Raw genomic sequence first — 50,948 nt, 5'->3', positions numbered from 1 at the left:
GGCCCTGGGCTAGGGCCTGGTCACCCCTGCTAAATGTAACAGAAGTCCCACATTTCTGGTTTCACAGCAGTGCACCTGGTAAGGATTTTTGGTTTGTGGGGTTTTGTTTTTTTTAGCTCAAAGTCAATAGACCCATCAGGTGGTGTTCGTGGTCCTGCCACCAGCTAGCAACCCTGCTCCTGCTTGGTTTTCTGGAGTTCTCCAGGCTCTAACCCATTCTTGCCTGCTCCAGTTCTGCTAGTAGCAGACAGCCTTATGCAGCGGCGTAGCTAGAAGGTGTGCCACCCCCTCTGCAGACGACCAGGGCTGTGCTTTGGTCACATTTGGAGGGTGTTCTAGGCCTAGAGAGAGAGAGAGAGAAGATCACTTCTTTTTTTGGCAAAACTGGAAGTGATGTTTTAAGGCCTTAGAAGTCCTCAGAACGCCTTCCAGATACAACTGAGCGCAGCTCTGGTCACGTTTGGGGAGAATGCAGAGGTGAGCAAGGGGTGCAGGACCCCAGCGGCTGTGGCAGGGTAGCATTGTCGGCCCTTGAAAGAGTGCTGCCCAGAGTTCTGTGACCTCTGTGACCCCCCTCAGCTATGCTACTGGCTTTATGAGGTCTTGCCTTTGGCCTACTTTGGTCCTTGACAACAATTGTTTCCTGCTTCATGTTTGTACCTAACTTTAATAAGTAGCTTATAATAGTGCAAAAGTTCCTTGCACAGCCTCAGCTCCTTTGCAGGGCTGGTTAAGTTGACAGGGAGTGACTTATTCAAGGCTTCATGGTTGATTAGAGGTTTGAACCTGGGTTTCAAAGGCTTTTCTTGGCTCATTCGCCATCTGATTCTCAACCAGCTGCCCTGTTTGCTTCCCCAGTAGAATTTCTGCCTCTTGTATCCACAGTCCCGAAGGCTTGAGTTGTCTTTTCCTAGAACACTGCTTCCCAATCTTTTTAGCACTGCACCCCAATTTTTAGAATGACAATCTCGCAACACACTTTACAAGACAAAAAATTTAAAACGACAAGGAAAACAAAAACCCAAACTGGTTTCTTATTTATTATTCAAGATATAATAACAATGCAAATGCTACCTCCTAGTTGTTCCAGATGGAAATGCTGCAAAGCAGCCAAAACAAGACATTGTCCGAGTTGGTGGGATAAAATCTGGAAGGCGCATGACCACATGTGCCCAATATTTAGTGATACTGGAGCTTTGCTATGATGACATGAACCTTTTTGTGTTTAGCTTTTTTTGCATGGACCACATGCAAAAAAATCACATTTAAAAATCTTAATATAAGAACATAAGAACAGCCCCACTGGATCAGGCCATAGGCCCATCTAGTCCAGCTTCCTGTATCTCACAGCGGCCCACCAAATGCCCCAAGGAGCACACCAGATAACAAGAGACCTGCATCCTGGTGCCCTCCCTTGCATCTGGCATTCTGATATAACCCATCTGGCATTCTGACATAATCTTTTCACAGCCCACCAAAATTGAATGGGTCTCCACCCACAGTAACTTTAGGAAATACGGTCGTAGCCTATTTTTTGCACCAGCTGCTTTACTTCCTTCAACTTTTTGTTCCTCTTTCTAAGGGCTCAATTTCTGGGAGAGCTTTACGTGTTGCTTATGTTATGTATGTAAGTTATGCAGGATCGAAATCCTGCATAACTGATTGGCCCAGACTTATGGCTGCCCAATCAGGTGATGGATTGAAATCCTACCATCCGATTGGCCCTCTAGTTAAGGTTTCAACTGCACCAGTCATGGGGAGTCTGGTCGGAGCTAAAGGCTATAAAAGCCAGGGGTGTTTGCCTTGTGTTTCATGCCAGGTTCTGTTCTGAAGATGGAATAAATGTATTGAGCTGTTGTCTCTATGCCTTTATTCGCATGGACCCACTATATAACAACTTAAATGTTTAAATGTATATACAGAGAGACCTTTTTAAATAGCGTGTGCAGTCAGTGGTGTACGCCTCCGTTTTGCTCCCACTGTCCAGAATGGCTCCGAAGGAGAGGGGGAGGGGCCACTTGCATGCCGCAGTGGGGCTCCCTGCAAAACTTAGTGCTTCGCACCCCCTCTAGCTACGCCACTGTGTGCAGCAAATTTTGGTGCATTTTTTTTTAACAAGGGACCACAAAGCTTTAAATAGCTTAAGACCTCACCAAGCTAGCATGGCCTACATGTTAAACGTTTTTTGGCTCATTACAGTTGTTGGCATCCTTCAGTCTCGAAAGACGATGGTGTCACGCTCTGAATGGTGGTTCTGGAACAGTGTCCTCTCCAGAGCGCGAAGCCTGGGTAAAGTAGGTATGGAGGATAGGCTGCTACCCATGCAGCAAATCCCCCCTCTCCATGTCGCTGAAATGGTCCAATGGAAAGGCAGAGGCCAATACGGTTGGTTCCAGCGGCATCGCAGGAGCTGCCAGAACATGACTGTGTTCAGCCATGAACTGCCTCAGGGTCTCCGGCTCCGGATTTTGCCTTGAGGTTGACTCCTGAAGCCTTTTCCATAACTGGATGTAGCCACAAGGCAGTGGAGGTTTGGGATCAGAGTTTTCCTTCTCTCAGATGAGCTGCCTTCCCAGGCTGATGAGCCCCATCTACCCAGTGGCTGTTTAGTCGCCTCTTACAACAAGTACAGCCAAACTGAGGGCCTATTCTTATCCCCAGCCCCCAGGGGTATACATTACAGTATAGATGCTCTAAGTGGGACTATTTGAAACTATATCAAATCTACAGGAAACTTTAAAACCAGCCCTTTGAGGAGGGAAAATGTTTTGAACTCATGTTTGGAGATAGGATCGCTGAATGTTTATGGACAAGATAGTGAATAAAAAGGTTCCATCATGGAACTAGGATTCTTTACTCTCCCAAATGAAGGTGCAGGTTGGTCACTGATCAGAGCTTCCCCTGTCTTTCACCACTCCCATTCATCCCTAATAGTTGCCACAAGTCACAGACTTCATTGCCACATAGCACAGACAGGAAGTTGCCAGGACCATGCAGAACTAGGTAAAAATCCCAAAACTTTCACGCAGCCACACCAACTTCCAGTAGTGTGTATTGCAAAACACCATGAAGTGGAATGTGGGTGGTTTCTGGGTGCACCCTGCACAGGATGACCTTAGCTGAGCAATGCTTTGGCTTCTACCAACCAGTCAGCTTCAGCTTTGGCCAGATTTGTTTTGCGTGTAAAAAGAAAAAGAAAGAAAAGAAAAAACCTGTTCTAAAGTTTGTGACAGGCTTCCTGAAAGCTGCTCTCACTGAAATGGAACAACAATGAAAGCAAGATTGGTGCCAAACTGCATTCATGCTGGGCTCCTGTGTTGAAAGCAAGGTCAGCAGTTAAATAGCCTATGGAGACTTGCTCTCTCCAGGCACTTTCCTTACACACCAACAAACTGTCTGTCACATTGCCTCTTTAGGGGTACTGTACCTGCACAGTGGTTTTTATTTTGATATTGTTTTTCCCCAGTCAAAGAACCACAATGTTCCACTAGTGTCTGCCACCTGCATACATTTAAACAGACGGTTCATGGTGTCTTAACCTGTTGACATGTCACTAATGTTTCAGGGACAGGCTATATAGACAATTTTGTAAGCACATAATGGGTTCTTGCTGCAGGCCATTCACCTCTGAGGGCAGACAAGGCACAAATCTTAATAAATCCTTATTAAAAAACCAAGTTTGAAACCATTTACTAAGATTGGTACATGAAAGGAATGTTCGTTCACTGACTCACACCCACCTTGCAATACCAGAAGTTAGCAACAGTCTTCAGTGATGCTGTTTCTACACCTTGACTGGAAACAGAACAGAGAGAGAAATGGAAGCTTCTGTGACTAAGTTTTGCCCTCTAGTGTTTGAAAGGAAGTATTGTGTAAAGAGAGAAGCAACAGAACCTAGTGCAGTTTTACTTGATTAATTAAGTACAGTAATCAGGTGATCAATAAGCAGCATAATGGCTGGCCAAAAAAGGTTAGAACCAGACACTGCTGGCCCATGGCTGATGCTTGTGGGTCACACAACTACATGCCTCAGTGATACTGAGCAGGTTTTCATGACCACTCCAGGGCCAGTCTAAAAGTTCGGCATCATCCGGCAGCTACCAAAGGGCCCTCAGAAGGAAGCCACCTCTGTGGTGTTCTCAGAGGGGACTACCACATTATGTGAGGTGGTTTGAAGGTCACTCTCTCAGACCAATTAGTATGATATTATTGAGATTCCTTATATACCACATTTCAACAAAAAAGTTTGAAGTGTTCACTATTATTAGTACTAATAATAATAATAATAATAATAATAATAATACCTAACTAAATTTATTTGCTGCCCAGAATGGCTCTGACGGTAAGTGGGAGGGGCCAATTACATGGCATGTTGTGGCTCCTGTAGTACTTATGAGGTTGCCCTCCCATAGCTATGTCACTGCATGCATGTTCATACATGTGCAATGGGGTTTTTTTTTAATTGTGTGTTTATTGGGGGGGGGGTGTAATGCCAACTAGCAGGACTAAGGGACCTATCCCAAATCAGATCTACTTGAACTGCTTCTGGGTGAAAGCCCTGGCCTTGACTTTTTTCCTTTATCTTATTTAAGCTTGAAGAAACTGTGAGATTAATTTTTCCTTATGTTAATTGTTGACTCACGAAGTCTCCAGACAATGTTTGTTCCAAGTGATCATCTATTGTTGGTATATCTCTCATAAACCACATTCTCAGCCATGAGACTTGTGTAGTTCCATAAGAGATAATTAGAGGAGGGGAGGCCAGTCCCCCTTGACACCATGGTGTCTGCAGTGTGAAAAGCTTTACCTGGTGACTTCATTCAGAGGCTGCTCCAGTCAGACTGTCCTTTATCTAGGTTCGGAAGACAACCAAGGAGAGGGACACTGCAATAAATGTTCGGAAGAAGATTTATTGGTATACGGAGAATGCATTTGGCAAAAGAAAGCTTACAACTGCATCCCTTCAGCTGACTGGGGATTCCTGTTGGTAGCAGTCAAACTCCAAAGGGGCAGGTTCCTGGATATCACTGCACAGTTCTGGTCCACCACAGAAATCTGAAGGGTGCTGGCATTCCTGGGAGTTATATGTATCCCCCAGGGGAAATTCTAGAATCACCTAGCTATGTTTCACTAATAAAAATGTCTGCACTTTTTTCAAAGCATCTGCCTGCCTTTTTTTTTACACAGAGAGGTTTCCCCCATCTCAGCCTTGCCTTAATTCAACTATGCGTTGATAATTTGTACTTCTACTATACTGATAGAAAACAATGGTTGTAGGTTAATGGCTCCCAGGTCTTGCTAAATTGCAGACAGATGAGCAAATTATGACAATTCTTGGACTCCTTGCAATGACCATGGTCTTTCGCTCATGCTAATCCATGCACCTGGGAGAATTTTGTCCTCCAGACAAACTTAATCAAGGTTTTTTCCCAATTGGTAATTTCCCTAGAGTAAATGCATAAAGGCAGGGCTTTTTTTCTAATAGAACGCACCAGAACGGCGTTCCGGCACCTTTTTATGCAGTCCCCCGCAGCGCTGCACTTAAACTTTTTTAAGGGCTTTTTTTCTAATAGAACGCAGGAGCAGGGCAGGGCACAGCCTCGCAGGTACCGGGAGCGCGCCGCAGCCTGCCACCCCTGAGCCGAGCCCCATCCACACCCCTTTGCCCAGGCACGGCTCACCCGTGCTCTCTGCGGTGTGACCACCTCCCCCGGCTCCCTCCATCTGCAGGGGACCTGTCCGTCCACCCCGGTCACCCTCCCAATGTGGCTCCCGCAGCATGTTGCCCGAGCACCCTGCCTGCCAGCGCCAGCGCGCTTCCAGCACCCACTATGTGCCTTGCAGTCACCTCGAGGTCCACCTTGACCAGGCTGTCTGGATCGGGAGCCAGCCCGTGCCCAAGCCCTTCTCTCCCCACTTTCTCCAGCTTCGCCCCTTCAGACCCCGATCTCCACCACTCATCGCCCAGCACCTTATGCATATCGCATTCAGCCTCAGCTATGCTCGTGCCCCCCAGCCCATATGGGACACCTATAGATTTTCCCTTAGCATGCAGCATCTACCTCTTTACTCGCCTGCAGCACTCATATAAATAAATAAAAGATTAACAAGTTGTGAGTTCCTGCATCTTTTTTTTTTTTTTTTTTTTTTTTACAAAAAAAGCACTGCATAAAGGTAAGATTGTAAAAGCAGGAGTGGTCTGAGCAACACTGACATACAGTGCTCCTACTGGTTGGCTCACATACTAGTCTCCCAGATGTGACTGCTTGTGGCTCCTTTGAGCACATTTGAAGGAGTGTGAGCATCTCAGGTGTGAATCTGAGGCTGCCCATGCGTTGGACCTGTAGCCTTCCACTGTGTCAGCATTTTATATGCAGACTCTGCTCTTGGGCTGGGGTGGGGCACTGTGGGATGCCAAGTGCCCCATGAGATACTCTTGGGCTATCTCCTGCTGCAGCTGAGTGGTTAAAGAGCTGATTTGTAGACTGTGCCAAGTGCGCTTGGGGCCTGTGTACTCCCTCTCTTTTGCCTTTGTCATGGGTATTTCAAGCAAGCCTTGCCAAAGGTGGGTTTGGCCTGGGTTTCACACTTCTCCCTGGTTGGCCTCTCCATCTGCCTTTGTGCTGAACAGGTTTCGAATTTGTCAGACATTGTTCTAGCCTTGTGCTTTGTAAAGATAACACAGGCCAATCATATTGGGCTATATCAGAATGCCAGATGCAAGGGAGGGCACCAGGATGAGGTCTCTTGTTATCTGGCGTGCTCCCTGGGGCATTTGGTGGGCGGCTATTCACTTATAGTTGTTTACATGTTCTTTTACACAAATGGGGTGTGATAATTTTTGCTAGCTTTAGAACAAAGATTAAAACAAAAGAGCAAATTAGTTATGAATATGCATTACAGTTTTGGTTTTTATACATTTTAATATTGATTGTCAAGGAAGTAAGGATAGGTGCAACATTAGAATTTATTATCAAAGTCAATGCATTTTAAGCTAAAATGTGCTTTTGTTCAAGAGATACTTATTTCAGAGAAAACACCTATTTCAAAATATAATGCAGGCCTATTGAAAAAAATAAATAAAAAAGAATTACTCTTTGCTGTCTCTTACCTTCCAGTAGCCATGCAAAAGGTTTCTGCAGGTAGATAGCTTTAGGGCTGATCCACACTTTCTGCAACATGCCACCATTTGAATGATGCACAATTTATGGTATGGTTTTTAAGATCTTTGTAATATAAGAGAAACTATTTCCTGAAAACTGCAGATAGGCACTGACCATCACTCAAAACACCCATGTCCAAAAAGGAGGGTATTAAGGGCATGCTGTGGCCTCAATATGTGGATGGAGCAGATCACCCACATTCTCAGCTGTAGGTGTACAAAGCGCCATTGTTCAGTCACTGAGCTTCTGTCTGAGGGCAACAGATGGCTGACCAGCAACCCTGGCTGTGCGGCATTCCCAGGGCACTTTGGTGTGGCTTGGGAGCTCTTGTTACAATGATGAGCATCTTGGCTCTCCTTTTTAAAAGCTGAATGATAAGGTATTGTGTGATTTGTGATGAGAAGCTCAAAAATAAAATGGAAACTTGTATACATTAATTAAGGCACACACAGGAGGTGCCAAGATGCCTATATTAGTTAACCCTTTCACTGGCCTGAGGAACTGGGTCATTTTTGCGTTTTAGTTGGGATTCTTAACAACTATGGAAGCTGCTATGAGAGATGTGGCTTAAATTTGTGAAAAATTCAATTACATTCATTTCTGAGACTGGCAGCATAATCCTGCCTCTGCCCTGGCCAGGTGCAGGGCCACTGCTCAGGCTGAAGGTGTTGCGAATGTGTTGTGAAGGATGTTCTCAACACCATAGTTGAGTACTCAGCGCTGGTGGACCAACCTGCGCTGCCCTGCTGACACTGTATCCACAGGTCTGGCTGCTGATGGAGGTAAGTACCCAGTGTAGGGAGGTTGGTGAGGAGGGGTGTTGCAGGGCTGGGAGAACTGGGGCTTATCAGACCTGGGAGGGGCAGGATCAATGGAGGCCTCCTCCACCATATCCAGGCATTACACTGGGTTGCTTGGACTTCTGCCAGCTACATAGCTGGCAAAGATCCGAGTAGCTGGGCCATTACTCAGGGTAAGGGGTAAAATATCCCCTTACCTCAAGGAGACCTCTAGAAAGCTCTCAACTAGCACTAGATATAGGGGAGGCCATGCAACACTACTGCACCAGCAGTAGTTAGGATTGGGCTGTCAGGCAGCTAATTCCTTTCTTAAAAGAAAATAAATATATCAGAGAATTACATACACAACTGATCACCAGTTTTGGTCTGTTATCCTCAATAGTCCTATAATATTCAAAATGAGTTAATCAAAAAAAATGATTAAGCATGCAGATTAATGAAGGTTTACACAGAAGCTGGGCCAAAAAAATTGATAAGATAAACAATTCTTGGCTTCAGTATAGGGCCTATGTCAAAGCTGGAATTGCTGAGGAAGAAAAAGGAATCAATCACAGAGAGTTTGTGATTCACTTCCTGGGAACTGCTGGAACAGAACTGTCTCATACCTGGAAGAAGTCTACATTTTCAATTTTTGTCTAGTGGCAGGAGTGACCTCAGGAAATCTTGCTTAACCACAATGTCTAAGAGCCTCAGCGCTCACTTCCCTTCCTGATGTATGTTGCTCTGTGATCCATGGTTTAAACTTGTATTATTAATTATTTTGACCCATAATAAGCTTAGAAAACGATCAATTAAAAATGTAGTTTTAAAAACGATACTAAATTAATTGTGATAAAATCCAGATGATTAATGAGGTGATGTTTAAAGTACTTGCTAAGGCCTCATCTATGTGTTACAGAGGACCTTTAACATTTGCTTCTAAGAAGGTTACCTCCCATGGGCAGTAACATAGCCGGGGTGTGTGTGTGTGGAACAGTATTACAGGTGCCAAAATGCACCATGTAAGCAGCCCATCCCACTTGCCATCAGAGCCATTTCAGGCAGCCTGGAATGGCTCCAACAGCAAGAGGGAGGGGCCGCCGCCCCCTCTTTGCCCCTGGCAGAACAAGTTCTGCTCACCTTGATCTACAGGTAATCCCTGCTACACCCCTAGGCCATAGTTTACAACAAAAGACAAGCTCATCAGCAAGATTCAAGACTGCTTCTCTCTGTTTCCTGCTTTCTGGAATTACCTTCTGAAAGTTTGCAGCAGTCTTTCATTAAGAAATGAACCATGCTGTTGATTTCAGCAGGCTCCAAGGATTAATTATGGATGATGAAAAAAGGCAAGACATACTTTGGCCCTGATCCAGCTAAAGCAAGCTGTGTCAACATCTCATGGAAAACAATGGGTCTTGAGTGTATTATGGTGACTCAGTTGTTTCACTAGGATGTGCACCACAATTCTAAGCTTATCTCCTAAGAAGTAAGTCTCACCCAGTTCAATGGGACTTACTCCTAAATAACAGCCCAATCCTGAGCTGTGCAGTGCTGTGGTGGCACCAAAAGTGGCTGCCGCCACATCCTGTATGTTTTAGGCAACCACCGCTGGCTCCTCAGGAGAAGGGGACTTTCGTCCCCTTCCCCTGGTTAAAGAGAGTAGCCCCACAATGGGGCTACTCGATTCATCGCCAGTGAAAAGGCTGCCCTCTCCCTGCCTCCTCCTGCCCTCTCCCCGCCTCCCCCCTCTCCCGAACACCTCCCCCCCACTTACCTCTCCACTGCTCAGCGGTCCGCACGACCACCAAACTGGCCAGCGCCAGGCTACCACTGGCGCTTGGCCAGCAGTAGGGCCTGCAAACGTGTCTTATGGCACATTTGCGACAGTGCATGCTGGCAGTGAGCCATCATGCTGAGCCCAGGATTGGGCTCTAAGTGTGCAAAGATCTGCAGAATTAGTCATGCTTAAGCCATTTCTGCCCAACATTGCATGTACGCAACAGGGACCAAATGCGTACACCTGTCAACTGGGCAAAAATGGGTTCACTTAAGCTAGAGTGGGGTCTTTTTGCCTCTTTTCTTCTGTTTCAGAAATAAGAGTAACCTAATCCTTGTGTTTACGATGGGTATTGTGTTGTATTTGCTAACAAGTCAACCAGGTAAGCTCTCAAGAGTTATACATGTTTCATTTCTGGCTCTTGTCCCCTTATATTGCCCTAATTGGCACCCTGCTGACTATTCATTTAAAATATTGGTAGCTTGCCTTTCCCATCCTGTCAAGGAGGCGCTCCGGGCAGCTTATAACATATTAAAGCATGGCAAATTACAGTATCACGTGAAAAATATGGTGAATTAGGTGAAGATGGTGATATAGTGAAGAGTGTATTTATAGGCAGCCTGAGTCACGTAGAGAATTCTTAATTTTTAAAGTGCTACTCCAAGACCACCTATCAAATGTGCCTGGTCATGGGGACATCCCAACTTTTGCCACTTGCATTTTGCTTGAGTCTATGTGGCCAAAGTCTTTTGCAAGTCTATGTGGCAAGTCTTTTGCCACTTGCATTTTGCTTGAGTCTATGTGGCTATGTGGTCTCTGTGTCAGCAACACATTCTTCAACACAAAGCCCCAACATAGAGTCTCTTGGAGACATCCAAGATCAAAGCACTGGCACCAGCTCGACCTGATCCTCACCAGACGCTCCAGCCTTCCCAGCATCAAGATCACACGCAGTTATCATGGTGCTGCCTGCGACACTGACCACTCCCTGGTGTGCAGCAGAGTGAAACTGCAAACAAAGCGACTGTATCACACGAAAAAGGAAGGAAGACCTCGCATTGATACCAGCAAGACCCGGGATCAGAGAAAAGTGGAGGAATTTGCACAAGCGCTTGAGGAATCTCTTCCAGGCCCGGCCGACGCAAACGCATCCAACAGATGGGAACGTTTCAAGAATACTGTTTACAACACCGCCTTGTCCATATTCGGCAAGAAGACCAACAAGGCGGCAGACTGGTTTGAAGCCCACTCTGAGGAGTTGACGCCAGTCATTGAGGAAAAGAGGAGAGCTCAAGCAGCATACAAGGCCTGTCCCAGTGAGCGCAACCTGCAGGTCCTCCGAACTGCTCACACCAAAGTCCAACAGACTGCCAGGTGATGTGCTAACGACTACTGGCTCCAGCTCTGTTCCGAGATACAGATAGCAGCTGACACGGGCAACATCAAGGGGATGTATGATGGTATCAAGCAGGCCCTAGGTCCAACACAGAAGAAAATTGCCCCTCTGAAGTCTGCCACAGGCGAGGTCATCCAGGATCGGGCGCAGCAGATGGAACGCTGGGTGCAGCACTACTCTGAGCTATATTCCAGAGAAAATGTAGTCACCGAAGAAGCACTGAACAACATTGAGTGCCTGCCTGTGCTGGAAGAGCTTGACAGTGAACCAACCCTAGAAGAACGTCACGTGGCCCTGGACTCCCTTGCCTTTGGCAAGGCACCTGGAAAAGACAGCATCCCTGCTGAAGTCCTAAAATGCTGCAAAGAGATCATCGTCACTGAGCTGCATGAAATCCTCTGTCTCTGCTGGAGAGAAGGTGGAGTACCTCAAGACATGAGGGATGCAAACATCATCACGCTGTACAAGAACAAAGGTGACAGGGGTGACTGCAACAACTACCACGGCATCTCTCTCCTTAGTGTTGTAGGAAAGCTGTTTGCCCGAGTTGTACTAAAGAGGCTCCAGGTACTTGCAGAGAGCGTCTATCCAGAATCGCAGTGTGGATTACGAGCCAACAGGTTCACCACTGATATGGTATTCTCCCTTAGACAACTGCAGGAGAAATGCAGGGAACAACGACAGCCACTCTTTATAGCCTTCATAGATCTCACAAAGGCTTTCGACCTGGTCAGCAGAGACGGCCTCTTCAAGATTCTCCCCAAGATTGGATGTCCACCCAGGCTCCTCAGCATCATCAGATCTTTCCACAAGGACATGAAGGGCACTGTTGTCTTCGATGGCTCCACATCAGACCCTTTTGACATCCGAAGCGGAGTGAAGCAGGGCTGTGTTCTTGCACCAACCTTGTTTGGGATTTTCTTCGCTGTCCTGCTGAAGCAGGCCTTTGGAACTGCAACAGAAGGCATCTATCTCCGGACCAGATCAGACGGAAAGCTCTTCAACCTCTCCAGACTGAGAGCAAAATCCAAAGTCCAGCTGAAATGTCTGCGTGACTTCCTCTTTGCCGACGATGCAGCTGTCACTACCCACTCTGCCAAAGATCTCCAGCAGCTCATGGATCGTTTTAGCAAGGCCTGCCAAGATTTTGGACTGACAATCAGCCTGAAGAAAACACAGGTCATGGTTCAGGATGTGGACTCACCTCCCTGCATTACAATCTCTGAGCATGAACTGGAGGTTGTCCATGACTTTGTGTACCTTGGCTCAACGATCTCCGACACTCTTTCTCTCGATACCGAGCTAAACAAGCGCATCGGTAAAGCAGCTACCACGTTTTCCAGACTCACAAAGAGAGTCTGGTCCAACAAGAAGCTGACGGAACATACCAAGATCCAGGTCTACAGAGCTTGCGTCCTGAGTACACTTCTGTACTGCAGCGAGTCATGGACTCTTCGCTCACAACAGGAGAGGAAACTGAGCGCTTTCCACATGCGCTGCCTCCGATGCATCCTTGGCATCACCTGGCAGGACAAAGTTCCAAACAACACAGTCCTGGAACGTGCTGGAATCCCTAGCATGTATTCACTGCTGAAACAGAGACGCCTGCGTTGGCTTGATCATGTCGTGAGAATGGATGATGGCCGGATCCCAAAGGATCTCCTCTATGGAGAACTCGTGCAAGGAAAGCGCCCTACAGGTAGACCACAGCTGCGATACAAGGACATCTGCAAGAGGGATCTGAAGGCCTTAGGGATGGACCTCAACAAGTGGGAAACCCTGGCCTCTGAGCGGCCCGCTTGGAGGCAGGCTGTGCAGCATGGCCTTTCCCAGTTTGAAGAGACACTTTGCCAACAGTCTGAGGCTAAGAGGCAAAGAAGGAAGGCCCATAGCCAGGGAGACAGACCAGGGACAGACTGCACTTGCTCCCGGTGTGGAAGGGATTGTCACTCCCGGATTGGCCTTTTCAGCCACACTAGACGCTGTGCCAGAACCACCTTTCAGAGCGCAATACCATAGTCTTTCGAGACTGAAGGTTGCCAATACAATATAAATACAATGTGGCCAAATGGGGGAAGGGTTTTTTTTCACAGATCGCTGACAGGGCCCTAAGCAAAAGTAGGAAGAAGAATGTCAGAATGGTTAGTTTGTTAAACAGAGCAATTCCTGACAGCATGAGCTGTCAAATAGTGACATTCTCTGCCACAGAGCTGCAGATGTGTGACTGATGCAGGAATTTAAAACAGGGCTGGAAATATTTTAGCATGTCTGCTTATGCAGTGGCTTCCAGGTAACTGAAAAATAATTTAATTTACATAGCGAGTTTAGCATGAAATGCTTATGCAGTGGCTTCCAGGTAACTGAAAAATAATTTAATTTACATAGCGAGTTAAGTTGGTGCCTCAACTGAAACCATACTTGAGCCATTTGGATCTGGCTACGGTGATCCATGCTTTAGTAACTTCAAGACTGGACTAGTGCAATGCGCTCTATGTAGGGCTACCTGCTAAAACAGTTCAGAAATGTCAATGAGTGCAAAATGTGATGGCCCAAGTGGTTATGGGGGCCAGACATTATGACTCGGCTGCACCACTGCTTCAGCATCTACACTGGAAACACTACTATCTGTTTCTGGTTCCAATTCAAGGTGCTAGTTCTAACTTTTAAGCACCTCCATGACCTGGGTCCAGGCTACCTGAAAGACCGACTCCTTCCATACATTCCAGCCACATTGTCAGGTCAACTGAAGGGGCCCTTCCACAAGTGCTGCCTTTGTCCCAGGTGAGAGGGTGGCAGCTTGGGGGCAAGTCTTTTCTATGGTGGCACCACAGCTGTGGAATGCCCTCCTGGGGGAACTGAGAACTGCTCCCTCTCTCATGGGTTTTTGGCGAGGGCTCAAAACAGAACAGCCCTGCTGGATCAGGCCATACGCCCATCTAGTCCAGCTTCCTGTATCTCACAGCAGCCCACTAAATGCCCCAGGGAGCACACCAGATAACAAGAGACCTTGCATTTGGCATTCTGACATAGCCCATTTCTAAAATCAGGTTGCACATACACATCCTGGCTTGAAACCCGTAATGGATTTTTCCTCCAGAAATTTGTCCAATCCCCTTTTAAAGGCATCTAGGCCAGACGCCATCACCACATCCTGTGGCAAGGAGTTCCACAGAACAACCACGCGCTGAGTAAAGAAATACTTTCTTTTGTCTGTCCTAACTCTCCCAACATTCAATTTTAGTGGATGTCCCCTGGTTCTGGTGTTATGTGAGAGTCTAAAGAGCATCTCTCTATCCACTCTATCCTTCCTGTGCATAATTTTGTATGTCTCAATCATGTCACCCCTCAGGCACCTCTTTTTAGGCTGAAGAGGCCCAAACACTGTAGCCTTTCCTCATAAGGAAGGTGCCCCAGCCCAGTAATCATCTTAGGGTGCAATCCTAACCCCTTATGTCGGTGCTTTCCAGCACCGACATAAGGGCAATGCAGTTCTGAGGTAAGGGAACAAATATTCCCTTACTTTGAGGAGGCCTTCGTGAGTGACACCCAATTGCAGGATGCAGCACATGTCCCATTGGCTGGAAAGCACTGACATAAGAGGTTAGGGGTTGTGCCCTTAGTCGCTCTCTTTTACACCTTTTCCATTTCCACGATATCCTTTTTGAGATGTGGTGACCAGAACTGGACACAATACTCCAGGTGTGGCCTTACCATCGATTTGTACAATGGCATTATAATATTAGCCATTTTGTTCTCAATACCTTTTCTCATGATCCCAAGCATAGAATTGGCCTTTTTTACTGCCGCTGCACATTGCGTCGACACTTTCATCGACCTGTCCACCACCACCCCAAGATCTCTCTCTTGATCTGTCACAGACAGCTCAGAACCCATCAGCCTATATGTGAAATTTTGATTCTTTGCCCAAGGTGCATTACTTTACACTTACATTGAAACGCATCTGCCATTTTGCTGCCCATTCTGCCAGTTTGGAGAGATCCTTCTGGAACTCCTCACAATCGCTTCTGGTCTTCGCCGCTTGGAAAAGTTTGGTGTCATCTGCAAACTTAGCCACCTCACTGCTCAACCCTGTCTCCAGGTCATTTATGAACAGGTTGAAAAGCAACAGTTCAGGGCAGATCCTTGGAGCTTCTTCGCTGAATCCAGAAGTGATGTCATGACATTGTCGGATGTCACATCACTGCCCTGGGTGCCACAGTCCTTGGTGCCTGGCCTTGGGTGCCATAGCCCCTTGTGATGCTGTTGTTTCTGGCCCCAGTTCAAAGTGTTGGTCTTTCTCTTTAAAGCCCTATATGGCTTAGGGCCAGCATACCTGAGAGACCACCTTCTTCATATTTTCTGCCCCCCCCCCCCGGTCTTCAGAGAGGGCCTTTTTAGATGCACTGCTGCTTATATGGGTGGGACAAACAATGGCAAGAGATAAGGCCTTCTTGGTCGTGGTACCCATTTTATGGAATTCCACCCCCTTTAGATTTATGAACTGCTTTCTCTTTAGAGACCTTCTAATGAGTCCTTAAAACATTTCTTTTTAGACTAGCCTTCTGATTTTACTGGATGTTCCAAGGCTTTTTATGGGTGTTTTACTGCTGTTCTGGATTTTATATACTTTGCTCCATTATTCTTTTATTATAGGGTGACTGCTGCTGGTTGTTTTTTATATTGGTTGTTTATATTGTTTTTAAACTTTTAAGCTTTCTGAGTTATATAGGTGTACTTTATGTGATTTTTTAAATTACTTATACATCTTTTCTATGTAAAAAAAATGCTGCTTTGGGTTCCGATTTGGGGAAAAAGCAGGGCATAAATTCAATAAGTTAATAAAGAAAGCCAGGTAAAAGAAGACTTCTTAATAGTCCTGTTCCGGTGCTGTTGCCCACTCCCGGGGCCTGCCTGATGACCTCTAAATACTGCATGAGCCAGAGGGCTCCAGAACCCCAGAACTGTGTGGCAGTCAAGCTGACAGCCAAGGAATATCAAAGTCCTTCTTTAGGAAGCTGGCAAAACTTCCAGCTGGAAGTTCCTGGAATTTGATACATATCTTAGTGCATGATGAACATTTGAATATTTGCAACAGTGCATGAACAGAGAGAACATTTGATGGAAAGTATTTTAAAAACTGAAAATGCCAGCCATTCTCCAGAGGCCTTTAGTCAGCTTTCTAGAAAGGCTGTGAAATAGTACCAAGGCTCTTTCGGGTGATTAAAAACAGAACAAAACAGAGACTTGTTGCAATAGCACTACATTCCTGCTGGCCAATCTAACACCACTTGCAAAGCGTCCCACAGCCAGAAGTGTGCAACTGCCGTCCAGTTTTGTTCCTGTAAACTTCTGACTTCAGAGGAGCAGAGAGAAGGCTGCACAGCAAGCAAGGAAAACACAAAACAAAAATCTTTTAATTGCAATCTTTGCTGATCTTTGAAGCTTTTTAAATCAGCCATTGGCTGAAACTTCAGTCCATCATCTGCTGGTTCCCCTGCAGTACAGTGAAAAACTTGGGTAATCTGAACAGAACTGTGTGTCTTACAAGAACTGAATGCTCTGAAAAACAGCATATGATTCCATCTGTCACCACCGCCCCCCCCCCCTGCAAAATGTGCCTGATACTAACATTTTACTCATCATACCATTTACGTTTGGGTGTTACTCTCTAGGACATACAGAGAAGAATGGGTAATTTTAAGTAGGAATATCGTGTTACCAAAAGCACCTTCGAAGACAAAGCTACAGCAAGTGGATGTGTGAGTCTACCTTTGAGGTGCTAAATAAACATTTATTGAAAGAGCACTGACAGAGCATATATTGGTTTCCTTTGGAGATAATATATCTAAGGGAACTAAGAAGCTCTGCAGCATGTTATCACAACTACTGGATCTCTGACAGATCCCAGACTTAATGTTGACAGCCTACAGAGGAGCTACACCTTTGTTTAATCAAACACTCAAGAGATTCATGGGAAATTTCCCGATATTTATACATGGTGACTGGCTAACCTGAAACCAGAGATCAGACCTATAGGCAGATTGCAACATGTTCCTGATGAAGGATGCTATGAGGAGGACAAGGACATTTTTCCATTACTCTTGACATTTAATAAGTGTAAATTATTAGTTAACACTGACACAAGCAATGAAAACACCTAAAATTATGCAATCCTTTTCGGGTCCCTGTTTTTAAAGATTGGCATGGCATTAGCTATCCTTCAGCTCTCTGCCACATTGGCTGCTTTCAGGTGCAGTCTGTTAACAGGCTTTCAGTCTGATAACAGGCTTTCTGGGTGACTGACAATAAGATAAAATTAATACACATCAAATATGGGGGAGATGGTTAAGGCAATGACTGCTGATGAAGGCTCTGGTGAAGTTGTTGTTGGCAACCTTCAGTCTCGAAAAACTATGGTACCGCGCTCTGAATGGTGGTTCTGGAACAGCGTCTAGTGTGGCTGAAAAGGCTGATTCGGGAGTGACAATCCCTTCCACACTGGGAGCAAGTGCAGTCTGTCCCTGGTCTGTCTCCCTGGCTATGGGCCTTCCTTCTTTGCCTCTTTGCCTCAGACTGTTGGCCAAGTGTCTCTTCAAACTGGGAAAGGCCATGCTGCACAGCCTGCCTCCAAGCGGGCCGCTCAGAGGCCAGGGTTTCCCACCTGTTGAGGTCCACTCCTAAGGCCTTCAGATCCCTCTTGCAGATGTCCTTGTATCGCAGCTGTGATCTACCTGTAGGGCGCTTTCCTTGCACGAGTTCTCCATAGAGGAGATCCTTTGGGATCTGGCCATCATCCATTCTCACAACATGACTGAGCCAATACAGGCGTCTCTGTTTCAGCAGTGCATACATGCTAGAGATTCCAGCTCGTTCCAGGACTGTGTTGTTTGGAACTTTGTCCTGCCAGGTGATGCCGAGGATGCATCGGAGGCAGCGCATGTGGAAAGCGTTCAGTTTCCTCTCCTGTTGTGAGGAGGAGGATGTAAAAAGTCCCATCCCTGGACCCTAGATGTTCCTGCTTGCTGCTGTGGGTCCAACTGCTACTCTTTGAAGAACAGTTCTCCTTGAAAATGTGCTACTAGCAACCAGGACCAGAAAGCCTGGACTGTTTTATTTCTAGGGAAGAGGGTGTCTCCTCACCCAGGTAGCTGAACTTTAGCCAGGCTTTGCAAAGTTTCAAAGACATTATGTTAAACTTTAACTTATTTGCATTAGCTATTCTTGAGTCCCTGCTGATACATTTTCTTGCTGCCCTCTCTCCCCTGGGCTAGAACTTGGCTAGGTGGTATCCTCTTCATGTGATGCTTCCTTCTATTCTGGGCTCTGTCAGCAACTGAGAGGTCGCAATCTAAATTTGAGACACTGTTTATCAGTCTTTTTTTATACTTGGCTACAAAATTGCAGAATACAAAATGCAGGAATCTTGTGTTGGTTGTGAATGCCGCATATGTATTTAAACTGCCCCTTTTTTTGACAAAATGCACAAAAGCAGGGCCCAACCCTTTTTCCACCTGCAGCATCCTCTAGCTTCCTCTCATGTCTTAGTGGGTTTTCCTAATTGTTGGGGGGGGGGGGCAGTTCATTCAAACCACCCATACCCATGTTGCTGGGACAAGTAACTTTGTGTAAAGTGCCCTTTCCTTTCCTCATCATATCCATCAGCAAGGTGTGTGAATGGCCTGTAAGCAGAGAGGTGTAGCCCCTTGCCATGCGCCTGTCATCTAAATTCTGGCCTCTCTTCCAAGGGCTTTAGTACTGGGGTTGGTGTGCTATCGTTGGCTGTAGTGTAGCCTATTCTCTGCAGGAAAGTGGGTGAGGCAGAGGCATGGCAGGAGTTGAGAGTTTCTGAGGTTCTCTCTATTGTGTTCTGTGGTTTGTTTTTTTTTAAATTTGCCAGCTTTGATCTTTGATATAGAATTGCACTTATGTTTGGGGGCCTTTCTGTTGTCTGGAAGGGGGATTAGAATATGGCCTACATTGGCTCATATACACACTGCTTTGCCACATCACCACATTTAGGGGTTTATGGCTGCAATCCTAATCACACTTTCCCAAGAGTAAGCCCCATTGAACAAACTAGAACTTAGTTCTGAGTAGACCTGGTTAGGATTGTGCCCTATGTCAGCTATAGCTGCACCCACAAGAAATTGTATAGCAGTATAATAATTCATCAGCACATGTGGCATGTCCACTGGTGGGGCTGGGGCTTTGAAAGCAGGACTTCGTTGCTGCCAGGTTAGCTGTAGTTATGCTGGCATCTTTGGGTGTATGCCTTATCCTACACCACCCAGATCGGTGCTCCTGAGATGTAGGATCTGTTGTATGTTGTGCAACAGCCACCTGTGGCATATGGCTGTCTCAGTGTTACAAATACAGGAAGAAATACTACCAGCTTCTTCTGCAACAGTATATTCAAGCCTGCACGTGACTATAAACAGAAATGGTGTCTCAGCTTGTCATCAGCCATGAGAGTATTTTCGAATTGACCTAATTCATAAAAGGTCAGTGTAGCTGCTCTTTAAAAGCTCATGACAACCTACCAATGTAATTCCCCTCCTTTTTTCATTTTCTTTTGGTTTTGTTTTCATTATTGTTATTGTTTCACTTTTTCTTTTATATCCACCAATAAAGGGGATAAAAATATGACAACAACCTACCAATGTGTTTTAGGAGTGCTCACACCTGCTTTTACAAACTATTAAATACTTTTAATACCTACTTTTCAGCAATAAAGGTTCAATTTTCTATTTAAAAAAATATATATATATTCAATCCATTTTTTCTTTCTAGTTTCTTCCTTTCTCTGTCTTTTTTTCTTCTGTTTTCTAAGCTTGTACTTGTGAAGTTGCCAAGAGGTGTGTTGATTACAAATCTGTAACGGTTTGGTGAAGAGGACAAAACAATAATTTCATATGTAGTATTACAATAATATCCTATTTTTGCATGTTTAAATGTTGTTGCATAACAATGTAATTGATTTCAGCGGCGCTTAATCATGACCTACTTTCTTTGGATCCAATCCAATGATAAATCCTCTGTCCATGTTATATGAATCCAGACTATTTCCCAAAGGATTGCTCCTAGCTATTTAATATGTATTAATGAAAGTACTAGATTAATTTTATTAAAATCTTGTACTATTAGCCCTTATCTTCTTTTGTTATGGGAATGGGACAATGTAAGAGTTCCTGTACTTTTAAAAACTTAGCAATATGGTCCTTCAAAGTGCACCCTACATTCAGTGATTCTTCCACAAATCCTATATAGCATTACATACAGTTCAGCATTTTACACAAACAGGCCTTCACACCATATATGTGAACAGGACTTTGTGAATGTATTATCTCAGAACTCTCATTGTAGATACTATGCCCCAAATGGACTCTACTTAAATACCAAACTACCCTGCCCTCTTCACCACCCCAACTGGACAATGCATCCTCCACAGGTAAGGGGAGGGGGCTCCTGGATCCACCAGTACTGCAACTGCAACATGCATCCCAGCTCCCTCCCAGGTTTGTCAGTGATCTGAACACTTGCCCTGGGCAAGTTTTTGTTCAATAGTTGTGCTTTCTCTCAAGGGAGTTATCTTTCTTCTCTCAGTTTAATGCAGTCAGGAACGTCCTTTGTTCCTGACAAAGCAGCATTTGTGGAATAGGGATGGGAATTCAGCCTGTGGTGTTCCTGGCTAGTCTTTGATTGTGGCCCACTGCCACAGTAACTCAGGGAAGGTGTTGTAGCAGACTTGTGTTGGGTGTGGTGTGCTGACTTCATAAGAAGAGCTTCCCATTGTTGGGCATTGATTGGCATGCTTTCTTTCTTTCTCTGTGTTGGGGCAGTGTTGGCCTGTCTCCCCTTGATTAGTACAAAGGGTAGCATTAGATTGCCCTTGATTGGATTGCCCCTTGATTGATGTTGGAGTTGTTGCCATAGTGGTTAAGGATCTAGCTTCTCACCCCTCCGGGGTTAGCAAAAACCAGTTACCTGTAATTAGCAAATGAACTAAGAGTTGGAATTCTGGGAAGGGATTAAAGCAGGGGTGTCAAACATAAGGCGGCCCCCCCCCCCATGTGGCCAGAGAAAGCTTTTTATATGGCCCTCAGGCTTTCAGCTGCTGAGGTGTTACTGCTGAAAGGGCCTCACATGAAAATTGGGCTCTCCCATATCTTGAAATATGATCAAGATTTGTATATTTTCTTTTTTGTTATTTGCAGCTAATGAGTTCCTAAGTGAGAAAAAAGTGTTTATTTTTGGTTATGACCTGTTTAATGACATCATTTCTTGCCTAATGACATCACTTCTGGCCCTCAGCAGGCATCATGAATGCTATGTGGCCCTCCATATGAAATGAGTTTGACACCCCTGGGTTAAAGAGATCCTGAGAAAATAGAAAGCAGATCTATAGGAGTGTGTGTGTTAACTGTAAGAACTTGCTTTCAGTTAAGACAAATTTGAAGTCCTAGAACAAAGCTCGCATCTTGGTTGCAACATGCAAATGTTTGCTTCGTGGACAGAGGAGAGCCATGTTTACCTGCAAGTAACACTGAACTCAGTGGGCTTAGAAGTAAGCCAAACCGAGCATGCATAACATGGAAGGTGTTGTGCAAAGCTGTATTATACCAACAAACAATGTGTCAGGCATGCAGACAAATGAATGGTTGCTCAAGGCAAGGAGTTTAAGGAATCCTCCCACCACCTCACTGCTTATGCAACAGTGCAAAGGCTTGCTCTGCATTAACCCCTCATGTTGCAGCCTGGCTCTTCTCCCCTCTGCCTACCTCTGGAGAAGTCACCACAGGAACTTCTACTTTATTTGCAAACATGCAGTAGGCATTTTTTTTCTTCAAGACTGTAAGCCCTGTGGGGATAGGAAACCACTGATTGATTTTATTATGTAAACTGCTTCGTGATCAACCCTAGTTGAAAAGCTGGTATATAAGTATTCCTAATAATAATAAGAGTGGTGATGGTTGGTAGGATGCAGCACAGAAAAAAAGGGTTAGAGTTGCAATCTAACATACACTTTCCTGGGAATAAATCCTATTCATCAGTGGGATTTACTTCTGAGCAGACACATTTAGTATTGCATTGCTAGAAAGTTGAACATAAGAAGAGCCCCACTGGATCAAGTCAAGGGCCCTTCTGGTCCAGCTTCCTGTATCTCACAGTGGCCTGCCAGATGCCTCAGGGAGCACACAAGACAACAACAGACCTGCATCCAAGTACCACTCCCTCGAATCTTGCATTCAGAGATAGCCTACTTCTAACACCAGGAGGTTGCACTAACCATCATGATTTGTAACCTGTGATGGACTTTTCCTCCGGAAGTTTGTCCAGTCCCCTTTCAAAGGCATCTAGGCCAGATGCCACTGCCACATCCTGTGGCAAGGCGTTCCACAGACTAATTAACATAAGAGCCCTGCTGCATCAGGCCAAAGGGTGCCCACCCACTCCATCTTGCTGTATTTCACAGTGGCCCACCAGGTGCCTCAGGAAGCACACAAGCCACCTGCATCCCGGTACCCTCCCTCACATCTGGCATTCAGAGACAGCCTAAAATCAGGAGGTTGCACAGACCCATCACGGCTTGTAACCTCTGATGGACTTTTCCTCCAGAAATTTGTCCTGTCCCCTTTTAAAGGCATCCATGCCAGACACCATCACCGCACCCTGTGGCAAGGAGTTCCACAGCCTAGAATCATACTCTACCATTCTACTGCCACATCCTGTGGCAAGGAGTTCGACAGCCTAGAATCGTATTCTACGATTCTATCGCCACATCCTGTGGCAAGGAGTTCCACAGTTTAATGACATGGTGGGTAAAGAACTACTTTCTTTTGCCTGTCCTGACTTTCCCCACACTCCCTTTGAGTGGCTGCTCCCTGGTTCAGGTGTTGTGTGGGAGGGGAGAGGGCACCCCCCCCGCACTGTGCCCACCCCCGCATAATGTCTTCCCCCATATCATGTGGCAAGGCGGTCCACAGATCAATTTACACTGTAGGTAAAGAAACGTGCTTTTGTTTGTCCTGAGTCTCCCCACTCTCCATTTCAGTGGCTGCCCCCTGGTTCAGGTGTTGTGTGGGAGGGGAGGGGAGAGGGCACCACCCCACTCTGCCCACCCCCTGCACACTAAGCGCGAGCTGCAGCCCACCCTGACATCCCAGCCAAGAAGAGAGAAGGGGGGAGAGTGCCCCCTCCGCCTTCCCACTGCGCGTGCGCACAGGCCAACCTAACCCGCTCACCTCCCTCGCCTCCAGTGACTCAGCCAAACCCGGCGCCCCTCCCCCACGCCTGGCCTAGATTTTCCTCGCGCTCTCCGCCAATCCGTGAACGGCTAGAGCGTCACGTGGTGCCGGGTTCCATTTTGTGGCGCAGTCAGCGAGTGAGCGGGCCAGTCGAGAGCGGGGCGTCGAAGGGGAAGGTTGTTTGCGGTTGGTGCAGTGAGCGCCGGCGGACGTCCTTTACCCGCGAGTAGACCATACAGCAGCGCAGGTTTGTGTAGGTGTAGCGGGCCGGTGGCCTGTGAGGAGAGCGGGGGGCGCGGAGCCGTTGGGGGAAGGGACGCTCCTCTCAGCGGGCGCGTCTCCGGCCTCTTCGCCCGAGCGCCTGAGGCGGGGGGAAGACCGGAGAGCCCGTAGCTGAGTAAGGCGTCGTGGCACGGCCCGGCTTCCAGCCGCGCCGAAGGGAAGCCACGAGGCGGATCGTCGGCTCCCGTACTGCCTCTGGGCGCGGTCCCCGCCGCCATTTTGTGAGCGACGGCTGCAGGAGCAGAACCCGAGTTGCGCATGCGCCACTCTGCACTGCTGCAGCGCGCATGCGCGACTCGACGTTGGCTGCGTTCCAAGGGCCGCCTCTTGGTCACACAGGGCCGTGCAAATGTGGCGCCTTCTGATTGGCCCAGGGCAGCGCTCTGTGTCGCCCGTTTTGAGTGGAACGCTGAGCTTCGGGGGCGGGGCTTACTTGGCGTTCTGCCTTTCCCTTCTGTCAGAGACTGCGGCAGGGAAGGGCGGAGCTGGCACTGCGGCACCAGGACAGGGGTGGGTGATGGCAGCAGCCTCTGACCTGGGTTTACACTGACCAGATCCCTCTCCCACCCATGTGCTGTACCCACTGGGGAGTATGGGGGGCACTCATGTGCTGTGCCTACTTAGGCCCATGGGGAGCATCCATGCACTGGGCCTGTGGGGGGCACCCATGTGCTGTGCCTGTTCGGGGGTGGGGGGCACCTGTGCGCTGTGCCCATTTAGGAGTACAGGGGGCACCTATGCGCTGTGCCTGCTGGGGGGTCACCCATGCTCTTGCCTTGTTTTTAACAGTTTTTCCTCTTTTTGCAGCTGATCCACATTCAGTGTCACCATGAGTGGTTGCCGTGTGTTCATTGGAAGGCTAAACCCCGCAGCCAGGGAGAAGGATGTGGAGAGGTTCTTCAAAGGATATGGACGGATCAGGGATATTGACCTGAAAAGGGGCTTTGGGTTTGTGGTAAGTGGAAGTGGACTCGCTGTTATTGACAGGATTTGAGTTGTCAAAGCAAAACATGGAGGGTCTGCACGCAGAGTTTGGCTGCAGCTAGTTCTATTCTTAAAATAAAGGGTCCCAGATACAAATGGGGGCAGAGTGCCTAGATATTTGTTATTGTTATTATCTGTTAACAGTATTCATGTATTGCTTTTTGGTGAAAAGTTCACAAAGTGGTTTACAAAGAAAATCAAATAACGAATGGCTCCCTGTCCCTAAAGGATTCACAGTCTATAGAGACACAGGAGCACCAGCAGGCAGCCACTAGAGAAGATACTGCTGTGGTGAGGAGGACCAGTTACTCTCCCCCTGCTAAATAAAAGGAGCCCCCACTTGAAAAAGTGTCTAGCAGTCGATTTAGCCGTTGTATACTAGAGGGAATTTTAGGAGGTGCAGTTTTTTAAAGCCTTCCATGTTAAGCTGTTCCTGCTAGAATTTCCTCTTCTATACAATGGCTAAAGGTATAGGCAGTCTGTATCTGGTAACTACCTAAATATTTAAGTTTGTAAATGAAAGTGGTGCCAAATTTCAGCCACTTTTGACCTGATTATATGTATGTTTAAAGTGCCTCCCATTGAGTTGAAAATGTGTCTAGAACTGTACTTGTGCTGTAAGCTTACCACCTGCTGTTCGGTGTTCTAACACAGGGTACCCAAACCCTGGCCTGGGGGCCACTTGCGGCCCTCACGTGCTCCCAACTTGGCCCGCAGGAAGCCCCCAGTCTCCAATGAGCCTCTGGCCCTCCGGAGATTTGCTGGAGCCCATGCTGGCTCCATGCAACTGCTCTCGGTATGAGGACGACTGTTGGACCTCTCACCTGAGCTCTGGGATGAGGGCTCCCTCCACTCCTTACTGTTTCACGTCTGTGATGAAACAGTGACAGCGAAGGAAAAGCTGACCTTGCTTTGTGCAAGGCCTTTTATAGGCCTTGAGCTACTGCAAGACCTTCATTCATTCATGTAAGTTCCTTCTCTAATATATTCATTTATGTAAATTTGTTCAAATTTAAAATGTAAATTCTTTTCCCCCCTGCCCCTGACACAGCGTCAGAGAGATGATGTAGCCCTCCTGTCAAAATGTTTGGACACCCCTATTCTAACACAGTAGAAATTCAAGTTATTTTAAATTGTACTCTACATTTTTTTCACTTTCCAAGGAGCTAAGTGCATGTTCTTTTTCCTCTCCTCACAGCAGCCCTGTGAAGCAGGCTAGCCTAAGAGAATGGTCTAGAGCAGGGGTGTCAAAAATAAGGCCGGGGGGGCAAGATGCGGCCCACGGAAGCTTTTTATCCAGCCCTCTGACTCTCAGCTGCTGAGCAGTACTTAGGAGTTACTGCTGTAAGGGCAGCCCACATGAAAATTGGGCTATCTCATATCTTGAAATATGATCAAGATTTTGTCATTTGCAGTGAATGAGCTCCTAAATGAGAAAAGGTGCTTATTTTTGGTTATGACCTGTTTAATGACATCACTTCCTGCCTAATGACATCACTTTCGGCCCTCAGCAGGCACCATGAATGGTATTTGGCCCTCAATATGAAATGAGTTTGACACCTCTGGTCTAGAGTAACCCAGTGGACTTCATGGCTGAGTGGGGAACTTTGAAGTTGGGTTCTAGGGCCTACATTGGATCTTGCCATCCTGTGAATCACACTTGAGTACATTGCTGATGCAGTTGCTGCTTCCTGTTAACAGGAGTTTGAAGATCCAAGAGATGCTGATGATGCTGTCTATGAATTGGATGGAAAAGAGCTCTGCAGTGAAAGGTAACTAACATTTCATGCTCTGTAACTGTTTAAAATGAGCATATTATATAATAAGCATATTATACATGCAATATTTAGAGAAAGAATTAAGACTGGCTCAGTTAGTCTATATGTTGGGTAGTTGCTGCTTGGTGGATGCAGGTTTGATCTTTGAGACCAATCCAGTGACTTTTAAATTGTATCCTTCTCCAGGGTTACAATTGAACATGCCAGGGCCCGTTCTAGAGGTGGAAGAGGCAGAGGACGTTACTCTGACCGTTTTAGTAGCCGTCGTCCACGAAATGACAGAAGGTATGTACCTTTGTCTTTGCTGTGTTTGGGGCAATGGCTATTGATGTTGGCTTGGAATATCTACGAAACTAAGTACTGAACTAAAACTTTTCTCACTACCAGAAATGCTCCACCTGTAAGAACAGAAAATCGCCTTATTGTCGAAAATTTGTCATCCAGAGTCAGCTGGCAGGTTTGTCATCACATGATTCTTTCTTTAGATTTTGTTTAAGGGGTATGTAATTTGTGTGAAATATTTTACTAAAACTAATTTTATCTTAAGCTTAAAACATTATTGAAATGATTAATACTTAATGTTTAAATGCATTTTCAAAAGTAGATTAATAGTGTGTTTAATGTAATTTTATCTTGTTTTCAAAACTCCATTTTAACCACTTTAAAAATCCATTTTATTTGCCAGCCTATCTGTGTCGTTGGCCTTATGACGAGGAGTGCCTGTGGGTTATCCTAATCGTTGTGTCTTGGTCACTCTTGGTTGGGCCTGGTTGACTTTTCCAGTCAGCTCCTCCAGTGTATCCGTTGGCCACCTCTAGATCTGTGTTTGCCGGTCTAGACGTAATGGATGCACTTCCTTAAAGTGCCGGGTTGCAGCGATCCCCGAGAGTTAACGAGATCTGATTCCTAAGTTGAGAACTGTACCTCCTGTAACGCCTCGAAATAAGAGATGCTGATCGAGAAAATTGAAAGATACGCATTAGGTGGTCGTTGGAATCCTGATCGCAGTAAAGTGGTCCTTGGTGTAACTGCACAAGAGTAGAGAAGGTCTGGATCCGTCTCAGTAGTCTGCTAATAGGGAGGGCTGTGCGATTAAAGGCTTCCATCGACTGGGTAGTGTTCTTCAAATGGTTGGCGAAGAGCCAGTCGGGCATGTATCATGACGGTATCTTCCATCGCTTAATGCAGTTTGCTGCTTGCCTAGCCTAGGGAAATGTTAATGAAGGTAAAGTAAACTATATTTTTAATGGCATATGGGGCACAAAATAACTGGTGTTTTTGTAACTGTACTGTTTAATCATAAACATTTCAGAATGCTTTACAAATAAACTTTTTGCATTCTGCTCAGTAAATGCAATATATATAAAAATAACTTGTATAGAAAAATAACTTAATGTTTAGCATTTTGCTTAAAGCAATATGCTGTTCATTTATTTCGTGCCCTGATGTATTACATCAAACATAGAATTATCTAGAGTGTGGCATCTGCCACATTTTAATTATCCAAACAGTTTTTCCTACAGTAGTAAATTTTAATATTCAGCATAATACTGCCTTCCTCTTTGTAACATATTTGATTCTGTGTTAGGATCTCAAAGACTTCATGAGACAAGCAGGAGAAGTAACTTTTGCAGATGCACATAGACCCAAATTAAATGAAGGGTAAGTATCTTGGAAGAGTGTGTCTTTTTGTATGTTATGGAATTGAATCTAGAATTAACAAGGAGCTGAATTAGATATTAGAAAAAAGTACCGGAAGTACTTTTTTGCTTTAATGACATTATTTGCATATCTTTTTGTTAGGGTGGTTGAGTTTGCCTCTTACAGTGATCTAAAGAATGCTATTGAAAAACTTTCTGGCAAAGAAATAAATGGAAGAAAAATCAAACTAATTGAAGGCAGCAAAAGACACAGGTAGGAACAATTTTAGAAATCTGACACGTCTATATTAAAATGAATGTAAACTTGGATACTTATGATTCCAGATCCCTGTGTGTGCATAGAACCTAAGAAAGGCATTTTGTATTATTAGTAGGTCTAGGAGCAGGTCTCGCTCCCGTAGTAGGAGCTCATCAAGATCTCGAAGCCGTTCTCGTTCCCGAAGCCGCAAGTCTTACACCAGATCCAGGAGCAGGAGCCGTAGCAAGTCTCGCTCAGTTAGTAGGTCTCCCGCCCCTGAAAAGAGCCAGAAACGTGCTTCCTCAAGTAGATCCAAGTCGCCAGCCTCTGTGGACCGGCAGCGATCACGCTCAAGGTCAAGATCTGTTGACAGTGGCAACTGAGCTTGAACTATCTGATCCTGGAACTCTTTTTAAAAAAAACATACTTGCTAATAGTTGTGGTAAGTATGTGACTTCTGGGAGGGATTGAACAGTGGGAGGGAGTGGGAGTTTAACAGCTTTGTATATGTGGACCACTGAAGTAATCTAATTGTATTGTCTTTTTGATAATCCTTTTCCTGCTCACTTCATTAAGTCAGAAGTGTATAGCTTTGTGTATATTGGTAGAGCTCTTTAAAGAAACTTTTTCATATTTAAAAATCCTACTTTTTTGAACATTCTTGATGTATTCTAGTAATTGGCATTTTGGGGTATTGACCATTTGGTTACAGAGCTCTACACCAGCTGTAAATAAAGCATTTATTTCAGATTTTTTTTTCCAGTGCTTCTCAGTATTGTTTTCTGCCTTGACCAGCTATCCAATCATATTGGTCAATATCAATAAATCTATTCAAAAACTTGTGTCTGCTTTTCTTAAAAAAAGACAACCCCAAACTGTTCTTGGATAATTCAGCTGTGCATAATAGCATGAAGGTGCTGGATGCTGCGTAAAGAACTGGTAAGCTTTTTGAAAGGGAAAATGCTAAAAATAGGATTGGATTCAAGTTTTGTATAGAAAACGCATTATGCATTGGTATGTGGTGTTGGCAGTAACGAATCTTACTATGTGGTGAAAATCCTGCACTCTTAACTCTGCAGGGCTGTGTAAAAGATTACAGCTGATGCTACACTTGAATACTGTTTTTAACAAAGTCTTTAGATTACAATATTGACATTACTGTAGTTATCTTACGTAATTTCATAATGTAGTATATAGAAGATACTAGTTTAAGATGCCACCAGACACAAGCTTGTGTTTATGACCTTCACTTCCTTTTTGGGGTGTGCAATTAGCCTTTAACTAGTTGTCCATAGCTTGTTTTGCTTCTGGGCTGCTGGAGACCTAGGCCTTTCCAATAGATCTGTCTACAACAGGGTTGCTCAATAAGTCGATCCTGGTCTACCAGTAGAGCGCCAGGCAAAACGCATTCTTGGGAGTGAGTAGTCCTGGAGTGAGTAGTCCTGGAGAGGAGCCGCTAGCAGGCTTCTCTCCCATCCATGCATCCCTGGGAGTGAGCCCCGTTGACTCTCCTGGGGATGACTTACCTTCCCCTGTTTTTGCACTGGTATGTATGGAGATCTGCCCCCCCCCCACTTCCATATGTTGGTTCTGTGTGCAAGGGGTTTTGCACGTCTTGCTGTGATGCCTATATAGAGATCTTCCCTCCCCCACACCTTTCCCTTGTTTTTGCACTGGTCTGTATAGAGATCTGCTCCCCTCTCCCACTTGTATTGGAATCGAGGAAGATCTGGTGGGGAGGTAGATGTGGTGTCAGCAGTGGCCCCTTTAAGGTTAAGGCCTGGGCATCCAGCAGTGTGCTGCACAGCTGCAGCCACTTGAAGGCAATAGGGCCCTCAGCGATATAAGCACCTGAGGCAGAAAGGGCTCCACTTATTTGAGTCAGCCTTTTCCTACATGAAGTCCAAGTTCCATCAGTTCCACCATGACTGATGAACATGTGGAAGTGTGCTTGAAGCTGGCTGTCAGCAGCTACTGTCCAGGCTATGCATCCTTGGCTGATTCACTTCAATGCAAGTCATCAAAGTAAACTCAAGTAATTACAAAAAATGTTTATAGTTGTGTTGTGCAATATTGGCTCGTGGTTATGTAAGGTACACCAACATTGTACACATAAATGTTATATGTTATGATGGTGCGAACATTGTAAAAAAAACTGGTAGACCTCCGGGCCTTGCTGGGTTTCAAAGTAGCTCTCGAGCCAAAAAAGTGTGAACACCCCTGGTCTACAACTATTATACAGGTATATGGTAACCCACTCTTCTTCCTTCCCCCTTCTTGGGTCTCAGGTTGTGAATACTGACATCTGGTGACCCAGAAAAACCTTATTGACTTTCTGTTTTTCTCCCCCCCCCCCCAACACATGCCTAAGAAAAGGCTTGCTCTGCATTATGCTGGTGGATGGAGTAAAACAGGAATTTGGGGTTTTTTTTTTTGTCTTACTCAGATGGCTGTATAAGTGACAGTAGTGCTCATTTTCTAAACTTGCTCACAGTTAAAAGAATAGTAAAATTCTTGCTCTTATTCAAACCTTGCCTGGAGGGAAAAAAATCTAGGCTTGCTAACTTTTGCTAGAGGTTGGGTGAGAGATCTTGATGATCTTGAATAGGCAAAAATACTATTCCTTTGCAAGAGGCAAGTTAGTCTCTATCCTGCTCTATAGGAAAGCTTACAAAGAAAAGCAAGAAATGAACAGGCATTTTTGGACGTGTGCATTCATCGCCCAAGCATGCTTTATTACTGTTGTACATTGAGAACTTAACTACCTCTTTTATTCCATACATTTTTAATCCAACCTTATACTTGTGTGCATATATGCATGCAACTTATGGCTATTGAGAGCATCAACTTTTGAGTACTATGGTTGAGTAAAATGAAACAGTACTTCTGGTTTGTTCATTGTTTAGTTTTTTAGCTCGCAAGGAGTGCTCCCTGCCAAATGGCTACTTGCAGTCTATACTTGCCATTCATTCAAATCTATAAATATGGTGTACTTGAGTACAAAACTGTAAGGTGGAAGTATTGTAAAGTACTGAAAAAGCTGTCATTGTTCTACCAAGAGCACTTCAAAGTGCCTTCTTGCTTGGGAGTTTCTAAAACTACATAATTGGAAAGAAAAGGAAAACTACTGAAATACAAGGAAAACAGGAAAGGAATGGTATAGTAGAGTTTGGCAGTTAGGTCTGAACTGTTTCCTTGTTGATCTCATGGGTTACTGTTACAGACAGAAACTGTTCCATCCAGTATCAGATGATAAAACTCAGATTCTTCTCCAAAAACTTGTAGTCTTAGAGCATCTTGTTCTTTGTAGAAGGACCATTTCTATAGAAGCTGGGGGCACTCAATTTGTGAGGAGAAATATTCACTTACAACCAAAAATACAGCAGTGTACAAAACTGCCAGCGAGCAGCAAGCCTCAAAAGGAGTAGCCTGGCAGTCTGTCATCAACATGTGTTGCAGCCCTTCAGTGTGTGTGTGTGTGGGGGGGGGGTAATCATGGAATCTTCCTCAATGTATGTAGCTGCAGCCTTATTTACATATTAGGTTGTTCCCTCTTTTACTCCAAGACCCACTTAACTAAGCTGTGCCTTAACCACATAACCACCCAACCTAGAATCTAGTTAGCTATTAGAAATGCTTGCATATATGGACCATGGGCTAAACAAGCCAAGCAGTTCTTCTCACCTGCCATAATATCCTCTTCCCTATGTCTGCTTCTCATTGTCAGTGATGTGACTGGTCAGGGTTGCAGAATTTTGGAAACAATTGATCAGCCTAGGTTTCAAACCCAGACATACATTTTAAAGTGCTACATTGAGGAGCTGCATTCCACTGCAAGGCAGAGCTGAATGCAGGATAACTCACAGCCCAGTCCTAACCAACTTTCCAGCGCTGATGCAGCCATGCCAGTGGGATGTGTGCTGCATTCTCTGGTGGTGGTGAGCAGTCATGGAGGCATCCTCAACGTTAAGGGTGTTTGTTCCCTTAACTTGGTGCTGCATCAGTGTTCGAGAGTTGGTTAGGATTGGGCTGTAAAAGCAGCTGTTTCAGGTCCTTCTTGAAAATACACCTGATATTAAAGAAGGTCCCAGTCCAGTTCCCTGGTAAACTGATGTTTATAATGACTGCATCTTGTTAAAATGGCTCCATGAATGGTTTTCAGTGTTCCATGGGAAGCTAAGAAGCCAGGTGTTGGGACACAAAGTGTTTTCGGATGGTTGTACTTGTCATTTGGTAGTGTTAGCTTTTCAGAGCTTCTGAAGACCAGCGCTAGCAGGAGGCCCTCCCCCAGCTGGAAGATCATATACAGCAAGGGGAAGAAGAAGAGGGGCCCAATGACTTCCGGCGCAAAGGTCACCTTGAGAAGAGCAAAACAGAGCTGCATGTTTTGGCAACCGATTTCCATGCAGATGGTCCGTCAGCACCTGTCCAGAAAACAGACACATATGGTGTTGGGTGGGGCTGTGTTGATGCACGTGCCACTTTGGACTACTGTCACTCACTTTCAGAGTTCTCACACTTATTTCCAGGGCTGTGAAATACATGAGAAACCATTTCTTTCTCCCCTCCCCTGGTTTTCTTGAGAATGGTAGCAATACTATGCCTCAACCACTTTAGCATGACAGAAAAGCGCTTGAGACCCAGCATCCTTTAGGGTGGCACCTGCTGGTTGATGGCAAAAGAAAAAGAGTGGAAAGTTACTATGCGGGTGCTGGGTGAAAGTGGGAGAACTTCCTGAGCAGGAATTGTGGCAGGTCAGTGCTTGTCAACCAGGTGCCCTGGTACCACTTGTGGCAGTTCACAATATGGCAGGTGGTTTTTTTTTTTTCTTGAGTGGACGGGGGAATGATGGACTGATAGGGATCTGGATCATGGGTAGGAGGCCTTGATCCCTTTGCCCTTGCTCTGGATCTATTCCAGATCAGGCTCCAGGCCTGCCATGTGACCCAGGAAGAAACTCCCACTGATGCCAATGGGAGCTTTCCTCTTAGGGCAGACAGCAGCTGGGGAGGAATCTGGATTGAGACCAATGGGGGGGGGGGGGACTCAGACCAGAGGAAGGGACAGACTGTGAAGTTCCTCTCTTGTCTCATTTGATTCTTAGTTTGGGTAATAACGTTGAGCATGATCTATGAGATACTGGTATGGCCACTCATTTGTGGGCCCTGAAAAGTTGTGAGTGTTAGCATAGCTGGAGTCTGGGTGAAGCATAAGTCTAATCAATGCCAACCAGGTTGAGAATGTGGTGGGCAAGGAACCATGTGGTGGGCTTTTGCAAATAGTCCCTTCCCGCAGTTTTTTCCAGCAAGTCACACAGCCCACTCTGCCTCCCTCTTCCTTCAAGGAGCTCAGGGTGGGGTACATATTCCCTCCTTTTGTCCTCACAACAACCCTGTGAGGCTGAGAGATAGTGACTAGCCCAAGGTCACCCAGGAAGTTTCATGGCTGAGTGGGGATTTGGACCTGGATCTTCCTGGTCTAACTTCCAAACCACTGGATCCCATTTGAAGCCCAGGAGAGTGGAATTGGCCCCCAGCTAGATTGAGGTCAGTGGTGCCAAGTTTAGGTTATTTGCTAACTTTCCTGTATTTATCAGCTCTTACAGTTAAAGATGTTTTTCTTCAGACCTGCTTGGGGCCATCGTACAAGTAATAAACCTGTAACCAGATATGTCCAGCAGGGAACCCCTCTATACTGTATTTGCTTCTGGAATCAGTCCCTGGCCTTGGACTGCCAAGGCAAAAAGAATGGGTGGTCATACTGTTCACTGAAGTTGAAGAATGCAGACAGGATGTAGCCCAAGGAGAAGCCGATGAAAGGCATCAGAGCAGACGTCCCCAGCAGACGTGGAGTGAAGATGGGCCATATACTGCTTCCAGCACTGATCATGGACAAAGCAATGATTGGAACAGAAGCAGAACAATCATACCTGCCTGAAAGCACAAGAAGGGAAAAAAACACCTCTGTTCAACAGCAACCAGGACATTTGGAAGCAGCTGTTGCATTAGGACAGTCCCACACAGAACAGCCCTCTTGTGCCAACAAACCCCATGAGCTCCTTGCTCACTCATTCTTGTAATGAGGCAGTTTCCCAAGCCCCTCCATTTACAGCCTTCCTCTCTTGCGATAGGGGTGAACCATCAATACAAACATTTGCAAAAGGTGGTGACAATGGGAAGTCCAAGCCTGCAATCCTGTAAGCCCCATTAAACAAAGTGGAATTTACTTCTGAATAAACATGCATAGGGTTGCACTGCAAACACTGCAGTTTCTCTAAAGGTGACAGGCTGTTTCAGGATTCTGTTCCTTCTCATCCTTTTTTCTTCACCCCTGCAGTGACGCTACACCTGTTGTGTTTTGCTTTGTGATGGTGTTTTGTTTTGTTTGGGGGGATAGTAGCTCCTATCCTCTGCTATGCTTTGTGTCTACTGAGGTGTATATATCTTTAGCCTGAAACATTCAAATGAAAGTCAAAAGAGACATTACAAAGGAGGGCTGTGATCAGGTGCCTTGATTGAAACATTCACTGGGGATCTGAATATCATTGACACAGGAGTGATTCTCTCTCTCTCTCTCACCACCACCACCAAGAAAAGGAGTGGTGGGGGCAGCAAATGTTGACAAGGAGGTTAAAACGCAAAGGGAAATAAAACAAAACCCTGATGTGACTCTCTGGATACCTCTCCTATCCTAATTACCATTGCTCTTCCAGGGTCCTGGCTGCTCCTGGCACTCGCCCTTGCAGCAAGGTGAGTGGATGAGCCCCCAAGTGACAAGTTTTCTTCACAGTTGTGAGGAAAAAAAGCTACTCTTGTGCATTCAGTAGCTTCACCATCATCATTGGAACTAATGTAAACACTGAGCGGCAAACTGCTCAGACACAGTCACCTATTCATTACATCTCCTGTAGTTTTATCCATTCCCACCACCACCACCTCAAGGCTGCAATCCTAAACACACTTTCCTGAGAGTAAGCCCCATTGAACAAAATAGGATTTACTTCTGAGTAGACTGGTTAGGATTGTGCCCCAACTCACAGAACTTGTCTGGCCTAACTTTTTCTTTTTTTAAGTTTAGCTCTGGTCCAAATAACAATACATCTATTTCATGATTGGGGTTTGTATTCTTGGTTTTCTGAACATAAACAGCACATGCATGGAGAGACAGTATGAATGGAGGGAGATGAAGACTTTAATATTCTCCCCCCCCCCCCAAAATAAGGAGCTCTGCAGCTGCTAATTGACCCAGAAGAAGAAAAATTTGACATTCAGGCAGGTAGCCTGCATTCTAGGGGGACACAGCAGGACAGTTCCTGCTTCCTGACTGTGTCCTCCTAGTTCTGACTGCGTGCAGGCTGCCTGTGTGCTTGTCGTGTTTCTCTTGATTTACAAACATGATTGCTTGTTAATGAAGAAAATGGAAAGTAATGTGCTTGCAGCGGGGGGGGGGCCCTCAGAGAACTGTGGATAAGTCCTACAACAGACTTATCCATGAAACCACGGATACCGGATCCATGGATTTGGGAGGACACCTGTACAGTAGCTTTAACTTCCCCGGGACATGAAATGGAAAAGCGAATTGAGCGTACTGCACAGTTTGCAATTTGTCTGGTATAAGATACATACATTTCATCATGCAAGGCACAAAATAACCCTATGAGGACATCAAGAAATGAATGAGTACTTCGGTGAAATGAGAGAAAGGCAATCCAAACAGCTGTGCTTCCCACTGTCACTTGCCTTCACAAAGAGGTGAGCATACCGAGGTGCTTTTTCATTCAAGAAGATACCGATGGCACAGGGGATAAGTGTCATGAACAGGGAGGCAGCAGTCCCTTTGTATGGCACTTTGCCCTGGAGATCCCTGTAGTACAAGCCTTTGGTGTAGAGATACAGGAGAAGAGGCATCAGGCCAAGTGCTAATGTGGTCAGACACGTTGTCATTACGATGCTAAGAAATAAAGCAAAAGCAGAGTGAAGGAGTTTCAGAGACACACGAGCCCTTTCCTAAACTTTACCTTACCACAGAGGGGCCCTCGTATCCATGGTGGGTTCCATTTCTCCCCCCCCCCCCATGGATAAGGAAACCATGGATATGAGGAAATGTTATATAAATAGTGGGGCCCCCATGCTCTCCACCCATGTGCCCATTGTATTACCTTACTTTTTGTGTAGTCACACTTGAAGCACGTGTTTCTTGCTTTAAGCTTGCTTACCCAAAGCAACGTACTAACAGGAAGCAGGAACTGTCATGCTTCCTGTTAGTCACCCTCTAGCACGCAGGCCAGTTGCCTGCATATCACATTGTTTTGTTCAACAAGTTTAAAGCAAGAAACACGCATGCTTCCAGTGCGATTACACAAAAAATAAGGTAATAAAATGGGCGTGGGGGGAAATGACCTAGTCGACTCAGCTTCCTGTGAGGCTGGGGCACTTGGGACAGTGCTAGGTAGTCATTGTGGGAGTGGGGCCACTTCCCACTGTGCAGTGTCACTAGTGGCACTAGCATTGCTAGTTGAAAAGCTTGCTTTGGTGCATGGGCTACCCCGTGCTGCTTCTGTGATCTGTGCTTATAGCTGCCTGATACTGTCTCAGACCATTGGCCCATCTTCTTATCTGCTCTGACTGGCAGTGGCTCTCGGGAGTCCCAGGAAGAGATCTTTCTCATGTTGCCTGAGATCCTTTTAGCACTGGGTGACAGAGAAGGATGTAATACTGCTAGTGACTAACAGACAGCGATGTAATACTGGGGGCATGCTATCGTCCTCTGGACCAGAAACCAGAAGGGGACCTTGAAATGAGGAAACAGATCAGGGAGGTGTCGAGGAGGGACAGGGTTGTAATCATGGGGGACTTCAATTATCCTCACATTGACTGGGTCAATTCGTGCTCTGGTCATGAAAGAGAAACCGGTTTTCTTGACATGCTAAATGACTGTGCTTTAGAGCAACTAGTTATGGAGCCCATCAGAGGACAGGCAACTCTGGATTTAATATTGTGTGGCACTCAGGACCTGGTTAGAGAGGTAAATGTTACTGAGCCATTGGGGAACAGTGACCATGTTGCAATTAGTTTCACTATGCATGTCGGGGGAACAGTGTCAAACAAATCTAACACAAAAATCCTTGACTTCCGAAGGATGGACTTCCCTCAAATGAGGAGGCTGGTTAGAAGGAGGTTGAAAGGGAAGATTAAAAAAAAGTCCAATTTCTCCACAGTGCATGGAGGCTGCTTAAAACAACAGTAATGGAGGCCCAGCGCAAGTGTATATCGCAAAGGAAGAAGGGCTCCACTAAGTCCAGAAGGGTGCCCGCATGGCTAACTAGTCAAGTTAGAGAGGTAGTAAAGAGCAAGGAAGTGTCCTTCCATAAATGGAAGTCTTGCCCTAATGAGGAGAATAAAAAGGAACAAACTGTGGCAAAAGAAAGTGATATGGGAGGCCAAGCAAGACTATGAGGAACGCATGGCCAGCAACATTAAGGGGAATAATAAAAGCTTCTTCAAATATGTTAGAAGCAGGAAACCCGCCAGAGAAGTGGTTGGCACTCTGGATGGTGAGGGAGGGAAAGGGGAGATAAAAGGAGACTTAGAGATGGCAAAGAAATTAAAAATTAAATTAAATGAGTTCTTTGCATCTGTCTTCAGAGCAGAAGACCTCGGGCAGATACTGCTGCCTGAACAGCCCTCCCTGACCAAGGAATTAAGTTGGATAGAAGTTAAGAGAAGATGTTTCAGACCTAATTAACAAATTAAAGATCAATAAGTCACTGGGCCCTGATGGCATCCACCCAAGAGTTATTAAGGACCTGAAGAATGAAGTTGCTGATCTCTTGACTAAAATATGCAACTTGTCCCTTGAAATGGCAATGGTGCCAGAAGATTGGAGGATAGCAAATGCCACACTGATCTTTAAAAAGGGAACGAGGGGACCTGGGTAATTATAGGCTGGTCAGCCTAATGTCTGTTCCAGGTAAGGCGGTGGAATGCCCCATCAAAGATAGAATCTCAAAACACATAGATGAACAAGCCTTGCTGAGGGAGAATCAGCCTGGCTTCTGTAAGGGTAAGTCTTGCCTCACAAACCTTTTAGAATTCTTTGAAAAGGTCAACAGGCATCTGGATGCAGGAGAACCTGTGGACATTATATATCTGGACTTTCTGAAGGCGTTTGACATGGTCCCTCACCAAAGGCTGCTGAGAAAACTCCACAGTCAGGGAATTAGAGGGCAGGTCCTCTCCTGGATTAGGAACTTTAAGAACTGCTTGAGGTCCAGGAAGCAGAGAGTGGGTGTCAATGGGCAATTTTCACAATCGTGAGAGGTGGAAAGTGGAGTGCCCCAAGGATCTGTTCTGGTACCTGTACTTTTCAACCAGTGCATAAATGACCTGGAGGCAGGGTTGAGCAGCAAGGTGGCCAAGTTTGCAGATGGCACCAAACTTTTCTGAGTGGTTAAGACCAGAAGGGATTGTGAAGCGCTCCAGAAGGAGCTCTCCAAACTGGGAGACTGGGCAGCAAAATGGCAGATGCATTTCAATGTAAGTGTAAAGTCATGCACATTGGGGCAAAGAATCAAAACTTTACATATAGGCTAATGGGTTCTGAGCTGTTTGAGACAGATCAGGAGAGGGATCTTGTGGACAGCTCGATGAAAGTGTCAACCCAATGTGTGGCAGCAGTGAAGAGGGCTAATTGCATGCTTGGGATCATTAGGAAAGGAATTGAGAATAAGACAGCTTAATATTGTAATACCATTGTACTAATCGATGATAAGGCCACACTTGGAGTATTGTGTCCAGTTCTGGTCACCACATCTCAAAAAGGATATAGTGGAAATGGAAAAGGTGCAAAAGAAAGCAACCGAAATGATTACTGGGCTGGGGCACCTTCCCTATGAGGAAAGGCTACAGCGTTTGGGCCTCTTCAGTCTAGAAAAGAGGCACCTGAGGGGGGACATGATTGAGACTTACAAAATCATGCAGGGGATGGACAGAGTGGATAGGGAGATGCTCTTTTCCCTCTCACATAACACCAGAACCAGGAGACATCCACGAAAGTTGAGTGTTGGGAGAGTTAGGACAGACAGAAGAAAATATTTCTTTACCCAGTGTGTTATTAGTTTGTGGAACTCCTTACCACAGGATGTAGTGATGGCATCTTGCCTGGATGCCTTTAAGAGGGGATTGGACAAATTTCTGGAGGAAAAGTTCATTACAGGTTACAAGTCATAGTAGGTATGTGTAAGCTCTTGTTTTTAGAGGCAGGCTGCCTCTGATTGCCAGATGCAGGGGAGGGCACCAAGGCACAAGTTGTGTCTGTTGTCTTGTGTGCTTCCTTGGGCATTTGGTGGGCCACTGTGAGGTACAGGAAAATGGACTAGATGGACCCTTTGCCTGATCCAGCAGGGCTCTTCTTATGTTCTTAAGGAACCCAGAACTTCCTGCATATAAAGCCTGTGTTGTACCAGTGAGCTGCAGTTCTTCCTCAACTATCTCTCTCTCGTCCATATGAATGATGGGTAATTGGAATTGCTACTAATATGAATTAGAATCCTTACTCAGTAGTGTAGCCAGGGAGGGGCAACACATACTGCAGGCGTTGCAATACGCCTTGTAAGTGGCCCCTCCCACTCACAACTGGAGCTATTCCAGGCAGTGCAGCTTACACGGGGCATTGAGGCGCTTGTAGTACTTACTGAGCCCCCCTCCTTCTGGCTATGCTACTGCCCTTCATCCAGAAATATGTACTGGAAAAAATAGGAACAGCCCATCCTTGTCGTCAGCTTAGGACTCATCTTCCATTAAAGTCACCTTGCCACCAGCCCTTTAGTACAGGCTTTAGCATAACTTCTATGTCCACTGCCTACCTGAGGTTCATGTCTCCATTTGATACCAGACTGAAGATGTTGGAGAGGTTTCCACCAGGGCAGCAGCCACAGATGAGTACAGCCAATGCCTCAACAGGGTCCAGCTGGAAGAGCTTGCCCAGTGCAAAGGCTGTCAGGGGCATGATTCCATACTGAGCCACCCCAGCAACTATGACCCCTTTGGGGTTCCAGATGTAGGACTTGATCTTGGAGATCTCCATGGTGCAACCCAGAGAGACCATGACAACGAAGAGTACGACAACAGAAACACCATCGAGGGCATAGTCAGTGGCCCTTTGGCTGTATGCAAATGGAAAGGTGAAATTAGGCAGAGAGACGTTGTCTGACTGTCTCGGTCTCCAGTATTCTGAGTCTTTGCCAGGGCTGCTAGCGTCAGCTCCTGAGTCTGTGATCATGGTCGTCATTCTACCTGCCGGGACTGAAAATGGAAAGAAGCCAGCTCAAAATTTGAAGCCATGCACAATAATGGAAACTAGCAGTCACTTCAGAACCATTCTTGAGATTGCTCAATGAGAAAGTGAAGCCCTCTGTGCATGCTCAGGAGCACTAGCATTATAGAGTTACATGGGATGGTGGTGCTTGATTCACCAAGCACAGTGGGAGTAACTAACTGGTAGGTATCAAACCAGTCAGAACAAAATAAATTCACACAGGTTGTAGTGCTTAAGGGCCCGATCCTATCTAACTTTCCAGCACTGATGCAGCTGCAGTGCAACCCCGAGGTAAGGAAGCAAATGTTCCCTTATCTTGAGGAGGCCTCTCTGACTGCTCCACCACTGCAGGGTGCAGCACACATCCTGTTGGCATGACTTCATCAGTGCTGGAAAGTTGGACAGGATTGGGCCATAATACAGGAACCAGAAATTGCAGGTACATGGGGAAAGTTGGGGGGGAGAGTAGAGACAGCTGGAAAAGCCTTGGAGCCCAGGTCTACCCACCCATGTGGCATCAGTGGTGTCCCAAGCATACCCAGTCATGGTAGTGTCCCCAGCATCCTGTGCAGGAAAGAAGTCTGAGTAGATAGCATTGATCCCTGGAAATTTCTGGGCCCCGTCCTTTGGCTCCTGGGCCCCCTTTTGACCGTGGGACCAGGTACAAACTACCCCCTTTACTCCCCTCTCCTAGGCTCTGTCTCTCAGCGCTTATCTTTAAAAAAGCAAATTGTACAGTCCTTGTCATGAAACTCACAGCACTTCAAGACATTCATAACCTTGCTGTATGTAAAGGGCTATTGGAGTAAAAGGTTATTTTGAATTCTGGGGTCATTGCAATGTGGTGCACACTCTGTTGGTCAAAGTTGTGTGAGTGTGTTTGAAATGCTAAATGTGAAACATTCTGCAATTAGGCCATTGCCTCTCTGAAGTAATTAAACATTAAAATAGCTTGCATTCACAACCAGCACAGCATTTTCCAGTGTTGAAAATTAGCTCCTCTTCCATTTTCCCCAAAACCTGCATCCTTCAGAACTTTTCATATTTACCATTTTTCCATACTTTGCATTCCACTACTGAAGCCGCTTACTTGGAAATTCCCATTCGACTTGCACACTCCATTCGCCACATACACACAGACATATATTTGGATTCTGAAAAATGCATTTACCTGTGACTCGGAATTCTACCTGTGTGGGTTAATCGCCTGCAGTCACTTTTCACAATAGTCACGTCTTGCTGGATCCTTCTGCAATCAAGTGTTGCATAAGAGGTGAACCTTAAATAAATATATTGACATTTCTGTTTGGAAGAATCCTTCCTCTATCTCATAATACTTCTGGAGAGAAGGGGGCTTGCTGAATATAGGAAAGCTCTTGAAAACAAGAAAAGAACTGTCAAATTGACATCTAATTCTGATATCCAATGCCAAGGATTTCCCTTGAGGTTGGTTATCTCCTCCCTTGCCCCTTCTGGAATAGAAGAAAATGTGGATTTTGATTCCACTGTACTCTCCGCCTGTCTTTCCCGGAATGGAGGGATGTCCTTGTTTCACTGAAGAGTTCTTCAGCCCTGGTCCTCCACCACACTAATTTATTCTTTGTTTTTATTCAAATGGGATCACATCAGCGAGCCAGCTTTTCAGCGGAGTTGCTCAGGAACTTTCCTGGTCAGAGGAAGGAATGTGGTCAGCTTTTCTTCCTTGTCTGGTTGCCCTCTCTATGCTTAGGCCACATTGATTTTGAACAATTATGAATGCACAGAGGGCAGGAAGAAGTTAAGAGGAGGGACAACTTTGGCCCAGATGGCAGGCGGCAAAGACACTGCATTGCAAAATGGTGCCTAGAATAGGATACTGGAATTTTCTTCCCAGTTTTCCATGACTTGCATACTATAGGTTTACTGAGGCAGTGCTTTCCCATCATTAGCTGGAACAGGAATTAAAACCAAAATATCGTGCTATAGTCCTGATGCTATTGGGACTTCCCCTGCAAAGGGGTGTGAACAGAAGGCACATTCCTTTTGTACCAGACCCCCTTCTGCAAGTGGGTCCATTAATAAATGGGACCTCCATTAATTGAGGGAGCTCCTGATGGCAGAAGTGCTGGTTAGGAATGAATGAATGAATGAATGAATATCTATCATGTTTATTGAAAAGTCAGTCTAGGCCCTTTCCAGCATTAATTCAAAGTGTTTTGTTTGCAGTTTCAGCTCATGTTACTGCTTCCTGCGGGTCTTGGCTGGATAAATAAGTGATGAACAGCTACTTAAATAGCTTTTCATAATTGCCCAACTGTCCTTTTCTATTTCTGCACTTGGAAGAGGAGAAGGTTTAAATTATTGATTTCCTTGCTCCCTCCACCTGCTCATTTTATAGTAGTAAAATATGTTAGAGGTGCAACCCTTTGGCTGGTAAAGAGTTGTATGGAACCTTGGATGAGCAGGCACACAAAACAGCATACACCAGCAGAGTTCTTTGAATGCAGTGGTTATATTTCAGAGCAAGGGTTATCACAGGTAGAGTAATCAGTAAACAGTCCTAGTCAGCACAATGAGCAGTCAGTCCATAAACAACAAATCCAAATCAGCTTTCCAAGATACACAGTCAAAGTTCATTCCATGGTCAGTAACAACATGTATATACTCGCATCCAGCCTCCCAAGTTACTGGCAGCAGTTCAGTAGTCTCCTACTACACTCCTACTGCTGCTCTGGAAGCTCAACAGACCAAACATTAAGTAGTTGGAGTGGCCAATCAGTGTAGGCTAAGCCACACCCAGGGTGAGGCAGTCACAGGTGTTTGCTGATCCTGCTGACTCCAGCAATCTGCACCTGTTCCTGAACCACCTTGTTGGCTGTGTTTCTGCCTTATCCAGAACATAGACCTGACAAAATATCAGTGGGGGAGGGATTAATTGGTACAGGCACATTCCACTATGCCTGTACTGTATTCATAAACCCCTCGAAACAATTGCAAAGGACAACATAACAAATATTTTACAAAACAAATATTAATTGAAATATTTTAAAGAAATCAAAGCTCTCGCTTCCTAATATACAAAGGCCCGAATCTAGCTACATGATCCTTGTGACCATGTCAACTTAAAAGCAATGGGGTTTATCTGGGAGTAACTAATTTCATTGGTTTTAATGACACCTACATTGCAATCCTTTGGATGTTTCCTCAGAAGTAAGTCCCACAATGTTCAATAAGGCATACTCCCAGGAAAGTGTTGTAGTATTGCAGACCTAGTCATGAGTAATCTTAGGGCACAATCCTAACCCTTATGTCAGTGCTTTCCAGCACTGGCATAGCGGTGCCAATGGGGCATGTGCTGCATCCTGCAGTTGGGTGTCACTCACAGAGTCCTCCTCAAAGCAAGGGAATGTTTGTTTCCTTACCTCAGAGCTGCACTGCCCTTATGTCAGTGCTGAAAAGCACAGACATAAGGGGTTAGGATTGCGCCCTTAGTGATTGAGGTCAAAGCAGTAAAGCAACCTAAACAGCAGATCACAGATCACAGTAACCAGGGCTGTAAAGCAGTAGCCTCAGGCAGCAGGTTGGTGGGGAGGGGGGTGCCCACCTCTGTCCGCCCTCTTGCATGCACTGCTCCTCCTCCTTCCATTTACTGGATTGGAAAAGGAAGAGGGGGAACAGAGAGAAAGAGTAAATGTGGAGGGAAGGAGAGTGCTGCACTAGGACATTGGCTAATGGGAAGAGTAGAGGCTGGCATATCATCGGGTTAAGGGGAGGAAGGACAGGAAAAAAGTACTAGAAGAGAGTTTTGGCTTGTTAGGTTTGATTGAAACTTTGGAAGCAGGACAATAATTTGAACACGGTTTCAACACAATTGTCTCTCAGTTGACACTACAGTTCCCTTTCTGATTGCCAAACAGAAAAGAAGAAAAAAGAAAGGGGGCAAAGTTTAATACATAAATGCTACTATTGGATGAAGTGACAACCTCATGGCACATTAAAGACAGATGTGTCATAAGCTTTCATGGATGCATTAAGTTCTGTCCTTAGCTGGGAAATATACACACGAGGATAGCATCATGAATGCTATTTGGTCCTTGAATGCAATCAATTTGACACCCTTGCACTAGAGCAGGGGGTCTCCAAACTTTTTGGCCAGAGGGCCACATCAAAGACCTGGCATGGTGTTGAGGGCTGGAAAAAAAAATTTAAATATAAAATTTATATAAATAAATTAGAGACAGAACTTAGATGAGTGAATAAATAAATGAAAGGACTCATTCATTCAACCTCTATGGCCTTTAGAACACCCTCCAGACACAAACAGAGCATAGTTCCTGTCACGTTTGGCCAAGTGGGCCAGAGGCTTTCAAGGGACCAATGGCATACACCCAAGGGTTATTAAGGAATTGAAGAATGAAGTTGCAGATCTCTTGACTAAGGTATGCAACTTGTCCCTCAAAACGGCCACGGTGCCAGAAGATTGGAGGATAGCAAATGTCACGCCTATTTTTAAAAAGGGAAAGAGGGGGGACCCGGGAAACTATAGGCCGGTCAGCCTAACATCCATACCGGGTAAGATGGTGGAATGCCTCATCAAAGATAGGATCTCAAAACACATAGACGAACAGACCTTGCTGAGGGAGAGTCAGCATGGCTTCTGTAAGGGTAAGTCTTGCCTCACAAACCTTATAGAATTCTTTGAAAAGGTCAACAGGCATGTGGATGCGGGAGAACCCGTGGACATTATATATCTGGACTTTCAGAAGGCGTTTGACACGGTCCCTCACCAAAGGCTACTGAAAAAACTCCACAGTCAGGGAATTAGAGGACAGGTCCTCTCCTGGATTGAGAACTGGTTGGAGGCCAGGAAGCAGAGAGTGGGTGTCAATGGGCAATTTTCACAATGGAGAGAGGTGAAAAGCGGTGTGCCCCAAGGATCTGTCTTGGGACCGGTGCTTTTCAACCTCTTCATAAATGACCTGGAGACAGGATTGAGCAGTGAAGTGGCTAAGTTTGCAGATGACACCAAACTTTTCCGAGTGGTAAAGACCAGAAGTGCTTGTGAGGAGCTCCAGAAGGATCTCTCCAGACTGGCAGAATGGGCAGCAAAATGGCAGATGCGCTTCAATGTCAGTAAGTGTAAAGTCATGCACATTGGGGCAAAAAATCAAAACTTTAGATATAGGCTGATGGGTTCTGAGCTGTCTGTGACAGATCAGGAGAGAGATCATGGGGTGGTGGTGGACAGGTCGATGAAAGTGTCGACCCAATGTGCGGCAGCAGTGAAGAAGGCCAATTCTATGCTTGGGATCATTAGGAAGGGTATTGAGAACAAAACGGTTAGTATTATAATGCCGTTGTACAAATCTATGGTAAGGCCACACCTGGAGTATTGTGTCCAGTTCTGGTCGCCACATCTCAAAAAAGACATAGTGGAAATGGAAAAGGTGCAAAAGAGAGCAACTAAGATGATTACGGGGCTGGGGCACCTTTCTTATGAGGAAAGGCTACGGCGTTTGGGCCTCTTCAGCCTAGAAAAGAGACGCTTGAGGGGGGACATGATTGAGACATACAAAATTATGCAGGGGATGGACAGAGTGGATAGGGAGATGCTCTTTACACTCTCACATAATACCAGAACCAGGGGACATCCACTAAAATTGAGTGTTGGGCGGGTTAGGACAGACAAAAGAAAATATTTCTTTACTCATCGCGTGGTCGGTCTGTGGAACTCCTTGCCACAGGATGTGGTGCTGGCATCTAGCCTAGACGCCTTTAAAAGGGGATTGGACGAGTTTCTGGAGGAAAAATCCATTATGGGGTACAAGCCATGATGTGTATGCGCAACCTCCTGATTTTAGGAATGGGTTAAGTCAGAATGCCAGATGTAGGGGAGAGCACCAGGATGAGGTCTCTTGTTATCTGGTGTGCTCCCTGGGGCATTTGGTGGGCCGCTGTGAGATACAGGAAGCTGGACTAGATGGGCCTATGGCCTGATCCAGTGGGGCTGTTCTTATGTTCTTATGTTCTTATGTTCTAAGGGACAAGAGGATGGCCATGGGCCGCATCTGGCCCCTAGGCCAGGGTTTGGAGACCCCTGCACTAGAGAATGAATTATTATCTGTTTTATAGATGATGTACTTATATAAATATTTCCATATAGTTTTTCCTCTACTTACAGAAAGTTGTTCACAATTTGGCCTGTGTCGCACAAATAAATAAATAATGTTTGAAACTTAAATACAGACCTCCAGTACCTAACCTGTTCTTAAGTAGTGGACTTCCCAGTGCTTTGGAAAAATTTTTGAGTGGGTGGAAAAATATCAAAGATTTCTCCTCTTTCCTCTGTAAGGACAGATGGAATTTGTCATAATACAGGTTGGGCATTCCTTATCCAGAATTATGAAATATGGAATATTCTGAAATACATAACTTTTTTGAGTGCCACTATGACGTCTTAATTTTTTTTTTTTTACTTTTTAGCGTAAAGAAATCACAAACTGTGTTTCATGCACAAAGCTTTTCTCGTTTCTCAAATTTCTCAAAGCACAAAATTATTAAACTTACTGTATAAAATTACCTTCAGGCTATGTGTATAAGGGGTATATGAAACATAAATGAATTTTGTGTTTAGACTTGGGCTCCATCCTCATTGTGTATATGCAAATATTCTAAAATACAGAAAAATCCGATAGCCAAAATCCTTCTGGTCCCATGCACTCTGGATAAGGGACCCCCAACCTGTACTGAAGTTTTCAAAGTATAAAAACCCATCAGACGTTTCTGAAATTTGGCAAGTAGGGTTTGGATGGCAGATCACAATTCCAAATGACCATCTTGAGTTCAAGGTTGGTTTGTTTTCCCATCAGATCAGTGTGAGGTGCAGATGGCACATGATCACCACTAGATGGCAATGCAGGACTTCTTCTCCCATAACATTGCCTCTCCCTTTCAAGCATGCCACCCAATCTACATTCTAAAACCTATTAATTTGTGAATGTCTTTTTTTTAAAGCAACATGCTTCTTGCTTTGCAATAAGGTGTATAACTGTTATTTTATAATTAGATAGCGCTTTAGAATGATCAAAGCTTCACATTATTTATTTATTTTCCACATATTTGTACTGCCGTTACTCCAAGGAGCTTAAGGTGGTGTACTGTAGTTCCTCCCCTCCGTTTTTCCTTATTATCTTCCCACCTTTTCAAGGCAAGCACCATGCCTCTCTCCCACCAGGAGCCCACTTTACCCAGCATCTTTACGCCCTTCATTTTCAATGGCAGCTGAACTAGGTGCTACTTGGCCCATCTGAATTTGGCTCGTGACCCACCAAGTGGGTCCTGACCCACAGTTTGAGAAATGCTGCTTTACTGAAAATATACAGTGAGGCTTGCTTCAACCTGGACGGTGCTTATACTGTTCTTATAGCCTATAAGGAAGATCTTGGCCTGTAGGAAGTGAATCCTTTTCCTACACACATACTTAGATTCAGGGAGGAAGAGAGGAATATTCCAATGTGCTTCACCAACCTCAGAGACTGCTCCATTTTAAATCAAGCTCTTCTTTCTCCCCTATAAAGAAGAAAGAGATTGGCTTTGTAACAAATGGTTGTTGTTAATAACAGTGTTCAAGACTTGGGCACTGACCGATCTAGGCTTAGGGCACAGGTGAAGCTTTGGGGGGTCAACCACTAGGCATTTGGGTCAGTATATCTGTCTGATACACAAATGGCTGTTTCAGAGTTTCCTTCTGCCTTCCAGCTGGGGATTGCAAAGCAAATATGCTTGCAGACTGAACTGTGGATGATTATCAATAATAATAAACAATAATACTGGTATTTGTATACCGCTTTCCTGGTCATTGGATTACTCGTCTGACTTTATTCAAGGCGGTTCACATAGGCAGGTTATCTCTAAACCCCCAAAGGGATTTTTTCCAAAAAAGAAAGGTTCTATCTTTCAAGAACCGCACAACATTTCAGATGGATCTTTTACGGTCTGGTATCACTTCAATATTCTCTCTCTTGTCCAAACTCTTCAGAAGCCCAAACTCTTCTGAAGGACAATTTTCTGCTTTAAATTTTCCCCATCAAGTTCCATGAGCCAATGATGAAAAATTAGACTTTATAAATGAATTTGTTAGACGGGTCACAAATCGTTAAAGGCATTGAATACAAGTCAAGTAGAGAGGGGTACTGGGGGATAGGTGGATTTCTATCTCCCAACTGTACCATAAATGATGGAACATTTATCTCTGGGAAATGTTTCATTAAAAAGAGTTTAGTTCTAGTAATCTAACAGTGCAGTTGTAGGCAAGTCTACTCCAAGTAACTGATTTCAATGCCATTTACTGCCAAGTGAGTGTGTAGAGGATTGCAGCCTAAAATCCCATTCATGGCTACAATAAGTTTAGCCATCTAGGCAAAGAGGACAAACAAGTTGCTGGCACTCCCAATATCCAGTCTGGTCATCTTTAAATACTTAACACAGTGGTTCTCACAGATTTAGCACCAGGACCCACTTTTTAGAATGATATCTGTCAGGACCCACCAGAAGTGATATCATGACCAGAAGTGATGTTGTCAAGCAGGAAAAGTTTTAACAATCCTAGGCTGCAATCCTACCACACTTACCCAGGAGTAAGTCCCATTTTCTATCATTGTTAAAAAATATATATATACATAGTAGCTTGCTAAAAATACAGGTCTGTAACATTTCCCCAAATGCAGTCACAGACGATGGTAGCATCAAGTCTAATATTTTAAAAATAAAATATTGCAATGATTGGAGACCCACCTGAAATTGGCTGAAATTGGTGGTGTGATTGTTCCCTTACCCAGAGGAGACCTCTGCAACAGCTGCCCCCTGCAGGATACAATGGTAGCCATTTTGGTGCCACTGCATCAGAGAGGGGGAATAGGATTGGACTCCTAGCAAGCACAGATGTAGCAAGCGCATGTCTGCATGCAACAGAGGCTTACCCACCAGGTAAGGGAATAATTGTTCCCTCGTCCAGAGGAGATCTCCACAATTTTTCCCCCTACCCCTACAGGATACAGGAGTAACTATTTTGGCAGTACTGCATCGGTGAGGTTGGGGGAGAAAAGGATTGGGCACTTAAGGTCATGACTGTCAACAGCTGAACAGGCAGGCAGCCCAGACCCATCCGTGACAGGTGAAGTGGTAAACTCTAGTACAACCAACCAAATGCTCAACACCATGAGGAGCAGGAACTGCCAAACCATGCAGCAAATCCAGGCTATGCATCCTGCCCTTTCAACCTCCCAAAGAGGCTGTATTTTTCAGTGGGGGGGGGGGAATCATCTTGTTTTAATTATACTAGAAGACCTTCGTTTGTTAGGAACATGCTTTAATTCCCATCTGCTCATTCTGACAGCAAACAAGGGGCAGCCCAACACAAAGGAAGTCATTATCTGTTCCAGGGGGGGCTTTGGGAAGTTTTACCGTAAACAGAACTAATGAGATTAGTGCACATGGGGGTGGCACTTTCTGTCAGCTGCAGGGATCAATAAGAAGCCTGTAAACCAATTAGGGCCTTCAGAGTGAAATTATAGCTAGATTACGTTTATAAAGGGCTTTTATCCTATGGCAATTAGAAAAATGCTTGCAAACACATCTCCCAATTGTGCAGAGCATTCCAGACTCCAGATATCTACCGGCATCTTCTGAGAGCGCAATGTGTGCAGGCACCTGAGCTGCATGGCTTCCAGCTGGGGCAACATTTTGGGGGTTCAGGCGAGGGAGGGGGCAACATTCACCATAAGCTTCAAAGCCCTGCTTTTCTGTGTATTCAAGATTACAGACTGCAAAACCACAGTGTCTTTTGAAGAAAGAGCTTTAGGGATGGCTTTTTGGTTTTAAAGCATCCTTGTAACCAAGGCTATGGGTGCACCTAGGAAAGATCAAGTGGGAAGCTGCAGTGGTGTAGCTAGAAGGGGTGCTGTAGGGCTCTACTGCCCGGAATGCCTCCAAGGAGGAGGGGCCACTTTCATTGTTGTGGTAAAGCTCCTTGCAAAACTTAGTGCTCTGCACCCCTCCAGCTACCCCACTGGGAAGCTGTCCTCCTTGCCTGCAGCTTGGGACAGGATTCGAAGGCTTGGGCTGCAATCTGATGTATACTTGCATGGGAGTAAGTCCCAGTTCAAGTAGTAGGACTTACTTCTGAGTAAACACAGCTTGTGCTGTGTCTGTTTTGTAGTCAATAGCAGTCATTTGCTACCTTTTGAGTGCCAGAACCCAGTTTGCATCTCGACATGATCCATTTCAGCTGGGTGCGTCCATGACAATCAACTAATGTTGCACCGATAGTGGTGCCATATCTTGTTACGGTGGT

General features: G+C 45.4%; 2 protein-coding genes across 3 annotated transcripts; one reads left to right on the top strand and one right to left on the bottom strand.

Moving 5' to 3' along the window:
• The first annotated feature begins 23,495 nt into the window (after window positions 1-23,495).
• Window positions 23,496-29,141, top strand: SRSF5 (serine and arginine rich splicing factor 5). Of its 2 annotated transcripts, XM_066634700.1 has the most exons (8): window positions 23,497-23,607; window positions 24,450-24,597; window positions 26,328-26,398; window positions 26,591-26,689; window positions 26,792-26,861; window positions 27,993-28,066; window positions 28,208-28,318; window positions 28,437-29,141. In XM_066634700.1, the coding sequence occupies exons 2-8, from the start codon at window positions 24,472-24,474 to the stop codon at window positions 28,684-28,686; spliced, it is 801 nt and encodes a 266-aa protein (XP_066490797.1). In that variant the 5' UTR covers window positions 23,497-23,607; window positions 24,450-24,471; the 3' UTR covers window positions 28,687-29,141. The 2 variants fall into 2 exon arrangements, with proteins under 2 accessions (XP_066490798.1, XP_066490797.1); XM_066634701.1 differs by lacking the exons at window positions 28,208-28,318; window positions 28,437-29,141 and having other exon boundaries at window positions 23,496-23,607; window positions 27,090-28,007.
• Window positions 29,142-32,007: 2,866 nt separating this feature from the next.
• Window positions 32,008-40,582, bottom strand: SLC10A1 (solute carrier family 10 member 1). Its single transcript, XM_066626010.1, is given in 5 exon segments — window positions 32,008-32,077; window positions 32,527-32,727; window positions 34,065-34,266; window positions 36,033-36,253; window positions 40,167-40,582. Coding segments are annotated over 5 exon segments (1,110 nt in total).
• Window positions 40,583-50,948: the final 10,366 nt, after the last annotated feature.

Source organism: Tiliqua scincoides, chromosome 1 (assembly GCF_035046505.1).
Source record: "Tiliqua scincoides isolate rTilSci1 chromosome 1, rTilSci1.hap2, whole genome shotgun sequence".
In the NCBI taxonomy this organism is placed as follows: Eukaryota; Metazoa; Chordata; class Lepidosauria; order Squamata; family Scincidae; genus Tiliqua; species Tiliqua scincoides.
This window is presented reverse-complemented; position numbering and strand designations above follow the sequence as displayed.

What these genes read in the sequence shown, in the direction of transcription:
- SRSF5 (XM_066634700.1), top strand. Translation starts at nt 24,472, where the DNA reads ATGAGTGGTTGCCGTGTGTTCATTGGAAGGCTAAACCCCGCAGCCAGG. An exon ending in AAAGGGGCTTTGGGTTTGTG is followed by an intron (nt 24,598 to 26,327) that starts GTAAGTGGAAGT and finishes TCCTGTTAACAG; the next exon opens with GAGTTTGAAGATCCAAGAGA. An exon ending in CATCCAGAGTCAGCTGGCAG is followed by an intron (nt 26,862 to 27,992) that starts GTTTGTCATCAC and finishes ATTCTGTGTTAG; the next exon opens with GATCTCAAAGACTTCATGAG.